This window comes from Taudactylus pleione, unplaced genomic scaffold (genome assembly GCF_031769625.1).
Source record: "Taudactylus pleione unplaced genomic scaffold, aTauple2 ptg000039l, whole genome shotgun sequence".
NCBI classification, from domain to species: domain Eukaryota; kingdom Metazoa; phylum Chordata; class Amphibia; order Anura; family Myobatrachidae; genus Taudactylus; species Taudactylus pleione.
Window position 1 is genome coordinate 7,441,771 of NW_028284441.1, and position 72,089 is coordinate 7,513,859.

Sequence of the window (72,089 nt, forward strand, 5' to 3'; positions counted from 1 at the left end):
TGGAGAGTCACAGGTTGACCAGGCCTATTCTAAAATCGTCATCTACCAACAGAGTATTAGTAATACTTCATTATTCATTGATTCATATGTAACAGTTACACTTTATCCATTAGCGCTGTTTCCCGTCTAATGTCATTGTAGTGTCTGCAGGACCAGTATTACTCGGGACGTCTCAATACGAGACTCTAGACATGAGACCTACGCCGCCTCCCATCTGGAGAGACAGTGGTGAGCGCCTCATTGGTTACTACTCCAGAATTGTCCTTTATGGGAATGTGAGAGCACCAGGACACTAGCGTCTTTCAACTCCTGCAATTGTTTTATCAAGATATTCTCTCAGAAATCAAATCGACCCCCTGGAATTCCCCATTTGGATTAATCTGCACTGGCAACAAAACTTTGGCGGTATCTATTCATAATAATAATTTGGTCCATTAAAGACACTATTAAGACTGTGCATTAGAGCGCCATCTACTGTATTTATATGATATACTCAGCAACCAGTGTTCGAGGTTAAGCCAGTTATTTTTATACAGGTGTATTGGGTTTATTTTCTGAGTTACTATATGTATTTTTTATATTATATATTTTCTATTTAACTTTAGTTATCTGACTCCAGTCAAAGATATATTTTTGTATTATATAGATTTGTTTATCTAGTGGTTAAGGCAGCGCGGTTTTGCTATTGTTGTGTTTTTGTGTCAGATATTAATGATGATTGTTGCCATGATCGGTGTGAAATCAATGATCGCCATGAGTTTCCACTTGCACAAACCCCCACATTAGCCCTACGGATACTCGCATGAGGTAATAAATCTGGCATGCGTGGCTGCCCACAACTAGACACTTTGGATCTCATTCAGAGATGGACGCAGTGTAAATTTTCAGTATGCCCATGTGTCCCAATGGTTACAGCTAAGAATTAATTTTGACGCAAAAGCTGGGGATATATGAGTGGGCATTCCCAGGCCCGCCAAGAGCTGCGCCGGACACTGATAAACGGGGACGTGGCCTAACCGAGGAAGGCATTACCATGCCCCCTTAGGTTAAAAAAAGAAAAGTATTGCAGCGATGTCGAGGGGGCACTGTGAGCCCCCTCAGCCCGGCGCATAACCAGTGGGGGGCGCAATCAGCTTGACTGCTCCACCCACAGGCATAGGAGACTGCTGTGGCTACTTCTTAGCAGTCTCCCAGTGCAGCCCGACACACAGCAGCGTGTGCTGGGCTGCTGTGATGTAGAAGGGGGGGGTGCGGTGCTGGGCCCCTCCAGCAAGCCCGAGTAACTAGTACCCGCCCCTCTCTGCGCCCATGGGCATTCCTGGAAGGTGACATGGGGGCGGCTAGCTAGATATGGGTGTGTCACAGGCAGCGACCGCCTCTAGAGATGAAGTTGCACTGACACAGGCAGCCATGCTCAGAGATTCTGTGCCGCCATAGGGCTGGTACGATCTTCAATGGTGCGTCTTAATAAACTCAGCAATACATTAGAGCCGCAGCTAGTGGGCGTCCCAGTAGGAAAACCATCGGTTGCGGCATAATCATAAGGATGCACATGCGCTGCAATCGCGTCCACCCCTGAATCAGGCCCCTACTTGCAACTTAAATCAGCTTCACATTTTAATATTTCAAGAGGATTCAAGTAACCATAGGATTGTGGACATGAGCTCGCAGGGAACGTGGGCGAGTTTACCCCCCAGCCCATTGACCGCGGGTATATAATCATAATCAACTAGTAGTGTCCTGGGACTTATCCAATAATTCATTTTGTAATATTGTGTATGGTATGGTTTCTCACAGCTTTGCATGCATACAGAACCGTCCTCATACACCTAGTGTCTACACGCCATACGGCACAAGACATCTGGCATGACTGAAACGATCCAAGAGGTGTAGCGTACTGTCAAGCAGCAAAACCCCAAAGTGTACTAGGGATGTTGGGCTGTGACTTTAACCGCCAAGCAATTAGTCTTAAACACGTATATAGTCGCAGATGAAGCACAAAGGAACTTGGCGTGAGAAAAAGCAGCAGCCGTGGCATTGTAGCACTTCGTGGACAGATTCAAACTCAGTCACATACAGATGTACAAATGTTGCACATCAAATTGATCAATGCAAGCTAGCAATGTAGTTTTCTCACTCCCAGTTTTTTATTTTTGTGAAGAAGACACCCATTTTGAGAGTCGCCCAGGACCTTGCACACTAAGATGGGCTACTTTGTGCGAATTGAGCCACAGTGTATGAGGAGACATCTGTAATATTGATTGTTCTGTCTGTTCCGCTTGTTAATGCTGTTTCCTGCCCCCTTTTGCCTCTTCCGTTTTTGCTCTTTGTAGCTCAGCCTCAGGAACATTCTCTAGTGGAATGTTACTGTCCTACAGTATAGTTGTCCCCATGCCAGCTACTATACTTCACATGTCACACTCTAAGCACTAAGGATGATAATCAGAACAATTATAACAAACTCTTCAATTTAACATGGAATGCAAATGAGGTTCTTAGCACGTTTGTCCAAAAATGCAAGCCCTCCTACCACGTTGCAGTGATCTCATCAGGTGAGTCCCTAACATTCCTAAGGATCAAGTCCAGAAATGAAAACCCCCAGGCCACTGCAACCAAACTGCCCCAGAACACCACCAGTGAGCGATACGTAGCAGTTTAAATGGTAAAAAGTGTCACATCAGTAAGACGTAGCAGCTTAGGTGTTAAAAAGTTACATCAGTAAAAAAGTAACAATTAAAGGGGTCTATTTACTAAGCTGTGTTAGGAGACAAAGTGAAATGAGATAAGGTACCAGCCAGTCAGCTCCTAACTGCCATGTCACAGGCTGTGCTTGAAAAATGACATTTGGGAGCTGATTGGCTGGTACCTTATCACCGTTCACTTTGTCTCCTAACACTGCTTAGTAAATAGACCTCAAAGTGTTTAAAAGTGTTGCATTAGTAAAAAAAAAAATAGTTGTTTAAGTGCTAAAAAATGTTAGATTGGTAAGAAGTGTGCTAGAATCACCAGAGCAGAGAGCAACACTCCAGGCAGAAAAGAACTGCATGGGTTTTAACAGGAGCAGGGTGCTAGAATGAAAACTACATCATGTTAACTACAAGTACATAGAGTGTCTGCTGAATTCCTTTTGGCGTTTCATCCATTGCTCCTTTGTGGAACCTGAAGGCCAACCTGTTATTATTATTAGTATCCAAATTTGTGAACATCACCTGATAATAATTTATCACAACTTTAGGGTTAAGTCCTGGGGCGGCCAAATACCAGCACATGCATAACACCTATAGGAAAGGGGGCTGATCTACAGTAGGTTAAATACTCTTCATGATATGTTCTGATAACTTAAGAACAGTTTTGTGACACTTGCATTACTTTGTGAAACATCTCTTATTTTTGCTCCCTTCTGTGAAAAATCAAACCAACCAAACCATTGTCCTCATCTCTGTCCCCAACATCTGTATCGTTACCCAAATACAGTATAAGTGAACTCTATTTGCTATTTATCATTCTCTTCAGGATGAAAACCTGGTGTTCGCTCTTAGAATTGGCTAGTTGTACATTTTCAGCTACCAGCGCTCTTAACTTTCTTACAATCACTGATAAATGTGGTCGGCCTGCCCTAATGATACTAGTTAATGTATTTCTTGTTTCTTGACCAAATGCTGCTGTTGTCGAAGATAATTGTGTGTCAGTTATATGATGGGATTAGAGTGCTCTGATCTCAGCTCTTAGTGCTGAGAAGAAGGAAGTGGCTCTTTAATCTTTTAATGCTACCAATGTGTAATTGGCTGATTTAAGCATCATTTACCTCATCATAGCTAACTGGATTTTCTCTAGGACTCCTGAAAGTACCAAAACAGAAGCTGCAGCCCTTTTGCGCTTGACTGCTTACATTCTAGTCAATGACCTGTCTTAACAGCCGTGTTGTAGATCTGTAGTTTTATCACACTCCTTTTCCATCTCAGAACGTTTAATGAATATAATTATAAGAGAAAATAGAAGCATACATAAGAAAAGGGTGCTGAAACTGTGAATAATGACTGTCATTATATTGCAGAATTAATTATGACAAAAGTGATTCCATATAGATCCAATCTGGAACAAATTTCTCAAATGTATAGTGTGGTACATGGAATAATCTGAATTTACAATTCACGGAACAGAATTAGCAGGATTCCTCCAACTGGAAATGTATGAGATATTACCATGGAGCAGTTTATGCTGGTGGCCACATTGAGACTGAACACTGATCTCAGCTGTTATGCAAAAGTGCCCAGTACAAGAATATAGGAATCAAACAAATCCAGGGACCGGCACACTGCAGCAGTACAAACATTTCCATTCTATCAATTGTTCCATGTACAAATCTGACTCCTGTACAGGGCCCCACGCATCAGATGGCTGTGTCACCGATCCCCTAATCGGACCAGATATGCCGACTGGCGGCCATCGATGATCACTGATAATTCAGGGAATCGATTAAATTCTTCATGTTAAAAATCCCCGATTTGCTGATAGTGATCATATTTTGATCGTGATCGCCATATCGGTTAAATCCAACATGCTAGATTTCACCGATGACCTGACCCCGGCATCTGGGGATCGGTGAATTGGCCCAATACATAGCAGATGTATGGAGGCCTGATGATTTGTCTCATTGTACATGCACACAATCTATACCTGTATTTGAATAAGCGTGTCTTATATTTGTGCCCATTTACGCTTGGAGTAAGGAATGGAGATTTACAGCTGGCATACATCTTTAAGATGCACCTTTTATTGCGCATTCCATAGGCCTAAGTTGATGACCTTGGACACGGTACCTTTGCACCAGATAAGCTAGGTCTAAAGTTGTGTGTATCTTTAGATACAGTATCCCACAATATAACCATAGAAAGATACATGTACATTTTTAAATGTAACTTTATAAGGCTCCTCACTAATAAAATAATAGTTTCAATTGACAAAAAAGTGCTGGGTTTGATGTGTGCTTGCTAATCGCAGTGAACAAGTGGATCAGATTTACCTGGAACATGAGTGAACCAGCTCTACATGGTCAACCCCCCTATTGGACTGTCTAGAACTTTGCAACATTTTTTAGGTTCCCCCTATTTTCCACTTACTGTACCTATCACAAAACTGAACCAGCCGGGGTGGTAATGCCACAGCAGGAGGATACACAGCATGGGGCTTCTGCCAAAGCATTAAACCAGCCCCAAAATGGTCAGGCCAGGGCTGGCAAATGCTCAGAAAGAGGAAACCCCCACCCCCCAAAAAATGGGGTTCCCCTTCTAAGCATTAACCAGCCTTGGCCCTGACCGGTGGATGCATGGGAAATGGGTTAATTGCAGTAATACTATTTTTCTTACAGTGGAACTTCAGGTAACAGCCAGACTGCCCTTTGGCACTTGTAGAAATACAAGTGCCAGCAGGCCGGTGGCACCTGTATCCCCACTGTAAATAAAATATTAAACAAAACTCAGTACTCACACACCAAATATTGTAAATCTTTATTACACATTCACTCACTCACCCGCACTTACACTACAAACAGTACTTACCTAGTCCCTGAAGGAGGCCGGTCCTTTTCTCCAGTAGAGGTCCTAACTCTTGGTAAAATAACAAACCGTTCATGACCCCATGGACAGGCAGCGGGCAGTGCCACCTGAAATGGCAAGGTCATTCCCAGTCAGCTCTATTGACTATAATGGAGCAGATGTTACCCTGGCAGCGGCCGCACTCAGACAATCTGCAGTTTCCATTGCCGCGGCCCTAAGAAGCATGCAAAGATCATAGTGATCTGTGCATGCGTCTCCCATGGTGCCCGGGAAGGGACTTAAATGCACTCCAAAACACGTAAATTTGTTATTTAATCTGAGTTCCGAAGTGACAGCAGACTTGCACCGGAACCCCAAAGTAATTCCGAACTGGGACTCGATTCTACTCGGAATCCCTAACTTCGGGTGTGTTGTGTTTCAAGAAAACCGAACTGCACATCTCTAGACAAAATAGACATAACTTTTATTTATCCTTTGTCTAATATTAACTTGTGTCAGTATATATATATATATATATATATATATATATATACACTAAACCTGCTTGCAAAGCGTGATATTCACTGAAGAGCCATTGTTTTTGTTTTACACAAATAAGTCCTTTATTTCCTCGTTTTAAAATCCATTATATTCATGTGTGATAATCCGCAGAATAGGACAGAGAGAAGGGCTAGTGCCAGGCTGTATCATTGGGATGTGTCATTTGGGATATAGCAGGTCTGTAAGTACAATGTGACAGGGCAGTATTAGGAGGTAGCGCCCGATACTCAATTGTGTTCATTGCCTATATGCAGAGAAGACAGGCACAGCTGCCACAAATAAGCTGAGGATAGCATGGCTCTAACTGTTGCAAGCTTAATTTCATTCCATATAATATTTAGCTTATAAGTGCGCTGTGAGTGATACAGGTTATAAAAGATAAATGCAACATACTGTACATAAAGTTGTTGAGCGCAGTTACAAAAACTCCAGTGGTGTTTTGTGTTTGCGTTATTATAAGCCCATTAACATCAGTTATAACAAATCAAAATCTGAATAAATTGATCCTATAATTATATCGGAGTATTAGCCCACAATGCATTGCATTGAAAAGTGACATATCTGTATCCAAAATCCAAAAGGTCCAGCTGCGGTTTGGCTGCATTCCTGTCTTCCTTGCAAATTAAGTTGACATTAAGATAGCATGACTGTCCGACCCCGTCCTCCTGTTGGTGCGTACTGTCCTTTAATCTTGAGGGAAGAAAACCTCTCATTCAATGTGACATTAGTCTGCAAAACACATCAGCAATTTGTTACTTCGGTTTGGGAGCAATGCAATGTGAAGGTCCACAGTAAAACAAACCAACAACTTGTCACATAATGTAAAGAATCTAAGTCATTGGTGCAGACAGTCTATCAAACATTATTACTGTATTTTTTCCAGTAACCATTTTCTAAACGGAGCATTAAAAAAATTCAGACAAAGTTTGAGTTTTAAAGCTTCAGACTGCTAAATAATAATAATACAAAACAAATGCTGTTGAAAACATATGGGCTAATTCTGTTACTAAACACTGGATGACAGGATCCATTTCCAATGTAACCACATGTGGTTGGCCAAAATGGACAAATATGGCATTCAAGCCTAGCCGATCACATGGGGGAGGGTTTGTGAAAATCATCTAAATAAAGATAAAAAAGGCTCTATTCATTATCACTTAATTTCTACAAAAGCAAGTGAAAAGTAACATTTTCACTTGCTTTTGTAGAATTTAAGTTTTCAGGCCATTCATCAAGAAGGTAAAGCAGGAGATATCACAGAGATCTCCTGCTTACCTGTCTCTCCAGATGTGGCCCGCTGTCCCCATACACTAGTATCACAGATATCTCCTGCTTACCTTTCTCTCCCGATGTGGCCCGCTGTCCCCCATAGGCAAATGCAGGGGGGGTTTCCATCTGCCTGGAATCCCCCCTCCCCAGCACACACCATGGTCACAGTAGAAATAGTAATATAATAGAATGTTACTAGTGCTGCATGTTCTTCTCATTATCACAAATTAAATGATTAGCATCATCTGTGGATATTTTAATATTTGTCAGCCAGTAATAAATATACATGTGCACCAACTAGGAGATGTGGAAAATATGTACTGTTAGGGATGCACTGCTATATAGCATCATTAGGGTTAATTATTAATACTATATAATAATACACTATCCAGTACATAAGAAGACCCGATATGTACATATATGTCCAGGGCAGTGCTAGGTTCTGCTGCTCCCTCAGAGTCCCGGACTTGCTCCAATGCTCTGGAATGGTGCCCACATCGGAAATAAACACATTCAGCTCAGGCAGGATGGCCCTACTGCCGCATCTAATGGCTTACTGTGATCACTGGTCCTGTATATGCTGGAATTATGCAACACGATATACTTTGTATGTAACATATTAAAGCTGGATAAGTGCTAATTATGCCCTCTTCATGGACTGGCCACACTCACTCTAAAATTAAGCATTTGGAAACCCCCCTCTAGAAATCCTGCGTTTGCCACTGTCCCCATACACTAGCTTGGGGACAAGAATTTATCAAGCTCTGAATATACAATATTTTCGGAGCTTGACTGCGGGAGCATTCGCCATCTTCAGATGGCCTTTGCTCCAGCTCCGGAGTCCCGGGTTGCAAAGTGTCTGGCTTCTTCCGCCGGACACTGGGGCTTTTGTACGCCTGCGTGAACTCTAGGTGCACTAGTTTCACTGCTCCGAAAAGAGCAGTGAAAAGATTCGGGGAGACAGCTAATTTTCGGATCAGCTGTCTCCGAGCTAGAGCAATGATTAATTATCAGGGTGTGCTCGATAATTAACAAAATGGATAAAAGGCACAACAAATGGATAAACACAGACCAGAATGTTATGCAGCATGCCATATTCTCACTTACAGTACATATGCAAGGTTTCATTTGCTTTTTAAATAATCTTCTAAAACTATGATTTCAGGTTGGTCCAAGTGGAACTAAACCTAAAGAGGAAATCTGTTCCATTTGCACATGTAATATAAGATGCATCTTCTGCTGACTGGGGGCTCTGTTTATGGTATTACAGTTATAGTGCAGCCCACCTCCCAATGTAGCACAATAGTGGGCGTTGGGACACTGCTCTCTGGCAGGTACTCATGCCTGGAGAAGGGTTAATAAGCTGGGTTAGGATCTAAACCTCAGACCCCAAGCATTGTACTAGTTGAGACGAGGAACTAGATTTGTTACTGTATCCCAAAAGCAAAATAATTTTATGAATGTGAAAAAGTTTAGCATCCCAACAGTTTTCTGGAAAGACTTCTCATCAACATAATCAACCATGTCCTACACACAACACAACTATAAGGTAACTGGATTGCAAAAAAAGATAAAAATTAGGGCAACAGTCCATTAACAAGGGAGAATTGAAGTGTACACGAATATTTAACTAATGGAAGATACAGGATTAGGAGCACCTTTAGTAAATGATTAACAACTCACATGATTGGCCATAGCTCGGAAGTTGAATCTCAGAGGTACGCCTTTAGGAGGAGGATCTGTAGGCTGCCCTGCTGGTTTCCTCGGTCTCCCTCTAGGTTGCTTTATTCTTGTTTTGGCGGGTCTGTCATATAGAAAGCAGGCAATGTTAAGTTAACCAACAAGAAGAGCTAGAGAACACATAACAATGAGCCTAAGCATCCATGCAGCAAGCAGCAGACATAAGAAGGATGGGCCAAGCGACAGGAGAACTTTAGTGTGAGCACCAAGCAAAAGTTATACGGTTATACTCACTGTGAAGCAGGACTTGCTTTAGGGTTAGGAACGGAAACAGTTAAAGTTGATCCGAAACCTTCATTGTTTTGCCACCTGTGAATAAAATATACAGAGTGAATACAAATTTCAAATTACTTAATTGAAGAAAAACACACAAAATACTGACCTTCTAGCATTTAGCTGTCTCTTCCCATGATCCAATGTAACCCGTGGTGTTAACTGCAAGTAGAAAAGAAAAAATGTCCAGGTTTATATATCAGGATGTTTGCTGCATCTCTGGCTGTCTCAAACACATCTGACTGGCTGTCTCATGCACATCTGACTGGCTGTCTCATACACATCAGACTGGCTGTCTCATAAACATCAGACTGGCTGTCTCATACACATCAGACTGGCTGTCTCATACACATCAGACGGGCTGTCTCATACACATCAGACTGGCCTGGGGTATTACCTGGTGGACTTAACTGACTAAGCTCCTCCCTCTGCTGTGGGAGGGTGGGGCCTACAATGCTGTTGCTGTCCGCAAGGGGAGCCTCTTAACATAACAAGGAAGTACGGTGGGGGGGGGGCGCCCACAGCGGGCAATTTATAAGCTTTCTTTTCTTCCTAACTCCTGGGAGTCTCAGTTAATCCGAGTCCCAACACTCGGAGGGAAGGTGGGGGGTTGGGAGTGGTGGGGAAGGGGGGGGATGAGTCTCAGGGAGGGGTGGTGTCTTCAGTCACAGGACCGGACAGGTGTGAACTGCCTGCCTCTGTGACGGTTCCGGTTGGCTGTCCATAGCCCCAGAAAGGATGTCATACGGAAGTCGGGCTCAGTGCGTGACATCAGCTCACCAGCCTCTGCTTGACTCACATCTAGGGTTGACACCCAGAGCTGCGCCCTTTCACAGTTGGGGTGAGCTCCATTGTTGATGTTATTGTGTACTAGTAGTTTGCCCTGGCGGCTGGTTTTGTTTTTTGGTTGTTTTTTTACACTCTCTCTCTCCCCCATCTCTCTCTTCCCCATCTCATTCGCTCTCCTCCATATACCGGTCAACACCCCCCCCCCCCCCCCCACACCATCTATCTCTCTTCTGCATCTCTTACCCATATATCTCTCTCCGGGCTGGATGTACTAAGCATCGCATCCGCAATGTGGTACATCCCGCCTCTCATCGGGTACATTGCCACGGTATGTACCTAGAATATCGCAAAGGACAGCTCTCTCGATAAGAAGTCTCTCTGGGACTTTTATTGGGTAATGCCACCCGAAGATGGCGTTACCCACCGGGATGCATTCCAGTGCTGTGTACATATGGGGTATGTGGTAAAACCCCCGAAAACTGCATTTTCCCATTTAGTACATCCTGCCCTTCACCATATCTATCTCTCCCCCATATAACTCTCTCTCTCCCTCTCTATCTTACTCTTCTCCATCTCTCTCAATCCCTTTCTCTCTCTCTCTCTCTCTCTCTCTCTCTCTCTCTCTCTCAACCATCTCTTTCCCTCACCCATATACCTCTCTCTCTTCTCATGTCTCTCTCCCTTTCCCTATTTCCTCATCTATCTCCTCCTCTCCATATACGTCTCTCTCTCTTCCCCATCTCTCTCTCGCCCCATACACCTCTTAAATCAGTTAGGTATGTGTGTTTCAGGTAACAGTGCACTCAAATAATGCGTTTGATGTTTTTGCCACGACTAAAGCTTATGTTAGTACTTAGAAATCTCCTATTGTGACTATGAACCATGGAGCCCGGCAGAAAATGATTATTTTTATGGGAGTATAAAATGACCTAAAATCATTTCTCTTCCAAATACATAACTAGGCTTTATATAGTAGGTATTCAGTTGTGTGATATCAGAGTGACTTGTGTGTTAATTGTGTATTGTGATCAGTGTATATCAGTTATGTGAAATCAGCATAAACTGTGTATAGTGCTTGGTGTATATTGGCGGTGTGTCATCAGTATTACATTGGTATAGTTAGTGATGGGTATAGTGTGCATGTACAGTATATATTAGAATTGATATGGTTGTCTCTTTAATAGCTATGCCCCCCCCCCCCTCCTCTCCCACCAGGACATAGACTACTCACTCGGGCGGCCAGGTGAGTAGTGTATGTCCAGGTGGGAGGGCGGAGGGGGTATGTCCATGACTCGGCAGAGAGGGAAGCGCCAAAGGGCACCCCCTATGTTGGTTTCTGCACACATATGGTCACACTGGTTAGAATTATACCCAGGCCATTTTTACTGCGCCAGAAGGAAAGAATGAGGTGACCGGGGCAGTTATTCTTCATTCTTTCTGCCCCCCCTGGTGGCTGGCCACACCTTTTGAGCTTTATTATATCTCACTTCAGGGGGCCCCTACCATTGCTTTCCCCCTGTGGGACTACATGCCCCAGTCTGACACTGTCTCATATCACTGTATTGCTGGCAGGCCCAACCGATTCCTCTATGTAACGATCATCCTTTGCTTTCCGCTTGCATTCCCCATTATGATATTGCTTCTGTGTGCCTATCTCAATCCAGCGAGTGCAAAGGTCACAATAGCAACAAACTTCGCTCCTTACATACTCTGTGCTGCTGTGAGCATGCTTATGATCTAATTGGATATTCATGCTCCCTTCAATAATGGGGACAAGCAAACTAGTGGAGATTTAGAATGGCAGCAAAAAGTACACTGACCCAATTCAAGCATGCACCATTATAAAGAGTATTCACTGATGCTGACAAAGGCCCTCATTCAGAGCCGGACGCTCTGAGCAGAGCGCTCGCTCTGAATGAGGGCCGTCCTCCATAAAAATGGAGCGTCCTGCTGGACGCTCGTATAGCTGTGGGTCACCACCCACAGCCTATACGAGCGTGCAGGTTGATGGTCGCGATGGTCTTGACCATCACGACCATCGCCACTGCGAGCCGGAGCCTGCGGTTGAGTTTCTCAACCGCAAGGCCCGGAGTGATTTTGGCTCTATCAGAGCCAAAATCACTCCCACTGACATCACTAGTGATGTCAGTGGGCCGGCTTCTGACGGTAGGTGTTCCCTTGGGAACGCCCCCATCTGGGAGGCACGCCCCCGGCACGCCCACCAAAGGGGGCGTGCTGTCAATCAACATCGACAGCACGCCCCCTTTGATCAGACACAACGAGCGAAGGAAAGTCCTTCGCTCGTCACGTCTCGCGCATGCGCACGACGGAGCTCCCTCCGTCGTGAGCATGCTCAGTGCACACCATCGACCCACTTGCGAGCGGACAGCCGCTCGCGAGTGGGTCTGAATCAGGCCCAATGTTCAAAATGAAGAAAAACACAATCTTTAACAATAAAAAGAAGACTTCTACCTAAGGAGTATTAAGCCACATTCTCAGCACAGTCATAAAGATTATTTATCTGTATAGTGAATCCGTCCTCCGTATACGCTGAAACAGCAAACATAATAAGAATAAAACGTGCTCCAGGTGTGTCCATTGCATCACTGTATATGGACCATGTGTTTCCCATGGAGCTCAATGATACAGTATATCATTACAGGGATAGGCTGCAATTAACAAAACTAACTGTACTGCATTTAAAACGCTGATTTTAGAGTGTGTTAGGTATTCTTACATGAGCAATCTCTAATTACGATGTGCTCTGAATACATTTTCAATGTGGGATGTTTGTGTGATTATTTCAAACCTTAGAAAGGTAACTTGAACACTTTTCTGTTACTGTGTTTGCTCTTTGGCGGATTCCTATACCTCCTAACAGAGTCGCTTTAAGAGAAAAGGGGGCCCTTGTGCAGGATCCAATAGGACCTCCTCCTCTCTGGTGGCGTACTAGACTCTGGCATTGTGCCAGATTCTACTGCACAAGCATGTCTCCGGGAACATGTAATATTGATATAACCTCAATTAATTTATTAATTTGCTTGATAAGTACGGACCTCTAATATTAAATGAACGATTATTGCGCCTGGCTTTTGTTTTTATTGCTCTGGGAACATGGAGCCTGCGCCGCGTTTCGGGACATCTCTACTGCGCATGCGCGAATCACCAGTGAAATGGCCGCGGTGGCCATTTTCCCAGTGATTTCTGCAGCGTTGCTGCCAGCACCGAGCCGACAGAGAGGGGAGTATATTTAATTGGGTGCAGAGTATGCGTTGTGGGGGCCTCCTGGACCCAGGGGCCTGTGGGCACTGCACACCTTGCACCTATTATAAATACACCCCTGCCTCCTAATAGTTCTGATTTGGGACAGTATTCTTGGACCAGGAAAGCGGAGATATACCATAAACTGGCTGCTGAAACAAATTCAAATAATGCAAACTTACTTTTCTGTTATTATTGACTGCATTTGATCGTCGCTGCCTCTGCCCAACATTTGACTGTTTTCTTCTATTCTGTACGTTAATCCTGCTGTAATAATTATCGTTAGTGATATTGGGCACAATGCATTGCACGCAGCAGGACGAAGTTGTTTAAAAAGGAAATCCAGCTTCAAATACCTCCACAGTCCCCCCAATGTAGTGTAACAGTGATGATCACTCACCTGAGACCCCCAAAATCATTAACCTATAGGTGCTAACGAAGAGTCAATAGCAAAATGGGATAAATTACACATGAAAAAAAAAATACACAAAAAAAAGCATATTTTCTCCCAATAGCAGAGTTCGGGCTGCAATCGAGATGCATTCAGCAGCTTTATGCTAGGTAGGTACATGCCTCAAATACTCACAACCCTCTTGTTGGAAACCATTTCCTTTATGTACAACAAACACATTTGTTATTACGTATCATTTAGACTGCAAATACCTCCCTAATACAGCAAAATCTAGATTATAAGCTTACAAGCAGGGCCTTCCTACCTACTGTATATATCTGTCTGTTATTACCCAGTTTTGTTCTATTTATGATTCCAATTGTAAAGCGCAACGAAATATGCTGCGCTATATAAGAAACTTAATAAATAAATAAATTTCCCGTCTTGTGTACGAAAAAAACAAAACAATGATTAAACACCCTTTCAAAAGCATAATCTATGCCAAAGAAGAAAGCACCAGTCAGTCAGTTGGTGTAATCCACTGTGCATCAACCCAATAGTGCTAAATACTGTCCAATACATAGAACTGACTCTTTGTTATATAAAATACATAATTGCCGTTTACCTCCTTGTTAATGCCTGTACCGGAATAGTTCTCGTTCTATAATTCTTTGTGTTCTGTTGGCCCCTCTGAGACTGTGGTCGTCCCCTATTCTCAGAATTCTGCAAAAAGAACAAATGTTCGGACAGCCAAGCAGTATTTAAACTGGGGAACACAGTCCTATACATAGCAAGGAGAGAACGATTCATGAAGACTGCCTTACTGTTGAAACATGCATTAGAGTGACATCACTATGCATTATATTTCATTGTAAATACAACAGAAAATGTCATATACATCATATGCTGTACCAGGGAACACTTAGGTTATTGGGTGGCACTGATAACATGTCCTACAATATGCTTGTATACAATAGTTAATGTACTCCTTTTTTTGAGAAGTACTGTAGTTCCTCCATAATTAATAGGTAGTGAGTTTAGTTGTAGTAAGTACACATGGTCAGATTCATCTACTTATCTGAAAAACTCATTGGTCTTTTTTTTCTGGCATGGGAAGTGTACTACACCTAGTTAATTGTAATCAAACAGAACTTTGTGCTAAAATTTGCTAATAAATAAAGTACTTTTAGCAAGATCTCATCCACAAAGAGCCACTGCAGTGGGGGTGCCTGTGATCAGCGGCTACAATGTAAGAATCCTATAAGCGCGCAAGCCAAGAAGTGTTCAGTAGTGGCTCACAGGGTGAGCGGGGAAGAGGGTGGTGCACAAGACCAAATGTATAAAGAGGTCTCCAGTCAGTCAGAAGTCTAAGGTCAGTCTCTCATAGGCAGACATGGTTGCTGGTTACCCTACGTGTCAGTCAGAGCAATAGATTAGTCACAGAGGGGAACCCAGGCCAGTGAAGCAAGTACTGTGATCCAATAAAAAAGGGACTGAGCTAACCAAATCGTAGTTTGCCCTATGGGGGAAAATTCTAAATAGCCGCGATTACCCATTTTCGCAATGAATTTTTTTGTCTTAGTCCTATTCAATTAGCTGCCCAGTTATCGTGCGCTAATTCTGCATAGTAGTTGGTGTGTCTTTTTTTATCGGGACCACCTGAGCAGGTGAAAAGTTGGGGAAAATCCTTTTTTTAAGATAAAAATGTCAGGACTTGGTACAAGACCACTGGGACACCCTCTCTAATAATTAGGCACTTAGAAGTTTTTAATTAGCTCAATGTGGGCAATAATTACATCATCTTGGGGTGAAATTCTGCAAAGTGCAGAATAATGTGTTACAAGATGTAGGACAGGTATATGGGGGTGCTGTATGGATGGGGCAGGTGTTTTAAACATTTCAGGTGGCAGTTAAAGGTGTTTAACACTTTTTTAAACACCTGCTTCTTGATAAAGTTGCCCGAGGGTAGGGAAACACGTGGAAGGTACAGGTAACCATGGATCATCATTATCAGCTGGCTTGCAGTTCCTTGTCCACTTATCCTATCTACCCCATAATCAGACACCAGGACTTCAGCGATTGCCCCAGGACTCTGACTGCCGGAATAACACACAGATCCCTCACCTACAGCATCAAGGCTTATATTGGGGTGAAGAGACTGTGTGCTGTGATTTGCCACTATTATCAGTTGCTGAATGTACACTGGATATATTCCTCCAGCGGAGCTACCGTAAGGGTTAGTGATACCCTGCAGAGCAAATGATCCATCTAGAGCAGGGGTTCCCAACCATGGTCCTCAAGGCACACTAACAGTCCAGGTTTTAAGGGTAGCCGTACTTGAGCACAGGTGACTTAATTAGTACCTCAGTTATTTTGATTTAAGCATCTGTGCTTAAGCATGGATATCACTAAAACCAGGACTGTTGGTGTGCCTTGAGGAGCGAGGTTGGGAATCACTGATCTAGAGACCCAAGCTAATCTGGTTTCTTTTCTGACGCTGATCTAAAACTACATTCAGGTGTCAATGGGACTGTGAGGAACTGAATTCCTTCAGGCTATAGGTATGAGCCAGCCCTGAGGCATTCCAAGTTATTATTATTGTGAATCATAACATCAAAGAGATGTTTGATACTAAAGAGACTGTGATTATAACAAGACTGCAGATTGCAATATTGCACAAAACAGAGAAAAGGAGATTTATGCAATTATGGGCCATATTCAATTAGGGAGCGAAAAGTCCGTGCTGGACTTTTCACTCCACATCGGAGCTTTTCTGGGTATAAAGTATCAGGCGCGTGCCCGCTTTATTCCTGTATTCAATTTGGAGCCGTTTTTTTTCCCAACTTTTTTTTGACAGTTTTTTTTTTTTAAATGATACTCCCAGGGGTGCAGGCTAATTTTGTTAAGCCTGCACCCCTAAACGCCAATTCTATACTTTTTTTCGCCATGTTAAACATGGTGAAAAGTTATCCCCGTTTTTTACAGTGATTCGCACAGGCGAAAAGTCTTTGAAATTGAATACAGGGATAATTCAAATAGGCGAAAATGACGTAATCGGCGATAAATTATCACCGATTCCGACATTTCACCTCAAATTTAATAAGAACCTATATCTCTAAAGGGAGTGAATTTGTATGTATTTATTAACTGTATTTTTTAGACTGTATCACACTCCCGGGAAGTTACTGTATATATGATTTGCTAATTAAATGGTTTGTTATATACTGTACTTACATGTATTGTGTGATTTGATGTGTCTAGCACTGCAACATATATTTACTTTTTTTTTAACAGTGGCTTAAAATGACCCAAAAATAAAATGACAGGCATTTTATGTACCCCTTACTCTACTACAGCATTAAAAAAAAAAGATTTTCTTTCTATGATTTTTTTCATTGTTAGCGAAAAATGCTTATAACAGACACTTCACATACTTTAAGAATTTACTTTTGGCCACTAACAGACTTCTATACTGTTATGCTATAATAGTTTGCATTTTTAGGGGGTACAGGCTGATTTCCCCATTTTCACCTATATTTAACAAGTGTAACACCTGCAAGAATTATCGTTCGAATGCCGGAAGATTACTTTTTGAATTGAATTGGGTGTTAAACGGGTGCTTTAAGTTAACACACGTTAACTTAACGTTTTATCGCTGCTAATTGAATTCCCCCTATGCGTGATAACTCCAGCTCCGGAACTACAAGGTCTCAGCCATTGAGACACTGAGAGCGCAGGTTAGTGGTGGTCTAAGTCACAGCGCACAGAGGAGTCGGTAAGGATCCGAAGTCTGAGCAAAGCAGTAGGTGCCAAGAAGGCTCCATTCTCAGGGGACCAGATTCGTCAGGCGTCTTCAACCCATGGACCGCAGAGCTGTGGAGCGGTTCCCCAAGGCCTGCCGACGGGCTCCATTTGCAGGACACCCGCTGAAATTTTGTTACCAGCGGGCGCCCGGCTGGCTCTCTCCCCGAGCCATCAGCAGCTGGAGGCTGGAGATAACTCCTGAGCTCCGGCTTCCGGCTCCCGCAGTGTGTACTGCACTATGGGAGAGATGTCATGACGTCTTTACCATAGTTCAGAGGAGGAGCAGCCAGGCGGACTGGATAGTAGCGGAAGCAGGAGCGGGGCTTAAAGTATTAGGTTTTTTGTGTGTGTAAGCGGCTTCACTACAGGGGGCATTACTACTGGGGACACTACTAATGGGGGCATTGCATAGGGGGCACCACTCCTGGGGGAACTGCATACAGAGTACCACTGCTGTGGGCTCTGCATAATGGGCACCACTACTGGAGGCACTGCATAAGGGGCACCACTACTGGAGGCACTGCATAAGGGGTATTACCACTGTGGGATCTGCATAAGGGCACTTAATAAGGGGCATTACCACTACTGGGGGCACTGCATAAGGGGCATTACCACTACTGGGGGCACAGCATAAGGGGCACTACCACTACTGGGGCACTGCATAAGGGGCATTACCACTACTGGGGGCACTGCATAAGGGGCACTACCACTACTGGGGGCACTGCATAAGGGGCATTACCACTACTGGGGGCACTGCATAAGGGGCACTACCACTACTGGGGGCACTGAATAAGGGGCATTACCACTACTGGGGGCACAGCATAAGGGGCACTACCACTACAAGGGGCACTGCATAAGGGGCACTACCACTACTGGGGCCACTGAATAAGGGGCATTATCACTACTGGGGGCACTGCATAAGGGGCACTACCACTACTAGGGGCACTGCATAAGGGGCACTACCACTACTGGGGGCACTGAATAAGGGGCATTACCACTACTGGGGGCACTGCATAAGGGGCACTACCACTACAAGGGGCACTACATAAGGGGCACTACCACTACTGGGGGCACTGCATCAGGGGCATTACCACTATTGGGGGCACTACATAAGGGGCACTACCACTACTGGGGGCATTGCATAAGGGGCACTATCACTACTGGGGGCATTGCGTAAGGGGCACTACTGCTGTGGGCATTAAGTGTAAGGGGCGCTACTGCTGTGAACATTGTGTATAAGGGGCACAAATGTGGGCATTGTGTAAAAGGGGCACTGCTGTGTGTCAAACATGTATCAGGGGTGAATCAAGATTGTGCTGCTGTGTGTCGTATAGCTTAGTGGCCCTCAGGATTCGTTGAATTTTTTAATGTGGCCCACACTGTCTTAAAGGTTGCTTACCACACCAGAGAGGAAAAGTGACAATTTGTAAAACACCGTAATGTAACGATTGAGGACAACAGCAACAGTTACTGCCTATTAGAGTTATCTAACTCCAATGATATCTACTTTGTAATAAACTTTGTCCCGGGTCCATCATTACTCTCTGGGCCTGATTCACTACCGTACGCAACTACGATTATGCACGCAATCGGGCGATTGTTTCACTCTGCGCATGTATCTCAGTGCACGTGCGCAAACCAGCCGCTGCGATCGGGACTGCGATCGCAGTGACCACGCACACCCATCACAGAGTGACTGACAGGAAGTACCGTTTGTGGGAGGTGATGGGGGGTGGTCGGGGAAAAGCAGGCGTGCCAGTGCATTTGAACGCCGTTGCAGGGACATGCATAAATTATCCACTGCGATGGCATTCGCAGTCTGAGGACTCATAGCGTGCGATGAAGTTAGCAACTCCTGAGTAAGGTCAGAGCTTGTGCAAGTGTGCGTGAGGCTGCGATGGTAGATAGTGATCGCAATGGATTAGCATACTATCGCAGATCAACTGCGTGTGTAATCGCAATTGCATACGGCGCAGGTGCGATCCGTAGTGAATCTTGCCCTTATGTGCACCAACAGACTTTTACAATTTCAATGCAAACAGTTTTTGATAATGCATTAACTATACTGTATACTGAAGTGTGAGTGTATGCAGTGAGTGATAGGGTGAATGCATATTATGCTTTAGTACTATGGTTACTTAATGGTCATTGGGGAAGGGATTGAGGGGGAGGAGCAGGTTTATTATATCACTGTATTGGAGCTGTGATTTCTTTGGAAGGGAAGAGTTACTGTATTACCACGTGGGGACATTTACACATAGAAGATATTTTTGGGGGTAAAACATTGTTTTCAGGAGCTATGAAGGGATTGGTGTACCAGGATATTACATTGTGAATTACAGAGGTATTTAGTAATAAACAAATACTTTGTGGTAAAATCTTTGTTTCTACATTTACCTATCTCAACTAATACAACTTTCCATCCACCCATTAAGGGTCATTCCTTTCTTTGTTGTGTATTGGTGTGTTATCTGATTGGGAAAGGGAGGGAACAAAGTTCAACAACTTCACCATGGGCCTCAGGGGTTTCCCAGAGCTGACCTCTGGGTGAAACAGTTTCTTGGAAGAGGACAAAACATGGATGGAGTCAACACTAATTTGTAAGACCTCCTACCAAGAGAGAACTGTATCAGTACTTTATGACCGTCATCCACCTCCATGTGATTACCTGGAAACAGGAGTTACACAGTCATCACGGTTTAACGAGTTTACTGGTGGCCCTGCAGCCTATGGGTGACATTTAGGTTCTTGTAATAGTTTCAGTCCAAACAGCCAGGTGGTTAATAAATGCAAAATATGTAATTTTTGATTGTCTCTGCAGAGAAATATATACCTGTAAATTTAGTATTCCATAGACAAACAAAACTTACACAGGTGGAACTAATTATTTCACTTGTGATTCTGTGAGGAGATCTTGAAAACATGCACTGTTTGGGGTCCTGAGGACCGCGTTTGAGAACCTGTGGGCTAGACCTAACCAGAGTACACACGCTGGTGCAAGTCACTAGGAATATATCACGAACAGGAAGGAAGATGGACCATGGAACGCTGCTACAGCAAGTAGTCACTGAAAGTAGCAAAGTTGAACAGCGGCTTCCTGTTCCTGGAGTCAGACTAAATACCCTTAGGTAGTTGGTCATTGGATCAGAAGATCAGCTGAGTGACCGCAGAACTACCATTGGGAGAGACTAGTCAGGTGATCCAGACCAGGACACACGCATGAAAGCCTTAGCAGACCCCGGGGAGAATACTCAGTCCACCACTCGCCTCCACACCCGGCGACTGAACACCTAAGCTCAAGGACGCCGGCGCAGCGGTGAGTAGCGGCCGATCCCAGGTCGCATCCCGACACATACACAATGTCGGGCGGTGAATGTGGGTAGGATGGGATTGCTAGGCATGCACATTAATGTCTCACAAAGACCGTAGGCCGTATATCAGCAACAACATCTACACACCAGCAATGTACAGCCACACAATACACACAGAGAATATATTATATACATGTGTTTCTCCGTCCTTCTCCTGTCACCGAGTGCCCGAGCACGACACCGACACAAATAAATAAAGCTGCACAAATTCAGGACAGTTGAGTGTGCTGCGCGCTATGTCCTCTGCGAGTTGTAGTTCCTTGCATGCCGCTTAGTAATGTCACACGTCCTTCGCGGAACTACAGCACCCGAGACACTGACAACCAGCCGTGCTGCTGGAGGAGGAAATCCCCGGACACCACCAACAACTATAGGTGGGTACCAATGACTGAGCCACCCCCGCCAGTAGTGCGGGTGACCTGCTGCTGCTTCTATTCACATCACCGTGTGTAAAATGAGGAGGACAGGGTTGCTCTGTAGTTACATTCACAGAGCTGGCACGGAGCAGGGGGGCAGCACACATGGCAGTGCCCAGTGCTCGTCTTTCCTATGTACCATATGAGGAGACAGGACATGTATAGGATATATTAGCAGGTGTATATGACATATATATATGAGGTGACAGGACATGTATTGGATATATTAGGATGTGTGGATGAGAGCACATGTATATATTAGTATATGTGAAGTGTTAGGACATTTACATGGTATATTATACATATATGACAGTGGAAAGTGAGGGGGATACATGAGCCTGTCGGACGCCGCCATCTTCCCAGACCCACCCTGACAGTAGTTTCGGTTTGCCTAACACCTGGAGATCAGTCTTTGCCTGAGCTTGGGTGGCGCCGCTGCTGCCGGGATATCCGGGCATTTCCCCCTGTCCTCTGCTACACTCCGCCTGGAGACATGATCCGGACCGGTCTCATCTTTCTGACACAGTGTGTTCCCGGACGCCGCCATCTTCCCAGACCTGCCCTGACCGTAGTTTACATTTACTTCCCACAGAGGGCTGTCAGTCACAGCTGGCACACAGCACACACAGCCACCCTGTGTTTCATACCTGAGGGCTTAGTCCTCAGGGGGCTTCATCACACGCCCCGTCTGAAACTATTATCTACATAGAACGCCATGTTTCCCCTCCCAGTTCCACAGGCTGCTCTGTACTGGGCAGCATGGTCTCCACGAAGTGCGGGAGGGTCCCCTGGCTGGTGTACTGGACGGCACACAAGGGGGTCCAGCTGTGTGGATTTATTGATCCGGAGGGCACTGAAGCTGCTGAAGCATAAGGGGTGAGTGCTGAGTCCCGGTCCGATTTGGACTTATATACTGTATATATATATATATCTTGTAGCCTGCACCGATACATACACTATATATTACACCATGTACATCTAATATATATTTATATATATATATATTTATAAATATATATATATATATATATATATACACACTGTACACCTAAAACAATACGGGATGCGGGCTAAAAGGCAGTCATGTTTGTTTACCCAAGTGAAGCCACTGTACACCCCCGGCTGGAGGCCATCTACTGAGCATGCGCAGCAAGTTGAACTTCCCTATCTTTAAAATGGGGCATATTTTGGGCAATTGTTGAAAAAAATTTTTACTTTCTCAATTATCTGAACCACAAAAGGCCCCACTCTGGAACAAGAGCTACCTAACAAAACTCAGTTCTACCAATCCATGCCAAATTTAATCTCAGTACATCCAATAGCTTTTGAAATGTAGCCCCTCAAGCACCATGCCCCATCTTAGGAATTCCCTATGGGAGAATTCAATTTATTCGATTCAGCCTTAATATAAGGGCACGACCATGCCCTTATAATAAGGCACTTGAATTTACTGCTGACTGTTCTCCTCTGAATAAATTAGTGACGTTATGATCTCTTGCTGTATCAGAATCACACCGCTCGAACCAGAGGATTAAACTGGTTAATGTGAGTGGTGCAAGGGTTTATTACTGTGAGAATGTGCCCAAACCAACCCCAACACACCTCCCTGACCCACTGTATCACAAAAATGAATGCAATTCCCCTCCAGTTTACCTAATAAAAACAGGATGTGGGCTAAAAAGGCAGCCATGTTTGTGCACCCAAGTGAAGCCACTATACACCCACTGTAGGAGGCCACCAGCTGACATTGCTCAGCAAGTTGACATTCCCTATCTCTATAATGGGGCATTTGTGGGCTAATAGTTTAAAAACAGTAACTTTCTCAATTACCCGAAGCCCAAAAGGTCCTACCCTGGAGCAAGAGCTACCTAATAAAACAAACCCCAAGTCTAAATTCGTCCCTTACCTTGACTTATGCCTTCCCAAAAATCCACCATAGACTACAGCAGAAAAGTGGTCCTAATTGAAAGTGGCTGAAAAAACTGACAGTTGAAACTGTATGGTGCATACACACGGTACAACTTGAACAACCATAGATATCGCTGATAGATTTCCCTCCAACTTTCGGTAGTGCAGGGCAAACTATTTTGGTTGTACACACTGATAGATATCTATGATAGATATTTCCGTTAAGCTATCTTTATACAGGCAAATCTTTACAAAATCGTCCAAGTTGGCCTGCATGTACGGTCAACCATAGACATCGTTATCGTGTATGCGGGAACGCGCATCGATGGTCGTTGTCAGGTTGTTGACTGCAAAAAAATGAATGATAACTAAATGAACTATATCGTTATCGTTCATATCGCTCAGGAAAGTCGATCCAAATCCTAATTTTTTTTTTTGCCCTGAAATTTGGCATGCAGGACTGAGCGATAGTTCTACCCATCCATGCCAAATTTCAGCAGGGTATGTCCAAAAGCTTTTGAGGAATAGCCCTTTAAACAGCATGACCCCCCCTCCCTCAGGAATTCTCTATGGGGGAATGCCATTTTTTTTCGATTCAGCCCTAATATAAGGGCACAACTGTGCCCTTAGAATTTTGGAAGCCTATTAGAACAAAATACCTGTTAAAAATAGTGCAATGTAATAAAAACTGAATGAATTAAAAATATTCATCATTCAGAAGTGAAGGAATGTTTCTTATTCAAGGTCTTTCTGCATGTGTCTAACTGCAAGTGGCTACCAGTCCCAATAGTTTCCATACTGCACAGTAACATGCATTGGGCGTACAGCTTTTCAGAGCACAGACTTAGGGCCTGATTCAGAGCCGTTCGCTATTTGCGGTCGTTCGTTCAAAAACAAGGGGTGGCTATTCAAATGATCCGTTCGCACATTGCAGTCTGTTCACACCTCTAAGTCTGAACGAGCGAGCAAAACATACGCTCGTTTATTTGATAAAAACGCCCCCTGGCCGCACGCACCATACGTCATGTCCGCTATTTATTAGATTAATCGAGTACATCGTACAGCGTATGAACTGCTCGCTATTCTTGTGGTTGGTGTTTTCAACCGCTATTTTGCGAGCAGTTCTGAGTTAAAAAAAAACAAGTGACGTGGTCAATGACGCTGCTGTATTAATTATGCACTCCCTTAAAACGCCCGTTTTGACCTTTAAGCACGCCTGCGTTCGGATCTCCACTCCCCGTTTTCAAGCACCTTCCCCTGTTACCACCCACATACGCCTCATTCTGTCACTCAAAATAGCAGGCCCTCGCTATATTGCGTACCAACGATTTTCGGCCGCACTGACTGGTTCGCGCATGCGTACTAAAAACCGTACGCATGCGCAGATGTGCGAACATCGCTCGGAACGAGCGTACTGCCGCTAGCGAGTGGCTCTGAATGAGGGCCTTAGTTTTCTATGTATAGCTTGGAAAATTTAAACCAGGTTCCTAATGCACAAAGACTATCAGTGGTTGTAACATTGATGCTGCCTTTGGAACCCACAACACAGCATTCGTAGATTAAAAGATGTTTGTTAAGATATTATTGTCCATTAATCATGCTGAGAAAAAAAAAAAAGAGTATATGCGTTGAAAACAAGTGTAAAATCTTACCGGTGTGCTTACCCTTAGCCGATTAAGGGGGTTTGCACCATCCAGCGATGCCGCAGCTCTTCGGCGGGTTACTGGTCCGATAGAATTGTTTCTGCTAGTGACCCCAGGAAACCTTTGTTGTTTAAAACCAGGTTTAGGCCTGCCAGGTCCTAGCAAATACAACACATTTTCAGTACTCATTTTTTTTTACTTAAACACACTATTATATTGTAATAAATATATCTAAGTATAACCAAACAACACATGGTAGCATGAAGGAACAAATCGTTACTTGGAGAGTCAATTCAATTAGCAGCGATGCACCATTGTGACAGTGTTTGAAAGCCGGAAACGCCATCCTGCATTGGCCCTACATCATGCATTGTAGTTTGTAGCTTCATAAGGGTGCATCATTCGCTCTGAATCAGGGTGGCGCTTTTTTTTATTTTTTTATTTAAAGCCGGTCTCCTGGCCACTCGCTAAGCTGTGGGTGACCACCCACAGCTTTTGCGAGCGGCCAGGTGATGGCTTGCGACGAGACCCTTGTGGTAGGGTCTCGTCTGCCGCAAGCCCCAGTGAGCTTCCGGCTCTAATAGAACAGGAAGCTCACTACTGACATCACTGGTGATGTCAGTAGGGCTACCCACAAATGGCAGGCATTCCTTCAGGAACGCCTCCGTTTGTCCAGCCACCCCCGGAGCGAGTGAATTTCTCACTCGCTACTGGGCATGCGCATGCGCATTGCACACGCAATGCACAACCATCGACCCGCTTGCGAGCGCATAGCGCTTGCGACCGGGTCTGAATGAGACCCATTGTTCTGTGTATGTAAGCATGGCATTTTATTCCAGGTGAAAATGGTAATGTTGGAGGGAAAATGCAGAAAAATTTAAGAAAAGACGAATTTCACAAAAAAGTTACACTGAAGTCATCAAGTTTGGGCATATGTTCCCCTACTATTCTACAAAGAATCCAATTCTGCCTAGTTCATGCAGCACACCCACAGCTGGGAGATCCAGCTAAACAAACAAAGTTTATAACTAGATTATAAATTATACGCATAATGAACACATTGGGCGATACATATATTTATTTTTGAACCCAGAGAACAGGCAAGTTAATCATTTACAGTCATTACATAGTTATAAATTAATATCATAGGAAATTCTCGTGGTAAGTAACATTGCTTGGAAGGTTCTTTCTTCCATAGTTATAAGCAGAAGAAGTTAGCTTGGTCTATTAGGGCACTCAGATATACTAAGTGGACTGCAGCCACCCCAGTGAAATCTGCCACCTGCAGGGACTGCCTAACAGTGGCAGTGACTTCCCATTGGAAGCGCTCCCTGCTAATCACAGCCAAACAGGCAGCCCTAGGGGGAGGTGTTTTCTCACCCTGGGGCTGCCAATCCAGTCTGCCATAGCAAAGAGCGGCTCCCATGGCAAGCCGCTCCCCTGCAATAACGGCAGCCCTATCTGGCTTCTGGGGCTGCAGCCAATGCTGTCCATAGAAGCCGGTCAGTTTGCTCATTTGTGCACATGCACAGGATTACAGACCCCCTAGCCAGACAGGTGAGGAGCCACCGCTGGGTATGCCCCAAACAAAAGAGAGCATGTACTGTGTATTCAGCACTGATCTACTACAGGGTGTGGTATATACAGAGCTGACATTCAGAATGTCAACACAAGAATTTCGACAGGGTCACAATGTCAACATTTACAATGTCGGCATGTATAACATGTCAATATTATGCATGTCGACAGTACAATGTTACCCCAACCCCCATATGTTCATGATAAAGATATGCAACTATGACTAATGTTGTCATTATGAACAGGTTGACATTCTGCCCATATAAAACAACATTCTCAACCATTCGACATTACAGTGATGATAATCTGAATGTCACCATAGTAACTACAAACCCTACTACATGCCGAGAGAAGAAATGTTCGGTACTAACCTTGTTGATTTCTTGGTGGACCTCTAAAAAATTTCTTATTTCGGAAATTGGCGCTTCTCGTTCTGCCAGTTTGGGTCAACGAGGATTGAAGATCTGTCTCTTCCTTTTGAAGCTTTATGATATCATCTGAATGAGAAAACACAATTGTAACTATATGAAAGAGAAACCATTAGCACGCCAGAAAAGGGAACTGATTTTTTGCACCAGCAGGGATCTGTTGGGGATCATATAGCACCATTCTAGCTGCACGTTAGTGAAGACATTTCCAGGCGCGATTTGCCCAATGTAAACCCAAGCTTTAAGCATGCAAAAGTACAAAATGCAATAAGGACACTGATTGATTTAAACCATTAAAGAGGCTAAACCAAGCAAGTGTAATGGTTTGATGTGGCATTTACACTTCTGTACAGTGTGTCTCTGCAGATTGTCACCACCTCTACACGCTTTGAAGACTCAGAGAAATCAATTCAGTGCAATGGCGACAAATTCGGGCAGAGGCGCTTCTCAGCCAGTAACATTGCTAATATTTCCTCACAGCCCTTAGAGGTGCACAGTAAAATTAGCAATGGTGGGCTATCATATTGTATCGTGATGTGTACAGTCGAACATCATGGCAACATAATGCGGAGTATTGAACCACTTCCAGTTTGCACAGGTACTTCTGAGAGTGAAATGCAGGCATACACCTCAATGTGTGCAGTGCCAATGGGCATGAATGCTAAATTATTTTTTGTTTCATAATTTAAGTCCAATATATTTAATAAAACATGTGCACGATTATAAACTGAAGTACAGTTGTGCCCTCATACACCTAGCCCCAATAACCCATACGGCACAAGACTTTTTGCATGAGCGAGTCACCAGGTTGTGCTTCATTTAGTCTATCTGGGTAAGTGGGTGCCTATCAGTTTTGCAAATCTAGACATAAGAGCCCATTTTTCTTGGTAAAATTGCTCATGCTCCATCAGGTTGGATAGTGATCGTTGGTGGGCAGCAATTTTAAAATATTGCCCAGATGCTTAATTCAAATGAGATCTGGGCTTTGACTAGGCCACTTCTCTGTACATTGTTCCATCCATTTTTCTATTTTTAATGAACCTTCCAGTCCCTGCCGCACAGAAGCACCTCCCACAACATGATGCGGCCACCACCATAGCTCACTGTAGGGATTGTGCTTTCACTGTGATGTGCAGTGTTAGGTTTGCGCCAAGCATAACTGTCAAATTCAAGTTTGGTTGTATCCATTCACAGGCTCTTCCTCCAAATGATCATGTCTCCCACTTCTTTGGACAAACTGTAATTGGGCTTTCATGTGAACTGGTTTCAGCAACAGCTTTTTCTGGTCACCCAGGGCCGGCCCTGGGCATAGGCGACTTAGGCACTTGCCTAGGTTGACAAAGCTCCAGAAGGAGCGCAGTGCACCCCCTGCTCCCCTCCTTACCATAGGCTCCTTGCCCCCAGCTGGGCCTGGGTATTAGGTCCAAGAAGAGAAGACACAAAAGCTCCATCCACCAGCCCAGATTATTCTGCAGTAGCAGAAGCCAGAGAGTTTTCCCTCCTCCAGAAACACAGCCAGCATCCTAGTCCTGCAAAAGCAAGCCACCACCAGCGTGGCACAGTTCTGTCGATTCCTGTGGTCCTCAATGCAAGTAGAGGAATCCCTGTGCCAAGCACACACAGATGGGCAGGGTCAGCGGATGAGTTCCCAATACCCAGGGCATTCACAGCGACTCCAGGAGATGGACAGATCACCCCTACCCAATGTGTCAGTAGCTCCCTGGGTCCAGTGGGGTCCACACAGCACACCCTGCACCCATACCTTTTATACCTACCTCTCCGAAGTCCCACGTCAGCTGTAGCAGCGCTACACAAAACCCCTGGAATATTTCTGTGCCATTTTCCCGGTGACCTACGCATGCGCAGTAGACTCTGGGGCACAGACTAGTGTTCAGAGTCTCCTGCTTCGTCAGTGTGCTGCAGACCACCGGGGAGAGAGGAGGGGACCTCGGACAGAAAATGAACACAGGACCCCTCCTCTATTAATGTGCCCCTGCTGCCAATCTACGCTGTACCACTGATTACTTCCACTAGCATACCTCTAGCCCCACAGTGAGTAGAGCCTGATGTTCATTCTGCACCAGGTGGCACCACAATGCCAGCAGCTCCTTGCTTGCTCTACGCTGACAATGCACCACTACTGTGTTACTAAAAGATACCACTGTATGTTAACCCCTGCGTATATCGCTATTATCCTGTACCTATTGTACCCTAACAAATCTGCAAGGATAAACAGTCTGGCCTAAACTACACTTCAAATTTCCCCTGGTGCCTATAGTTATCCTCCCGTGTTTCACACCAATAGGACATATATACAGGTTTTGCTCCTTATATAATCTTCTGGGATTGACCATTATTTATTTATTTATTTTTATTTATTTTTATTCAGAAAGGAGCAAATAAAAATAATACAGGGTTAAATAAATTATATCGAAATCAAAATCAACAGACGTGGTCGGCAACTCTCCCAGATTGGACCACGTAGGCGGACCTTGGCAATTTAATTGGGGAGTGAAAACATTTATGTAGTTGAGTCCTTATATCCTCTGACAAGGAATCAATGAACCCCTCCCAAATATGAAAAAATGTTTCAGTACGTTCCTCCTTATGTAATGAAGCCTCCAGCCAGTCCATTTGAAAGACATTAAATAATTTGGATTTAAATAAATGTATAGAGGGAGGTTCTTTATGAATCCACTGGTGTAGAATACATTTACGAGCAACAGCAGAAATGATGATAATCAATTTTTTACTTCCCTGCAACATTTGTTTTGTAGAAGGCACAAACCCCAAAACTGCCCATTCTGCCATCAAAAGGTAAATAGTTAAGAAGGCAAGTAAATGCGAACCTCCTAACCTGTCTCCAAATAAAGGTTATTAGGGGGCAGTCCCGCATGCAATGCATAAACGTAGCATTTGGACTATTACATTTAGGGCAGGCATCGGAGTCAGAAGTCCCTATCAGGAAACTGCGATGCAGAGAAAGATATCGCTTATGGAATATATTATAGAACATTTCCCTATACATGGACGCAGATAATGGGCCTGATTCAGAGCCGCTCGCAATTAGCGCTCGCTCGTTCAGAAAAAGGGGGTGGCTATTCAAATGAACCGTATGCTCCTTGCGGTCTGTTGACGCCTCCATGTCTGAACGAGCGAGCAAAACATACGCTCGTTTATTTGATAAAAACGCCCCCTGGCCGCTCGCATCATACGTCATGTCCGCTATTTATTAGATTAATCGAGTACATCGAACAGCGTATGAACTGCTCGCTAGTCTTGTGGTTGGTTTTTGCTACCACAATCTTGCGAGCAGTTCTGACTATAAAATAATCCAGTGACGTGGTCAATGACGCTGCCGTTTTAATTATGTACACGCCCGTTTTGACCTTTAAGCACGCCTGCGTTCGGATCTCCACTCCCCGTTTTCAAGCACCTTCCCCTGTTACCACCCACATACGCCTCATTCTGTCACTCAAAATAGCAGGCACTCGATATCTAGCGAACAAACAATTTTCCGTCGCACAGACTGGTTCGCGCATGCGTATTACAATCCGTACGCATGCGCAGTTGTGCAAACATCGCTCGGAGCGAACGAGCGGCTCTGAATCGGGCCCAATGTTCGCATGGAATATGTGAATGTCTTTAAGAGAAGGTCAATTGTTATATGTGGAAAAATTTGTGTCCAGGAAAATATACCAGTCTTTAATTTTGTCAAATCTAGGGGTCATGTATTATTGAGCTTTGATTTTTTTTTCCCCTGACCATTATTCCTTGGTGCCTGCCCTGACCTTAATAGCTATTTTGACATCAGTCAACCTGGGTAGCAACTACAGTTACTTGTACAAGACCTGGGGGGCAGTAAAGGATGAGAATTGGGGGGGAGGGTCAAAGAGTATCAGTAACAGACTTGGTTATGTGTGAAAAGTTGGTAATTAAGAAAAAGACCACAAGTAACTTAGCTATAGTGACTGACCTAGCAACCTTGATTGTTTGCTATTCCCTACTGCAGATAACTATACACCCATCAACCATAATATTCATCAAAACCACCTGCCTAATATTGTGTAGGTACCCCTAATACCGCCAAAACAGCTCTAGCCAGTCAAGGCATGGACTCCACAAGACCTCAGGTTGTGTGCTGTGGTACCTGGCACCAAAATGTTAGCAGTAGATCCTTTAAGTCCAGTAATTGGCAAGGTAAGGCCTCCATGGATCGGACCAGCACATCCCACATATGCTCTATCGCATTGAACTGTTGAACTCTTTGCCATGTTCCTCAAACCATTCTTACGTGTGAAGCTGCTCATCCATGTCAGTGGCAGCCTGCAACTGTTCCAGTCAGGGCCGTAACTAGGGTGGTGCGACCTGTGCCATGGCACAGGGCACCGCAGGGCAGGGGGCGCTGTTTGGACCGGTCAATTTTCTGGTTTATTATCATTCTCACTTGTAGCTTCCTCTTCTTTTATCCCCAGCATCTCCTGGCCTCCTCTGTCTCTTCCCTGGCCCTTCCCCATGAAGCTATGGCCCTTTTTCAGGTGCACTCTCTTACTTCCAAATTTAAAAAATGGGTGGGGGGCAACCAATGCTCTCTCTGGCACAGGGCACCAAAAAGTCTAGTTACCACTCTGGTTTCAGTACATCACCCCCATCTCCCCCCCGCTAAGTTAAGCAGGGGGGGGTAACAAGATGAGAGGAGGGCACTGCCTCTAACTGGATGGGGTCGCCACTTAAGGCACTGGGCACCCTTACTTCTTCTTAATGAAAAAAAATAATATTTTATTATCATTGACATCTGCCATAATATATTTGGTATGAAAGGGAAATTTATAATGAATAAAGCCAAGACCTGCCGGTACCAGAAAATTATAATACATATTTCATTTTCGATTTCAACATTTCTTCAGCAAAACGCCTATTCAATGCATGTTAAAGGGACAATCTTTCAATACACTCTGATTTACACGGTCACTCTTAATAATGCTGTGGGAGGGGTAGTACTGTGAAGGCAGCGAGGGCATAATGAATAGGTGTCCTTGTTATTTCCCCCATCATGATGACAGTAGTGCAATTACCTGCAAAAGCTGACAGGTCTCTTCTCAAAATGACCATCAGCCAGTTACAGCCAATGCAGATTTCCCTTCCAGCAACTGCTCCTGTCAGACAAGCCCTGCAACACCCCAGTGTGTGTGTGTGTGTGTGTGTGTGTGTGTGTGTGTGTGTGTAGGGACAGCTGATGCTGCAGAGTGTCATCTCCATGATCCAGCCTTGGATTAAAAGATTGAGGGGTCTATTCAGAATCAAATTTATACAAAAGCAGATGAAATCAACATATTTTACCTACGGTACTTTTGTATAAATTAAGTGTCAGGGCTATTCGTTTTAAGTTCCGATCTGGCCTGCTGTCCCCATACACTTGTGGGGGAACCTAAATTCATCAAGCTCCGAAAACAGAAAAATTTTGCAGGAAAATTCGCCATCTTCAGATGGTGTTTTTTAGCGCACCCCCGCAGCTTCCCTTCTGATCCCTCCGCCACTGCTCGGCTCCTTTTGCCAGAAGACGCGCATACGTGAACCCAAGTACACGCATGCGCAGCAGCACTGCCGAGTCAGACTAAAGTAGTGGTGAAAGGATTTGCGGGGACAGCCGATCTTTGGATCATTTATATATTGTAGTCTGCGTTAGTGTAGAAACCATTATGTTAAATTAGTAGATTAATTGTGTGTAACCGCCCATTGGTATAATAATAGGGTAGATGGCTTCTATGCTATACAATGGATTTATTTATCTAAAACACATATGCTGCAATTTCCCCAAATGTCCCAATAATGATTTACACAATAGGAATTGGGAGTTTCTCATCATATTTATTGTAACAATAATAATCATCGTCCCTTCAATGACAAATAGGCTGGAAATATGCCCCAAAGGATAAAAGCTTTAACAAAGCTCGGAAGAATGTTTCCAAGATTTCCTTTGTAAAATAATAATACACCCAGTCATATTATCTCTCTTCCAACTGGTAAGGACATGGAAGGCCGGACCCCTTACAATGAGCGCCTGAGTGCTTAGGCATGTGTGCTTCATTCTTCAACAACTGCTGTCCTGATTTTCTTTGTTAATGTTCGGTGCTTCCCCCCACACACTCCTCCGGCTACTCTCTCTTTCCTCTTCTAGTGCCTCAAGGGTGAATATAATCAGAGTCGCCTTATGAAGTACAAAGAAGAACTAGATGCTGTCTCTGTTTCTGGACAAGTGGTAATGCAAAGTGACACCAGAAACAATGCAGATCAACAATGCACCCGGTGCTGACCCAAGTCACTCTACTCTATATCTGGGCTTTATAGACCTAGCAGCGATATATAAAAGCATATCACAGCTTGGATTCGGGGTCCGGCACAGTGTGGATTTTCCATATCTAATTATATAATCTTTCCTGATGTCATTCCGTGAGATTCCTTTGAGTCTTTGACGGGTCTAGATGAAAGGAACACTCCGCCAAACAAACATTTCTTAGATCAGGTGAATGTGCCATGTACTGGAAGGAGCAGTTGTACTTGATTAGACGTTCGCATAAAGACATGTAACAGCTGTTACTGATTCCAGAGTTAGCAAATGTAGGATTGAACATTCCAGGCTATGAAATACAGACATTGCCATGAAATCAGTCTGAAACTGTAATAGTGATTACACACTATGCAATCTATTGCATGGTATATCGTTCTGATGCGGATCGGAATGATATACTGTGCGGATTGTGCAGTGTGTACCCCCATTCATTTATGCCAGTGGATCATTCATTGCATCAATCCATCTGCTGTGCCAGACAGCAGATGGGACGATGCAATGAATTACTGAACTTAAGGTTACTTTGCGGTTCTCACCTTTGACTTCAATAAAGGAAACCGCTCATTAGCTGAGAGGCAGAAGGCTTGCCTCTCACAGCCAATCAGCGATCAGTACCGGGATTCCTATAGTGAAATCCCATGGCGGAGCCGTCATTTGGGTAGTACTGTCCTTAGAGGACGGTACTAATGCCTGCTGGTCCGTGTATTTTTGGTTTGTTGTTTTGCCAAGCCCTATGAATGCCTACATTAGGAGGTGGTGAGTATGGATTTTTTTGTTACAGGTACCTATTAGAGATGTGCGCCGAACCATTTTTGACGGATTTAGATTTGGTTCTAATTCGTCATCTGAATTTGGATTTGCCAAACTGCGGTGACTGGCTTTGGATTTGGATTTTTTACAAAAAATTACAAAAATCACATAAGTTGGGCTTTTTTTCTTCCTAGAGTGTTATTAACCTCGATAACATTAATTCCAGTCATTTACAGTCAATTTAGACCACCTCACAGCTTATAGTATTGTTTTCACCATTATTGGCCAAAGTGGTGGTGGGGTGATGCGGAGGTCCGCGTGCTTGATCAATCCCACGGTCCCATGGGGTCAACGTGTGGGTCCCGGGTGGGACAGGTGGAAAATAGGTGGTATACTAACCAGTAGTGCGACACAGTATTCAATCCCACTGAAACACTCCCATCATGTGACCAACTAGGTAACACACCCTATGAGATCCTAACATACGCGTTACCATAGCAATGCGTTAGCACGTAGAAGCCCACACACGCCCCCGCTTCTATCCACACCAACCAGAAGTGACGGTTTGCATCACGCATCCACCCTGGCCTCACCCAATTCAATGCGTGATCCTATGGACACACAACAAACACCAGTTAGACGACGCACCAACTACAAACAATACCCGCCTAGCCCCATGTGACAAGATACATCACGGGACTCGACAGAGGCCACACCCACACCAACTACGTCAGGGTCCTATTACTACCCCCACACATGCACAGGATTGGCCAATCGATCACGTGATCGCACACACACCCGTAAGTCCCCTATAAGACACAACAAGCCCAACATTACAGTAACTCCTTGATAAAGGCACGCAAGCCGAAACGCGTTGGGGAGCACCACGATTAGCACCAAGTATTCCTACCATTTGAGCTATTGCAGTCTATTCTCCACCTATTTTCCACCTGTCCCACACGCTGACCCCATGGGACCGTGGGATTGACCAAGCACGCGGACCTCTGCATCACCCCATCACCATCCAGTGACTGTCACAGTTGGTCACCATGGGTGCCCGTCTGCCAGACACCCCGCATGACCGCGAAGGCAACTAACACCGCCTGGCCAGCCATTGGGATGCAACAACTACTGCTCCCCACCGTGGACCATTACCCACCTACCGGTAGGTAAGCGTGTCCCCAATATCTGTGCGGGATGCCGCCAACTGCAAGATATCCAGGCTACAACAACATTGCCACACCCCAGTTGCCACAAGTCTGTTCGACCATAGGTCGAGCAGGGGGACATGCAGGAGTGAGGACCGCACGCCAAAGGAGCCCCCTAAAAGGATCCACCCACCCCCCAACCGTGGGCTATACCGAGACTATCACCACCATCCAATATATTTGAACCCACCAACGGAACAACCTAGGGAAGCATTGTGTCTACCCAATAAATAGGTTTGGATCCCACACCATTTGTAAGTATTTCTTTCATTTTTTGCTAACACCCACATACACATCACCACATCTTCCTCCCGCACCCCTCCCCCCCTCCATCCACCACCCCCCACCCACGACTTTATCCCTTCCTACACAGGAGCGCAAGATGGAATTGTCCTTGGGCCCTCCCTCCCACCCACCCAATGGGCTACTGCCAGCAGAGTCACAGTACTTGTTTACACAGTGGGTTACAGCCCAAGGAGTCACAGTGCACAATCTTATTCACATTAAACCATAAAGTAGTGTCTCTTATTTATGTTACGACACACAGTAGTGCCCCTTTTACACAATGCCCACAGTAGTCCCACTTTTACACAATGTGACCCTTATACTCAAAGCCCACAGTAGTAGTGCCCCTTATACAATGCCCACACCAATAGTGTCCCTTACACAATTCCCCCAGCAGTGGTGTCCCTTACACAATGCCCCAGTAGTGGTGTCCCCTATGCAATGCCCGCAGTAGTAATGCCCCCTGTAGTAATGCCCACAGTGGTATGCCTCCATTAGTAGTGCCCCCAGTAGTAATGCCCCATTAATAGTGCCTCCATTAGTAGTCCCCCAGTGGTAATGCCCCCTATAGTAGTGCCCCCAGTAGTGTGTCCCTCGTAGTATGCCCCCAGTAGTTGTCCCCAAGTAGTTGTACCCCCATTAGAAGTACCCTGAGTAACTTTTGGCAATTAATATGGTTATGTCCTTTGGTACATTCCTTTTGGCAAGGGGTATTCAGCGTTATTGTTTCCACGGGTATACCTCAGGATATTGTTATCCCTACGGCATGCATTCTGGCTGTGATAGATGCAGACACAATCGACAAACATGCAATATGTTACACTACTAATCTCTGTACGCTTGCCAAAGTATGCATAGCTAGGGATTGGATGGCGACCACTGGGCCAAACCTGGAAACTTGATTATCTTTGGTTGGGGCGGTTGCCGCACATGAAAAGTATGTTTGTACCGCTAGACACAATGCAAGAGTATCATGATACTTGGGAAAGATGGCTTGATTCTCCACATAGTCGTTCAAGGATGGTAGTGCCCAGCCTGTTCACTGTTTAGTTCCAAGGAATTATGTTAAAACAATATATTAATATTGTTGTGCAAAATGTTATTACCATGTATATATGTGTCAAAATAACATATTTGATGTTTGACATTCATGCGGAGGAAGGAATATAGTGTACATGATATTCGGATGATGCGAAGAGAAACCACACACATATTTCTTGTTTTTTGTATTATTTTTTATTGGATTGTTAACAATGTTTATATAATGTCAATTTATTGTATATTCAAAAATGTAATAAAAAATTATTGGATTAAAAAAAAGAAGTACCCCGAGTAGTAGTGCCCCCCGAGGTATGCCCCCATTAGTAGTACCCCCAGTAGTATGCCCCAAGTAGTAGTGCCCCCAGTAGTATGCCCTGAGTAGTTGTGCACTGAGTAGTTGTGCCCCCATTAGAACTGCCCCATGTAGTTGTGCCCCAGTAGTATGACCTCAGTAGTGTGTCCCTAGTAGTATGTCCCCATTAGATGTGCCCCCAGTAGTGCCCCCTTACACACACGCGCAAAGAAAAAGAAAAAAAAAAAAACTTACCTGAATCCCCGCTCCGTCCACTCTTCTCTGCACTATGGGAGAGATGTCATGGACGTCTCTCCCATCACCCGCAGCGGCAGGAGCCGGAGCTCATGAGTGAGCTCCAGCCAGCTCCCTCAGTGCACGCAGCAGCCAATGAGAGTCTGTGTGACTCTCATTGGTTGCTATAACAAATACACAGCTGTCACTGGCGGTGGTTAGTTACTGTAGGGACTCTCGTGAGAGGATCCGACATCAGGAGGCTGCCGTTCAGCCTAGAAGTGGGATCGGAGCCAGGCGGGGAACACCCGAACAGCGTTTGGGTGGACTCGGATCCCTGATGTTCGGAAAGGTTCGGATTCCACAGAATCCGAACCGCTCATCCCTAATACCTATGGATTCCAACTGTAGAAGGGGACATGATGGGCTTCAGGGATACATAGGCGTGTATATGAGATAGTGAGTGTGAATGTGTGTGTGCGCATGTATGTTTTAATAAACTTGTACTGTCATGGTGTGTTTTCTGTGTTTATTTATATATTTCTTTTGCTGTGGAACTACAGGTACCAGCGGGCCCGTAATGTCCTGCATGTTGGTACTTGTGGCTCTCCAAGTACCAGCATGCGGGGGAGGCTTGTTGGGACCTGTAGTTCACTGCAAAAGATAATATTTTTAACTCTTTCAAACACACCACACTTTACATAATCAACCCAGCACCCACCGCTCCTAGGCCTGGGGTGTCCTGGAGAGAGGGATCCCTTTATTGGGGGGTCCCCTGCTCCCCAGGGATCCCCGGTCTGGGCTGACTAGCAGTCAGGGATAATGCTTTGTCTGGGGGACCCGGTGAAAGGGTTCCCCTGGCTGTGGCATTAGCCCCCCGCTACAAAAAGTTTGGTGCTGGTTATGGAAATTACATGGGACACCTACGCTTTTTGACCAGTGTATTTCCAGAATCAGGACAGGATCAGAGCCCAGTGCTGGTTGTGCTAAATACAGGGGACCCTCTACGTAGTTTGTCCCCTGTATTTTGGCAATCAGGGATGGTTCTGAATAGCCCGGTGCTGGTTGTGCTTAATACAGGGGGCCCCTATGTCATTTGTCCCCTGTATTTAGGACAACTAGTACTGGGTCTCCAAAGCCCGGTGCTGGTTGTTCTTTTGTGGAGGGGGTCGCACGTTTTTTTTTTTATTGTTACACAGGTTTTAATTTTTTCAAACACAGAAGCACAGATGGATCTCACTGATCCGTCCGTGCTTCTGTGTTTATTTTTTGACACACAGATACATGCATCACGGATCTCCCTGATCCATCCGTGCTTCTGTTTGTTCGATTTAGTCAAAATCAAACGCTAAATACAAATGAATTATACGAATGATATCGAATGAATACACCATTGAACAACATGAATGACAGCAACTGGGCAGCTTTGTAAATTCAGTAACCTGTTCGAAAAATGAAACAAATGAATACGGACGATGTCAATCTCGGATGACATCGAATAGAATTCGCCAGCTTAGTAAATTTACCCCAAAGTTCCTGCAGCAATATTCTACTGCAGACAAGTGCAGGGAGCCAGTTAGGGGTCCCCTCAGCAATTCTAAGTCACAGGCAGGTGCAACATGGTTCGGCTTGAAAAAGGCCAAAACATGTTGCTGCTTCCTGCTTTATGACCCACTGTATTCTGAATCCAGAGACCACAGGTCATTACAGGTTTTTGTACTGATAAGTTACTATTTTTATTGTTCATGTCTATATTATGTCTTTTATTGGTTATGAATAAATATTATTTTAAGGGCTGAAAAAAAAATAGATTTTGTTACCCCAATAGGACATGGCAGTGCAGTTTTTCTGTTTATTGTATGTATGGTGGGGCGGACAATGCTATATCAGATCTGGGTATAAACTGTTTAAGTGCTTTTATTTCAATATTGTAAAATTCACATGAAGCTCCAACTGTATTCTACTGTACTTCCCTTTTCATTCCAGCTTTTCTCCTAAAATACTGCCCTCTTGAAACTCATATATGACACATTTTTACAATACGTTTATAGGTGTGTACTGTATGCAAATCATTTTCATCTATTACTTGGAGTGTGGTTCGAAATTCTGTTCAGTCAAATTGCAACATGGAGGCACAAAACATGTCCTATAAAAAATATAGCACAAGATTTCATTTCCACCAGCTGTAACCCGATGAACAATGACATTTCCTTCTGCAGAAGGCTCTGCGTTCCTCTACAAGGCAAGGAAAGCCCATTAACATGCGCACTCTCCACCCATTTATTCAAATAATCTTGCTCCTTTGACAGTTGTTCTCTGCATAATGAAGCATACTACTTGTGCACCTATTCAATACTTCACTCCCCTAAAGGTGCCTACACAATTGGCGATGTGCTCACGATCCGACATTGTGTCCAATTTCCCCTTGAACTCTCACCGGCAGCTCCCCGGCAGTCATAGGCACGATTTGGTGTTAAAAACTGTCCAATGTGACAAACGATCTATCGTGCCTCCTAACTATTCCAGTGCATCGTGACTGAGATTGTCAGATCTGCCCCTACACCATGGCAGATCTGAAGATGCGATGTACAACCTGCGAGGACGTGCATTGGCATCGTGAATGGACACGACTTGGGCATATTTTACATGATTTGTCGTCACGATGCGTCGGAATCGGGCAAATCATGTAAAATATCGCCAAGTGTGTAGGCACCTTGCCTCCTTTCTGCCTAACTTACAGAAAGGAGGACATTCATATAATAAAGAGAGGTGTTTGTGGAAAACAATCCAAAAATGTATTTTCAAAGAGCAGCTATTTTCAAGGGTAACCAGATCTCCCAAAACAAACAACATATAAACTATATGACTAATAATAATAATAATAATAATAATAATATTAATATAACATCATGAAAAATGTGGCCACCTTGCTCCATAAGCTCATGTACTCTGGGGAAATCTAGGTACACCAATTGGTCTCCACTATAAACATTAGGGGTCTATTTACTAAGCCTTGGATGGAGATAAAGTGAACAAAGATAAAGTATCAGCCAATCAGCTCCTAAGCCTCTGTAAGAGGCTGTGTTTGCAAAATGACAGTTAGGAGCTGGTTGGTTGGTACTTTTTCTCCATCGACTATCTCCATCCAAGGCTTAGTAAATAGTCCCCTTAGTCTTAATCTATAATCACAATTCTATAAGGTCTGTCCAGTCTCCAACATACATGTACAGTGAGAGCCACTGTAAGTTTTGACTGCCCACCCAATTGCTCCCACTGTCACTGTAACAGGACAGACCTAGAATTGGAGGAGAACCCTCCGGGAACTGTATGGAGGGCAGGATGCAGTGGAGGGGGGTATAGGGGGCCATACAGAGCAGCAGAGTGGGGTGGAGCAGAACAGAGCAGTGGGGTGGGGCAGGGAGCTAACTGAGGTTGGCCAGTGTATGCCAGGTCCCTTCACTAGTATATAAAAGGGTGGTCATGTGTGTGATGTTCTATATTTCATTCTAATTCCCCACCAGGCCAGAGCAGGTAGACCACTGCTTCCCCTCAGGGGCATTAGACTGCGTCTCATATGAGTAATACTATCCCAACATCAGTTGTAAGATTGGGGGGCTGGCGAAAACATGGTCAAACATTGAGGTGCGTAGTGTGATCAGATTTCTGCGTGTACAGGGTACATCAGCAACTAAAATTAATCGCCAACTTGTTGAGGTGTACGGTGATAACATCATGTCACAGAATCAGGTTTGGGTTTGGTGCACTGTCTTTGATAACAGCAGGAGAGACGTTCAAGTCGGCCAAGCACGTCCATCGCAGATGACAATTTGTGCCGCATTGAAGATCTGATTCAGGAGGACAGATGTATTCGAGTTAGTGATATTACTGATGAACTGCACATCTCAGTGGGTACTGTGCACAACATCGTTCATGAGCAACTGGGGTACAGGAAAAAGTGTTCACGCTGGGTAACGAAGTAACTCACAAAAGCAATAGGAAGGGAATGTCTCTCATTCACATGATGCGGTACCATGAAGAGGGAGTGCAGTGAGGCGCGTATCTATAATGGGTGTAGGGTGTGCGCAGAAGAGCAGACCGGCCCGCACCGCACACCCAGCACTCATTATCTAAAACTTACGTCGCCGAGGTCCCATGTCGGGTGTCTCAGTGTTGCTGAAAACGCCGGAAATGGGCATCGCGGCCATTTTTCCAGCATTTTGCAAATGCGCAGTGAGGAAATCGCTGGGAAAATGGCAGCCACGCCATTTCACCAGCGATCTGCTCATGCACAGTAGGATCTCGGTACACTCTGATGCTGCGGTGGCCGGCCAGCCATGTTAGTCGGCTGCCGGACGCCGGGGATAGAAGAGGGGGCCCCGGACGGAAAATGCACACAGGCCCCCTCCTTTCTTAAGACGCCCGAGTGCAGTTCCTGCAGTGTATTGTTACAGGCAATGAAACGTGGGTGCATCATATAACACTGGAGATGAAGCAAGCATCCATTACATGAAAACACGCAACATCCCCACTTTCAAAGAAATTCAAACCAACTCCATCAGCAAAGAAGGTCACGGCGACCGTGTTTTGGGACCACAAAGGCATGCTTCATATTGATTTCCTCACTAAGGGAGATTCTGTGAATGCTGACCGCTTTTGTGACACATTGAGCAGGTTGCGGGGAGAAATTAATAAAAAAAGACCTACTGTAGGTGGCGTCATATTGCTGCACGATAACGCCAGGCCACACTCAGCCAACCACACACGTGAGTTGTTATGGATCTACCATTCGGAGGTACTAGACCATCCTTCCTACAGCCCTGACCTGGCACTGAGCGATTTCCCTCTCTTTGGACAATTGCAGAAGCACCCGGGTGGAAGGGGATTCGCAACCGATGGTGAAGTTCAGTAAGCCGTCATGTCCTGGCTTCAGGCACTTGACACTGATTCCTTCTATGCTGGGATAGATGCCTTGGCGTACCGCTGGAAAAAATGCTTAGACATATATGGGGACTATGTGGAAAAATAATCTGTACCAAAGCCATACTTTTAATGGTATATGTACGAGTGGAATAAAATTGGGAAAGCAGAAGGAACCTGACCCTCACACCGTGTCTAACCATTTATCTGTCCTTTTTGAACCTCTTTGGTTCTTGCTGCCAGCTCATTTATAGCAGTGTTTATGTATTTTCCCCCAATTGTTTTTCCATGAAGTATAAATAATAATCACAGGAGACAGGGGCTGCAATATTGCATACATGATTAGATGTGTCATTTATTTATTATTTATTGTCTATTATTTGTTTCTAATACATGATCCTGAATCGCTGACATTTATGGTTGAGAGAAAGACGCCCGCTCTGAATCTGGGCGTTTTTTTTTTTTTTTTGTGCAGCCTCTTGGACGCTCGCATAGCTGTGAGTTACCACCCACAGCTTATGCGATTGTCCATGATTATGGTTGCGATGGTCAAGACCATCGCGACCATCGGGCTTGCGACGAGACCCTTGCAGTAGGGTCTCGTTGCCGCAAGCCCTGGAGTCATTTTGGCTCTATCAGAGCCAAAATCACTCCCACTGACATCACTAGTGATGTCAGTGGGGCCGGCCCCAGACGGTAGGCGTTCCCATGGGAACGCCTCCGTCTGGGCAGCCACGCCCCAGCACACCCACCAAAGGGGGCGTGCTGTCAATCACCATCGACAGCATGCCCCCTTTGGTGCGAGACCCATAACGACGGCTTGGCCTTCGCTATGCGGGTCTCGCGCATGCGCACGATGGAGCTCCCTCCATCGTGCGCATGCGCACTAGGGCACCATCGACCCACTTGCGAGCGCTCAGCGCTCGCGAGCGGGTCTGAATCAGGCCCAGAGTTAAAACAAACTCCCTCTCATATAAGAAAAGTATATCGAGAATATATAATAATTCCCAATTTTTTTTAAAGAAGGATCGGATTAAAAGTTATGTCTTAATTATGTTCATTTTCTGATAACTATATGGTATTTATGGGTGTTTATTGATGGGTAACTCTGTCATATTTTCACACTCAGAGTCAAAATAATGCCCAATCTCTTTAAAGAGAGAACCGATTAAAAGTTATATCGTAATGATGTATATTTCCTGATATGAATTAAATCAATTAATTTATTATAAAATAGTGCGCCACAAAGGAATCACTTGCTGCACATTGGCCGAGGCCAATGTAAGGCTTTTTCTGAATAAAATTTACGCAATGAGAGGTCTTGTTACCTTATTTATTGAACCACCCTCGTAGATAAGAACGGATTAATTTTACTAAGGCACTCAATAGTTCAATATTTCAATTACTTTCATTCCAGTGGAATATTTGGACTGATGAAAGCTATAATTGTATGCACTTCATATACAAGCTACTGTAACAGGGCAAAGGACCAAGCAATAGTAATACTGGCCAGTCACCATGGTTGACCCTTTACTACATTTTGCACAAGTCATTTGTTTAGCATAAAAAACTTTAGATACTCCGGCAATGGACCTAAATGTTGCTAGGGATGACCTGCAATATAAACGCAATATAGCCTGAGAGCTCGAATCGTGTATGGGCTAAGCACCTTGGTTCTCACTTGTAAGTCCTTTGAAACATTACACTTCTCAACTAAGATGTTTCCCAGTACTGGTCCCAAAATAGCGGTAATGTTATATTTGATAGCATACTGCACTTTTACCGCTTTGTGTAAGGTGAATTTTTCTCAGTGTAATGTGAGTACAGCAAAATGACACTTAGGAGATGGTACTCAGATGACATACTGAGTACACACTGTGGTTCCAGACGCAGAACTGGCACAGGAGTATGACACTAGGATAATGTACTCGGATGACGTACTGAGTACACACACTGTGGTTCCAGACGCAGAACCGGCACAGGAGTATGACACTAGGATAATGTACTCGGATGACGTACTGAGTACACACACTGTGGTTCCAGACGCAGAACTGGCACAGGAGTATGACACTAGGAGAATGTACTCGGATGACGTACTGAGTACACACACTGTGGTTCCAGACGCAGAACTGGCACAGGAGTATGACACTAGGATAATGTACTCGGATGACGTACTGAGTACACACACTGTGGTTCCAGACGCAGAACTGGCACAGGAGTATGACACTAGGATAATGTACTCGGATGACGTACTGAGTACACACACTGTGGTTCCAGACGCAGAACTGGCACAGGAGTATGACACTAGGAGAATGTACTCGGATGACATACTGGAGTGCACAAACTGTGGTTCCAGACACAGAACTGGCACAGGAGTATGACACTAGGAGAATGTACTTGGATGATGTACGTAGTACACACACTGTGGTTCCAGACGCAGAACTGGAACAGGAGTTTGACACTTAGGAGATAGTACTCGAATGACGTACTGAGTGAGTACACACACTGTGGGTAAACACTAGAAATAGATCACTAGCAGAAAGGAGCTTGGAACCTGGAACGCTGCAACAGCAAGTATTTACTGGAAGTAACGATGTTGTACAGGCAACTTCCTGTTCTCCAGAGCCCTGACACTATCCTCCTGCTACCTGCTGACACTATCCTCCTACTATCCTCCTGCTACCTTAGGGTATTTAGCACTTCTTATACAGATTCAGACTCCGCTATACACAGATATACAAGTTTCACATATCAAATGAATCAGTGCAGCCTCCTGTACTAGTATGTCTCATTATGCAGAATGATGAGTTATCTGCAGTAACAACATACATTTTATGGCATGATCCAATATTCATCCTAACACACACAAAGTTACATTATGGATGTTTGACATATTGTGCCTCACACAGATTCCTAGTGACTGAAAGTGTGTTTAGGTGACAGCTATACTATACTTTAAACTCACAAAGCATTAAGGGCTCAGACAGTCCAGCACTATAACAAATCAGTGAGGTTCTCCTTAGCACTAGGACATTGCAGCATTGTGACATGTCAGTGAGGTTCTCCTTAGCCCTGGGACATTGCAGCACTATAACAAATCAGTGAGGTTCTCCTTAGCACTGGGACATTGCAGCATTGTGACATGTCAGTGTGGTTCTCCTTAGCCCTGGGACATTGCAGCATTGTGACATGTCAGTGAGGTTCTCCTTAGCCCTGGGACATTGCAGCATTGTGGCATGTCAGTAAGGTTCTCCTTAGCATTGGGACATTGCAGCATTGTGACATGTCAGTGTAGTTCTCCTTAGCCCTGGGACATTGCAGCATTGTGACATGTCAGTGAGGTTCTCGTTAGCCCTGGGACATTGCAGCATTGTGACATGTCAGTGAGGTTCTCCTTAGCCCTGGGACATTGCAGCATTGTGACATGTCAGTGAGGTTCTCCTTAGCCCTGGGACATTGCAGCATTGTGACATGTCAGTGAGGTTCTCCTTAGCCCTGGGACATTGCAGCACTATAACAAATCAGTGAGGTTCTCCTTAGCACTGGGACATTGCAGCATTGTGACATGTCAGTGAGGTTCTCCTTAGCCCTGGGACATTGCAGCATTGTGGCATGTCAGTGAGGTTCTCCTTAGCATTGGGACATTGCAGCATTGTGACATGTCAGTGTCGTTCTCCTTAGACCTGGGACATTGCAGCATTGTGACATGTCAGTGAGGTTCTCGTTAGCCCTGGGACATTGCAGCATTGTGACATGTCAGTGAGGTTCTCCTTAGCCCTGGGACATTGCAGCATTGTGACATGTCAGTGAGGTTCTCCTTAGCACTGGGACATTGCAGCATTGTGACATGTCAGTGAGGTTCTCCTTAGCCCTGGGACATTGCAGCATTGTGACATGTCAGTGAGGTTCTCCTTAGCCCTGGGACATTGCAGCACTATAACAAATCAGTGAGGTTCTCCTTAGCACTGGGACATTGCAGCATTGTGACATGTCAGTGTGGTTCTCCTTAGCCCTGGGACATTGCAGCATTGTGACATGTCAGTGAGGTTCTCCTTAGCCCTGGGACATTGCAGCATTGTGGCATGTCAGTAAGGTTCTCCTTAGCATTGGGACATTGCAGCATTGTGACATGTCAGTGAGGTTCTCCTTAGCACTGGGACATTGCAGCATTGTGACATGTCAGTGAGGTTCTCCTTAGCACTGGGACATTGCAGCCATAGGCGAAACTAGACATTTGGTAATGGATGGTCCCAGTTCCAACTCATTGTCAGAACATATGTCACCTTTGAAGTTTGCCACTGTAATTGTGATAATTATTTAGACAGCAAAAATATAACCTTATCCCTATTAGTGTTCACGCCACACCAGGGGTAGGGCAGGTCACGAGGTGCAGACAAGGCATTGCTCTTGAAAAAGGGGCATGGCCAACTGGGAGGGGCATGTCCTCGTGACACGTCCCCAATTTGTCACTTTTGAGGGTAGGGAAACTGAGGTAGAGTTACAGGAAGGGTGAAGGCAGAGACACTGAGGTGAAGTTACAGGGATGGTGAGAGCAGGAACACTGAGGGGGAGTTACAGGGTGGTTGAGGGCAGAGACACTATTGGAGGAGTTACAGAGACAGAGGGAAGGGACACTGAGGTGTACTTACAGGGAGGGTGAAGGTAGGGACAATGTGGGGGAGTTACAGGGAGGGTGAGGGAAGGGACACTGAGGCAGAGTTACAGGGAGGGTGAGGGAAAGGACACTGAGGGGTACTTACAGGGAGGTGTGGGAAGGTACACTGAGGGGTACTTACAGGGAGGGTGAAGGAAGGGACATTGTGGGGTAATTACAGGGAGGGTGACAACAGGGAGTTTGTGGGGTAGTTACAGGGTGGGTGAGGGAAGGAACACTGAAGTTACAGGGATGGTGAGAGCACTATCATTTCCCAGCCAAGGCAAAAAGTTAAGTGCAACATTTACACATACCTGCCCAAATGCAAGCTAATACTGGGTACGCACTGGCCAACATATGGGCCGTTCAATTGCACGGCTGATATATAGGGTGTGCATTGGCCAGTTTGTACCAACGATATGTCTGTGAAAGACATCAACCTGCAATAGACACTGAATCAGGCCCAACATGAGTAAAATAAATAACAAATTAATTAATACATAACTAATTGAAAACAGATACAGCACAAATATATATAAATCTAATTGCGGCGTGTATTCATAACCAGAAGTGCCAACGGGTTGGGTACGGAACGCCGGCGTTCAGGATCCTGACAGTCAGAATCCCGACGCTGGCATCCTGACTAGGTTACCATCCCGAAGGCTCGAGGAAAGTATACCTAACCTAGCCCCTTACCCAACCCCTAACCCTCCCTCCTCGGTGTCTAAACCTAACCTCCCCCCTAGTGCCTAAACCTAACCCTCCCTCCCTGGTGTCTAAACCTAACCCTCCCCCCTTCATGCCTAATTCTAACCCTCCCCCTAGTGCCTAACCCTAAACTCTAACCCTCCCTCCTCTGTGCTAACCCAAACCTAACTCCCAGTGCCTAAACCTACCTCCCTTCCCGGTGTCTAAACCTAACCCTCCCCCCTTCGTTCCTAACTGTAACACTCCCCCTAGTGCTTAAAACCTAAACCCTAACCCTCCCTCCTTTGTGCTAAACCAAACCTAACTCCCAGTGCCTAAACCTACCCCCCTCCCCGGTGTCTAAACCAGACCCTCCCCCCTTAGTGCCTAATTCTAAAGCTCCCCTAAGTGCCTAACTCTAATCCTAAAGCTGGGTACACACTACACAATATTTGAATGATTTGGCCGATTCCGACACATTGGAATGATATAAATCTTCAAAACGTATAGTGTGTACCCACTATCCCGATCCCGATGCGCGCTCCCACTGGTCGACCATTGCATCCTCAGATCTTTTGTACATGCAGAAAGATCTGAGGATGTTGCTAGCGATGCCATGTTGTCGAATGCAGCATGGCCCCCGCTACCCCCCCACCTCCTTGCCGTCGCTCTGAAGCTGCTGGCTTTGCAAGTGTGTATGCACTTGCCGATGCCGGCACCCCCGGCGGGTCCGTAGCTAACGAGGTCGGTGCACTCTAGACATTGTCTAGTGTGTACTGGCCTTAACCCTCCCCCCAACCCAGCTACTCACCTTCGGGATTCCGGCGGTTGGGATGCCTGCACTGGTATTCAGATAAATGTCGGGATTATAGCAACGGCATTCTGACCGCTGGAATCCCTGCTGTCGAGATATCGAACATAACACTATTAAACAATACCTGTATTCAACAATTAATGACACTGTGGCATCACATTATAGCAAATATCCAAACCCAAATGTACAAGCAATACAGTACATGTATACTGTATATTGAACAAAACAAACATAAAAATACTGTAAATTCTTAAACTATTAGGCTAAAAAATAATGTCTGAAGGAATTAGGCTAAAAAATACCATTTAAGTTTGAAATAACACTAATTGGACCAATAAGTAAATAAATAAATAATATATAATATATATTTATTGGTCCAATTGGTGTTATTTCAAACTGAATGGTATTTCTTCTTGAGGACCACCAAACATTAATATTTCAGACAATGTACATTTTTTAGATATATATTCTAAATAGCCTCCCCCACTCTCTCTCCTTTTCTTCAGGTACAAAAATGGACTCACATGTTAGCATGACTGGCCCTGAGCCCTCTCTCTCCGTCAGCTACAGGAAGCTTTAACATCAGCTCCACCCTCCTGCTCCTTGTGCCAGTGCACACAGCTCCTCACAGACACAACAGGACACGCGCGCAGCATGATGTCATCACGTCACGCTGAGCACATTACCAGTTACCATCATCTGAATGCTCATTGAAAGGGAAGGAACAGGACGGGAGACGGAGCTTGATACTGGGCAGCTGCAGGGTGGTCCTAGTCCTCTCGGTCCGGGGCGGGCATGTAAATCCGTTCCTGACCGGGTAGACAGTAATTAGAATTAATTAGTGGCGATCTCCCTAATGGGTGGTCCGGTGCATCCCCGGACCACCCCTTAGTTTCGCCTATGATTGCAGCATTGTGAGATGTCAGTGAGGTTCTCCTTAGCCCTGGGACATTGCAGCATTGTGACATGTCAGTGAGGTTCTCCTTAGCCCTGGGACATTGCAGCATTGTGACATGTCAGTGAGGTTCTCCTTAGCACTGGGATGGGTTGGGCACGGGATGCCGGTGCTCGGGATCCCATTGGTCAAAATCCTGATGCTGGCATCCTGACAGGGTTAGGCAGGACTGCCAAGATAAATACTGCCCCGGTACAGCCACTTCCCGGGGCCCCCCTGGAGCATGTTAGGGGCAGGGCTGCATCTCTTTGGGGGCGTGTCTATATCATCAGCATGAGGGCATGGTAGTGTCTACATACATCCCCTTCACTGAGAGGACCCTGATATCATCAGCCAGTGTCCAGCGTCATTCCCTACCATCCAAGTGGGCAGAGAGGGGGAATATAACCATGTGGCGAGCGCAGCGAGCCACCAAGCCCAAAAGCGGGTTTGGGTCCTGGGAGTTGTGGGTGAGAGGAAGGGCTCCACCCACGGCCACTACAGGTTTTGGGCCTTTCAGCTTGGTAACAGGCTCATTAGGGCTTCCAGCTGAAGATGGTCAACATATGCTTAGTTTGTTTAGGGCTGAGTGTCTCACCTGGGTGAGCAGACAGTGAGTCTGCTCAGAGACCCTGGGAAACCTAGCTGTGAGGACTGTGCTGTGCTTTTGTTGCTGGTGAGGGTGTTAGGCCCTGCCAGGTTCTTGTAGTGAGGGAAATCACTTGTGAAGTTAGAGCCCAGACAGAGCTAGGATTTATGTTTATGTTTTCTTTATGTAACTTCTGACATTGTACAATAAAGACTGGCACCGACCAGCTTGTACTCGCATCTAGACTGGTGTACTGATTCCCGGCTGCTGTGTGTGTAAGAAAGGAGTCCTTCTACCCCAGGAGAGGGACCCCTAACCCGACTGAAGATCACAATATATATATATATATATATATATTATATAAAAACAAATATACACTACTGGTGATGGATGCATTTTTATAAATTATATAGAATTTATAGATATTTTGGGACTTTCAGCAGCAAGTAGTTGCAGCACCATAGTATCATTATAGATTCATAGACATCCAACTCATAGACTTACTGCAGTCAGTGGTGCTCGGCTCTTCCCTTCCCTCTCAGACTTCTCACCCAGACACCCACTGTATCTGCTGCTCTCTGCTCAGTCAGTCTGCTGTGCCACACAAACAAGGCACCCAGACTGCCTTTCTGTAAACCCGGCCCCTCCCAATCTCCGCCCCTCTCTCCCAGTCCCTGCCCACCGCTCGCCACGGAGCCTGGAAGTGGTGCCTGGTGCCCGGCTGTGCCTGCTGTGAGACTGAGCCTCGCTAGATGATGATGTCATCATATCGAGAGACCATTAGCTCTGCAGCGGCGTGGCTGCAATGCAACAAGTGTCACCTTACCTGACACACAACCCTCCCCTCTTCCCCACATGAACTACTGTCCGCCGGGGAGTGCATAATAATAATAAAAGAGTAGGTTGGGAAAATAAGAAAAAACGCAAATCGGTGGTTTGCTGTGGGCGGCCCAGGCCCCCTGACATGTCCGGGCCCGGGTAATCTGTACCCGTCCCCCCCCCCCCTCTCGGCGCCCCTGGGGTTAGGATACAGACACCTGTCGGTGGTATCCTAACCCTTCTGCTACCCTAACTCTTCCTGGTGACTAAACCTAACCTCCCCCTCCTCGCACCCTAAACCTAACCTTCCTCTCCCCGTACCCTAAACCGAATCATACCCACTAGTCCCTAACCCTCCCTCTAGTGCCTAACCCTAACCTTCCCCCGAGACAGTCCAGCATTATAGCAGGTCAGTGAAGATTTCCTTAGCCCTGGGACAGTCCAGCATTGTAACATGTCGGTAATGGTTTCTTTAGCACTGACATAACCCGGCCTACACTGTATCGTGTTCATTCTAGCACCCTGCACCTGTCACAGCCCGTGCAGTTCCTCTTTTCTGCCTGTGGTGTCACTCTCTGCTCTTGTGCTTTTAGCTGATACAACAAACTGCTGAGATACAGACCAGAGAGTGTTAGAAGAACCAGAGAAGAGAGCGACACCCCAGGTCGGAAAGAGGAACTGCACGGGTAATGACAGTTGCAGGGTGCTAGAATGAACACCACTGTATATAAGAGCTGGACCCATTTGCAAAAAAAAGGATGGAAGATGCAGTTGCAGCAGGGGAATGGAAGGCATAGGTATGTTATTTTGACAAGTTCGTTTAAACAAAATGAAAAAAAAGAGTTTAGAGGTACCTTAATGTAGTTCCCAATTTTCACACTTACATCTTGTCTTTGAGGTCTTATTTTACCAGCCCGCTTAGCAGGGACATTTCTAGAGAGGAGGGGGCCCGTGTGCAGTCTCCGTCATGGGCCCCCTCCTCTCCATCCGGAGGCCGGCAGCGCGCTGAGCCCAGAGTCTATAGCGCATGCGCAGATCACCAGGAAAAAAGCCTGTGGTGGCCATTTTCCCTGTACTGCGCATGCGCAAACGATGGGAAAATGGTTGCGGCAGCCACTTTCCAGCCGTTTTTTACAGCGCAAACACCAGCGCTGATGTGGGACTCCAGAGAGGTAAGTATAATATGGATGCAGTGTGTGCGGTGCCCCTCACCCATTATAAATGCGCCTCTATCGCTTAGCTATGTTACAGGCTGCCTTTGATGCGATTTAATTTCTATACGCTTGTGTTTTTGCTCTCTTCTTCAATGTCATATTGTTTGTCTTTCTTTGTTTATACCCTGTTCAAAAATCAATAACCATTCTATTTTAGAAAAAAATAAAATAAAAACAGTAGCCTTAGCCTGATGTCATTTGTTTCTAGTGAATTGATAGGCTGCATTTTCAAGAATATTGGTCCAGCCCATAAAATGTCTGCCTCCATTGTGAGTCACAGATGGCTAGAATTTAAAATGCTTTTATTTAATATAAGTATCTAAGTAGGATGAGGATTGCTCTTGATCTTATTTTAACTCCCCCTCTCCCTTTTCTTCCTAATGCCAGTGGCACCCACATGCACATTAGATAAATTTGATATTACATATAAAGAAGGGCATGGTGCTATAGAGAATAGAAATGAAATAATAACAACTGTTTTGCTTCCTGTGAGATTAGGGGCAGGTTTAGAGGGCAGGGGGCTCCTGTGCAGTCTCTGACCGGTTCCCTTCTCGCTCAATTACAGTGTAGGCTGTCACTGTGCCAGAGTCTACTGTGCATGCACTGGTCTCCAGGAACATGGCGTCTACTACTCAAATCTTCGGGAAAATGGTAGCCACGCCATTTTGCAGGTGATTTCTGCAGCAGAAGTAAATACAATGTATGGGTGTAGGGTGTGCAGTATGGGCCCCCTGGACCCAGGGGCCCGTATGCACTGCCCTCCCTGCACCCATTATAGATACGCCCGTTTCACATTACAATTTTAGTTGCCACACAATATCAAAACATCTACTTGCCAATACAGATACCTGTAACCCATACAAATAATATCAAAGGATCCATAGTAAAACCAAACTGTCACTGTACATTCCCCTCTGGGCACGTTGTTCATCCTATCACACAATGGGATTGTACTGTGTTTGCATGTGACATTCAGGTCAGCTTTTATGCAGGTTATAGATACAGAATCCAGCATAAGGATCTGAATTGCAGATTTTCTCATTCTCATCTGAATGTGACACATTGTAGCAATGCCCATTATTTTGTAACTAAACACATGTATCTGTAAATAATATATCAGAGCTTTTCATCTCTCTAAAGATGACTTAATATATGCTCTAGTTACATGAAAACATCATTAAACAGTAACTCAATGAATACAAAATATCCCAGTGCAGACATGACATTTTCACAGGGTGTGCTTTGATCAAAAATGAAGGTAATTCAATACAAACGCTGCCTTCGATTGCGCATAATAAAGGAAAATAGTTTTGAATATTACTGATAACACAGACACAATCTGAATACTAACTAATAAGGGTCGCTAAATTACCTATTTGCTTATTTTATTTTACATATTTATATTCTACATGGCCAAAAGGAGGTGGACACCTGGACATAGGAACCATATGTGCTTGTTGAACATATCAATCCACGTCCAGGGGCAGTAATATGTAATTGGACCCCCCTTAGCTGCTATAACAGCCACCATGCTTCTGCTAATACTTTGGATTAGTTTTTGGCTCATGGCTGCAGGGATTCTCATACATTCAGCCACAGGAGCATTAGTGAGGCCCGGCACTAATGTTAGGTAATAAGGCCGTCGGAATAACAATTAATCTCAGTAGATGGAGTCAGGGCCTTCCCCAAACAGATTCCACAGTTGGAAGAACGCAGGGCCTGATTCAGCATGGATCGCAAGTCTGCAATCGCACGCACCCGCTCGCTGCAAAATTATGCAAATGAATGTGAACAAAGTACTATACCAAGCTGCCCACCACTGTATAAAGCTGCCCACTTCCCATTACATACATCCGCAAGTCAGCAAAAACATCGGTAACATCAGATCCATACGCACAGTGGTTGAGCTGATCCTGACTCACAACCTGCAAAACTTCCTGTAATGGCGTTCAAATGCCTAGGCGCGCCTGCTTGCCTTCGACCAACCCCAAACGGCACTTCGTGTCAATCATTTCTCAATGGCTCTGCGTATCCGCTGCATATGCTTTAGAGGTCGCAGCGGCTGGTTCGTGTATGCGCAGAACGCAAACATTGACCGGGTGCGTGCATCTGTAGACTTGCGATCCAAGCTGAGTCAGGCCCACGATTCACTAGAACAGTGGTTCTCAAATCCAGTCCTCAGGGCACACTAATGGTGCCCATACATGAACAATCACAAAAACTAAAACTATTCAATGATTCTGCGCTTTATTTTCCTGATTCACCAATACAGTAATAAGATAGTTTTCAGTTATTTACAGATCATATTCAGGAAATAGCAGATCTGACAATTGTAAAAGACTCATCATTTTACTAATCGGCTGATTGTTACCATACACTAGCAATCTTTAGTCCCGACAGGTCGATGAAATCCAACATATTGGACAACCTGATTTATCCATTCCAATCACTCTTTGGTCAGAATCGGTGATTGGAGTACCCCATACATTGTTGATTTTTTTTTTTTCCCCCAAATAATCTGCACAACGGGGAATTGGAGCTATTCATAGCAAATATATGGGCGCCATAGCAGTGCATGTTTTCGGGGTCTCCTCACACAATCACAAGTGAAATAATTAGACCCATCTGTGGATCTTTAATGTGTCAAGGCCCCCATACACCAGCAATCGATTGTGGCAATTCTGCAATTTACAATCAATTGTGTATAAAAATCTGCAATGTATGGGCTTCACAGATCACAGATTGCAACCAAAAAGTGATTGGAATTGTTATATCAGATTGTCCAACATGTTGGATGTCACAGGTGGATTGGGGCTGTAGATTGCTAGTGTATGGACATGATCAGCAGATTTGCACACCGTTACCAGTAAAATGATGGGCCTTTCAAGATTGGCAGATCTGTGTTTGCTGCAATCGATCTGCAAATCACTGAAAAAGATCTGTAGTGTATGGGCGCAGATTGCTAGATTGGGAATTCCTAACATCGGGCAATAAATCTTCAAATTGTTCAATTGTGCTTTTCAGATTGCTGATGTATGGGGGCCTTCAGTCAGTAATGAACCCACCTGTGCAAATTAAAATGTGAATTAGATAATGCATATAGACAGACGGTATAATGGTTGGCATTACTACATCACAGCACTGAGGTCGTGGGTTTGATTCCCACTACTGCCCTAACTGTGTGGAGTTTGTATATTCTCCCTGTGCTTGCGTGGGTTTCCTCTGGGTGCTCTAGTTTCCTCCCAAACTCCAAAAATATACTGGTAGGTTAACTGGCTCCCAACAAAAATTGTAAGCTCCATTGGGGCTTACAATTTGAATAATGTGAATTTGCCAAATATTCTCTGTAAAGCGCTGCGGAATGGATGCGTCCTTGTCTGATTGTGTCACAATGACATGACCATGCCCTTGCTATAGTCAGCCTATGTTTAGCCACTAGCTTCAGGCTTAAGGAGACACAAGATACGCAGTAATGTACATATGCATACGCATTTTTGGTGTACGTTCATGGTATGGAAATTAGTGTTGGGAAAAAAAACAGACAAGCAGTATATCCACACTACAGCATCCATGGTTATAGGCCTCTGAGGGTCTCATCATTGCAGTTACACAGAAGATGACATTTTAGGTCAGGGATAGTCATGAGTCCTGGATAGTCTGTGATGACTCATAACTTGCTTAAAATAACCTCCCTCATTGTGACTGGGCACTGCCAAGAAGAGAGCCTCACACTACACCCCTATTACTCATATAGTGACTGGCTGCACTAAATATAACCCCAGATATCAATACCACGGGACTAGGCAACTAGTTGTTGTCCAGGTGCTATGCTGCTACTATTTATTACTTAGCCTTTATTAATAGAACGCCTACATACAGTAGTACAGAGCATATTCAATCATCTGCATCAGTCCTTGTGCATTGGAGCTCACAGTCTAGGAGGTATATTTACTAAGCAATGGATTTTCAAAACCATCGACATTTGCAGATTTTACCTGCCAGATTTAAAGGGCAATTATATTTAATGTAAAACCCGCCTGATTTTGTATTTTCTATTACTTCGCTTTTGAATATAGCAGACACAATTTGCAAAAATCGTATGTTTTGAAAATCTACTGCTTAGTAAATATTAGGGATGGACATCATAAACTGATGGTCAGCAATCATCGATATTCCCGATTTGATGGAAGTACTTTTTGCTTCTGATGCCCACCTGATGGCTGGCTGGCTGAATTCAGCTGTTAATACCCAGAAATGGTGTCCGCAGAGCAGCTTCTGTGCGCATATGCAAAGCTCCAGCTGCTTCTGTGCACAATATAGCCATCAATGGTTATACTATCATATGGTTATGATGTGATGGCTGTCAGCCATTGCATTGCATATTTTGAGGTCGGAAGCCCGGTAACCATTCAATGCCAGACTTACGATGTCCATCACTTGTTCTCCATCTCATGAAGAAAAACACTGGGCGGGATGCAGCAACCTGAGAAATGCAGTCAAATCCCCAAAATGTGGGTCTGACCACATTTCTCATATGCACCAAGTCCCGAAGGCTTGGTTGCGGTGGGTAACGTCATCTTCCTGATGATGTTACCCATAGAAGACTATGGCCCTCATTCAGAGTCGATCGCTAGATACAAGCGGTCGCTCTGAATGAGGGCGGCCGCTTGTGGTGTGAAGTGCGGCCTCCTGGTCACTAGCTAAGCTGTGGGTTACCACCCACAGCTCTAGCAAGCGAACAGGTTGATGGTCGTGATGGTCAGGACCATCGCGACCATCAGCGCTTGCGACGAGACCCTAAGGTTGGGTCTCGGCAAGCGCAAGCCCCAGGGAGCTTCCTGCTCTGATCGAACAGGAAGCTCCCCACTGAAATCATTGCTGATGTCAGTGGGGCCGCCCCCAAACGGCAAGTGTCCGTCGGGAATGCCTCAGTTTGGCTGGCCACCCCCCCCCTGCCCGCCTCCCAAACAGGGCGAGCTGTCAATCACCATCGAAAGCTCGCCCCCTTTGTTGCGAGACCCGTAGCGATGGAACGCCCGTCGCTAGCAGGGTCTCGTGCATGCGCACGTCGGAGCCGGCTCCGATGTGCGCATGCCCAGTGGGCAAACATTGACCCGGTTGCGAGCGCTCAGCGCTTGCGACCGGGTCTGAATAAGGCCCAATGAGCTTCTTTCCGCCGAGTGCTGCAAGAGGGATCCAATCGAGGGGCGTATTTATAATGGGTGCACATAGGCCCCTGGGTCCAGGGGGGGCCCGCACCGCACACCCTGCACCTATATTATACTTACCTCTCCGAAGTCCCACGGCGGCTCCAGTGTCTGCGCCTGTAAAAAATGGCTGGAAAATGGCCACCACGGCAATTTTCCCGTTGTTTGCGCATGCGCAGTACAGGGAAAATGGCCGCCGCAGACTTTTTCCTGTTGACCTGCATTTGCGCTATAGACTGTGGGCACACTCTAGTGCCCAGAGTCTATAAGTGCGGCGCTGGCCGCGCACTGCTCAGTGTGCAGCTGGCCGCCGGACGGAGAGGAGGGGGTCCATGACGGAGACTGCACACAGCCCCCCTCCTCTCTAGAAATGCCCCTGATCCCATCGGATCCTTCCCAGCACCCCTGCGGCGAGCACGTCCATCTGCGTATGCGCAGAAGGGCTCTAGAGGTGCTTCTGGATCAAAGACCCTCCATTGCAAAGGGCTGCTCTTACCAAGAGTGCGGTCCTTTGTGGTGATCGTCATGCATACTGGCGTTACCAACACCGGCATGCATGCAAAGACCGGCGGGATGCATCACATCTCAAGTGCGATGCATCATTCATCCCACCCACTAAGTTTAACTTAGTCAGAAGCCAAATAACCAACCAGTATGTTAGGAACACCTGAAGAAAACCCTCATATACACAGGAGGAACATACAAACTCAACACAGAGTGCTATGGTCAAGAGTGTAACAAGTTTTTTCCATTAAAAAAGGTTTTGGTACTCACAAAAACTCACAGCTGGCGTGCAGAAGGACCTGTGGCCAGGTAAGTGTCTCCCCACGCTACAAAGTAGCTGGAAGGGAGGAGTCAGTTCCCTGGGAAAAGGAACAAACCCTGGGAACTTATATTAAACAGCTCAATGTGAACCGCAGTGTAGGGAACAAGGTGATAGAAGTCCCAGTTGGGTGTGTTAGTACATACCGGCGATGGCAGCGGAACAACATCCAAATCTAGCCTAGTTATAAAGGTGTGCACACACTAGACGATATTGTACATGACTCACCTGATTTCGAAGCATCGGAACGACAAATAGTGTAAAATATGTCCAAATCGTGAGGGTTCACTCACGATCACGATGAGCGTACCCGCTAGTCATACGTCGTATCTTCAGATCTTGCCTACAGCAGGCAAGATCTGCCAATCTCGTACACGATGCACTGGAAATAGATCGTTGGTCAGATTGGACACTTTTAAGCACCATATCGTGTCCTGTAGAGCCGGGAAGCTGCCGGGGAGAGTTTAAAGGAAATAGCTCACGACATCACATCGTGAGCACATCGTCTAGTGTGTAGGCACCTTAAGAATTAAAATTATACAAAACAATAAACAGCTGGCATTAGGTAAGATGGCGTTCCACTATACAATTTTCTGTCAGATATCTGGCTGGTTGGAATGAAAACCTGGTAATGGCAATCGTCCATTTGCTCACAAACACTGGAAAATAGCCAAAAATGGTCGTTCAGACAAATTGGTTAAAACACACAAATTTAACCAATTTTAACATTTTTTTTTCTCTTTTTTTCAGTGTTTAAAACCATATGATCGACTGTTATTTGCTCCCATACATTACCAGGTTTTCATTCCAACCAGCCAGATTGGACAGATATCTGACAGAAAATTGTATAGTGTATGCCCAGCTTTATGGAGAATATTGTTGGATATCGTTACAATAAAAAGCATAATAGGGTAGTTGCTATGGGGCCCAGAGCTGTGGGCCCCCTCCTTTCATGAAATAGCCCCATGTACTATGTGGGTTTTCACCATTATTGTACGTGGGATTTCATAAATGTCTAGTTATGCTCAAAGCACTGTGAGTCACTGACACTAACGACTGTGCCACCAAGTGCCAGCGTACCTGGTCAGTGCAGAAGGTGAAATGATATGCTGGGACTGGGACTTGCAGTTCAATAACAACTTTAGTAGGAGTGAGAGCCTTAGGTTGCCTAAATCAGAGATGCAACATTAAGCTAGTCCATTGGGTCACTGTAACCTCCCCAAAATTCCCCATCTCCAGTTTGGGATTACTGAACTACACAGATAGATAAATACATTGAGAACTTTCCTGCACAGCACGGAGTGTGTACGACGCTGACCTACCCAGGGACATGTCAATCTTCTTACTGCCCGGCTCCTGTAACTCTGTGTCCGCCTTTTCCTCATCCATGGCCTCTGTCACTAGTACTCCGGGGAAGCTCTGCGGCTGGAGACCGAGCACCATCCGCCCTCTCCTGGCTGGCGTGTCAGGCGCATGTCCCGGGTCACAGCCATCTATGGAGGCTTCCATATAGGGACATGGACCGGGGAGAGCACTGACAGATCACCGGCCTCTGAGCTTTTAGGAGACATAATGCACCGATCACTGATAACTACAGCTGAGAAAGTCAGATTTAACGTACACCTTACTGATGTAATTTATTTTTACACACTCTCAGTATACTATAAAATGCCCGCTAGATGGCGCAATAAAGATCTCAATCAGAAAACAAGCGTTTGTTTGGGGTCCGACAACTCTGGAACTCATGTAGTTGTCGAGGCGAACTACAAGAGTCAGGATGTATTGTCACACTCTGGAATCTGGATCTTGGATTCTTCTGTCATTCTGGAAAATCTCAAGCCAGTTTTGTAGGAAACAATGTCTTCAGAGTTCAGACAACATGGGATAATGAGAGTATAGTGTTCCCCTTTTCAGACAACTTACTTTAAATTACATCCATACTTACCTGCAAACTAGTGATAGACATCAAATCGTTCACCACTGATGGTCTCCATCGATGGCAAGAAACCATAGATGATTTGAATAGTTGGTTAGCAGCACATGATAAGTATAAAGAGGGCGTTGCTATGTGATGTGCGAGTGGAGGAGGAAGCCTGTTCCCCAAGTTACCATCAGAACTTAAACATCTATGGCAAAACATTGATTACTGGAACAAACCATCAATGGCCCTGATTCAGCTTGGATCGCAATGGGCGATCGGGTACATCATACACACGCAACGGGCCGATTGTTGCGTTCTGCGCATGCGTATGGATCGCAGTGCACGAGCCGGACACTGCGACTACATAGACCCATCGCAGACTGATTGACAGGAAGTGCCATTTGTGGGTGGTGACGGGGGTGGTCAGCGAAACACAGGCGTGCCAGTGTGTTTGAATGCCGTTGCATGGGCGTACATAAATTATCCACTGTGATGCCCTATGCAGACTGAGGACACATAGCGTGTCCAGAGATTGTGCAAGTGTGCGTGAGGCTTCTATGGTACTCGATTGTACCGATGTTTTCGCAGTCTTGCTAAATATTACGGATGTGTGTAAGGTAGTGCTTCGGCGACATAGAGATCGCAATGAATTAGCATACTATCGCAGTTGGACTGCATGAGTAATTGCTATTGCAATCGCAGTTGCGATCGGTAGTGAATCAGGTCCAATGTTTCATAAGCATCGTTGGTTGACGTCCATCCCTTCACCAAATATGTTGTCTACACAAAAGTACATTAAAACATAACTCCATCCATAGCTTGCCTTAGATAAGATAAAATATTTACCACCACGCACCAGCCCCACTGATATGCTATGTCACTCTATAGCATCGGTGGGCAATGCCTTAGGGCTGCATCCTCTAATGCTGGGCACACACTGACAGATGCATTGGCCGATCAATTCATCGGCCAATATATCTGCTGCCCGTCGGCCAGTGTGTACCTGCGATATGTTGGTGAACGTCGGCGTTCACTGACATATCGCATTGGTTGTGCTGCACAACCGAAGGACAGATATGTCTGCAGACTTATCTGTCCACCAGCAGGTGTGTACGGGTGGTCTGCAGACCTCCCGTATACACACAGCGGCAGCCGTGAGGAGGGGGGCGGGACACGCCCCCGACCCGGCCGCTGGGACCCGAGGGCACTAGCAGATGATGGCCATTCAGTGTGTATGAAGAACCATCATCTGCAGATATATCTGTCAGGTGTGTACCCACCTGAAGCCTAGCCTCCAGCTCCTTCTCGCTTTGGTACTTATTCAGATTAAGATATATACATAATTTGTCAAATTGCATTTTTTATTTTTAATGCAAAATCATTGCTTTTCGCAATGTGCATGTTTTTCAGTCATATGATTGCCGTGTGACTGTATACACCTAGGGGTAAATTTACTAAGATTCAAGATAGGTCGAGATGACCATCTCGGGTGATTTATTCATTTTTTTCCTCCTTGCTAAAGGCAAAATTCGGGTGAGTTAGAGAGAGATTTCTCTCATCAACACTCGTAAAACTCGGGTGAGATAGCAATCTCGAATCAAATCACCATCGGGCCAAATCGGAAGTACTTTTCACCTAAAATATGCATCTCTCAATTTACCCCGATTTAGAATCGGGGTGACAAGCTCGGGTGAGATAGGAGCAAACTCTCTGTCAAAATCACTTTTCAATCTCTAAACCCCCTGAGCTGCCAGATGGTCAGAAACATACAAAAAAAGGTGAGTATTGGTTCTTTTTTAACAGGTACATCCATAGGATACTTTACGTTGAGAAGGGGATGTGAACATCTGGCAGCAGGTGAGTATGTGTGAGTGTGTATTGTTGAATTCGTCAATAAACCTTTTAATATATTCCTTCCTATAAACCTCTAAGATTCACCTGCCTAGAACCTCTAAGACAAAACCCTGCCTAAAACCTCTAAACAGAACGCTAATTGCGTACGCAGTTTAACCGCAAATAAAGACAGGAGTGGAATCTGTGTTTCCAACGCACAAGTATTATTCAGGTAAAAGTACAGTCAGTTACACGCAATCTATACATACACAAGTTAGGCGTAAAAGGAAATGATACAGACCCAAGTACGGTTATACATATGCTGCGCCTCTGGACCCAGAGATAGACTTCTGACTAGATATCCTCAGTTCACCCAAAATTCAGCATGAACTGGCAAACCAGTGTTCGGACACATGTATTTATTCCCCCCCCCAGACTGAAACAGGACAAAGGGGGAACTTCCTGCTGATCTCATTGGTTCCCAGAGGAGAAGCATATGTAACGACACATTTAACAGGTTGTTTCAAATAGACTTTCCCTGCCTCTAACAGCCGGAGTCTTTCTGGTAATGCCTCCTGTAACATTCCATCAACTAAACATTTTGTTGCTTGTAAGTTCTGCGATCCGTAACTTGAGTTTGCATGATGCGATCTCTCCACCGATAACACCGGGATTCTGTAAAAAGCGTACGCATCAGAACGAAACCAAACACACCTTGCTTATCATGTATAATACCTTAGATATCAAAAACCACTATTTCTTAGCATTTAAACTAACTTAACCAACTTGAATCATACAATTTGATGCTATTGGAACCTTGTGTGCGAATATGTAGTGTGTGAGTATTCGGGGTTTAATATAAGGACGCTAGTTATTAATGGGTGAGATTTAAGTGCATAATTTCTCATACACGAAGTGAACATCCAGCAGTGTGGATGGCTGAGGGTTGTAGTTCTACATGCCCTCTGTCAGCAGGCCCCCACCTGTTGTGTGTTCAAAGGAAAACAAAACCTCTTTTGTTCTCACAGACTCTTGTGTGAAATGCAAATGTATTACCACCTTAAGCTGTGGAATTTTGGGGCCATCCTGTCTAGGATTCAGACAAATCCAATTGTGTAGATATTATATTACAATTGCCACAACTATACTTTATCTGCATCCAGGGATTCCCAATTTGTATGTAAAAATACCCATTGTCTCTTCTTATTTACTTTTACTCCGAAAGCTTGTTTTTCCAGTTGCCCTTGGTAGGTTAACAAAAACATTGCCATCTGTTCTTAGCTCCTGAGTTATAACTTGAATTGACGCTGACCACAAAAATGGTGTCTTGCGATCTCATTTCCAGAATGGAGTCTTGCGGCCATTCGCAAGATGACGTCGCCGCAATTAAATTTTAAACTGAACTTGTCTCAGCCAATTATTCAGCTTCGACAGTATGGATGTAATAAATCTTTATTTTCATGGTGTGTGTGTATCTTGTTTTTACACATTTCTTTACAGGTGAACTACACATACCAGCGGGCCCTTAATGCCCTGCATGCTGGTACTTGTGGTTCTCCAAGTACCAGCATGCTGGGGAGGCTTGCTAGGACCTGTAGTTCCACTGTAAAGACAATGTTGATAATTCTATTATTAACACTACATACACTATCAACCCGCCACGCACTGCCTAGGGGTGGAGGGGATAGCCTCTGGAGAGGGTAACCCCTTTATTGGAGGGGTCACCAATTCCCCAGGGATCCCTGGCCTGGGCTGACCAGCGGTCAGGACTGATGCTGCGACTGGGGGGCTCGGTGAAAGGGCTCCCCTGGCTGTGGCATCAGTACCCCACTAGAAAGGGTCCAGAGCTGGTTTTAAATATATGGGGAACCTCACACTAATTTTTTTCTCCATATATTTAAAACCAGGTCTGGCCCTGCTGCCTGGTGCTGGTTCTTAAATTACAGTGGAACCCTACATATTTTTTTCCCTGTCATTTTAAGAACCAGGACTGACTGGCAAGTCCAGGGCTGGTTAGTCTTTTGGGGGGGGACCTCACGTCATGTTTTTTTTAACATTAACACATTTTTTTACAGGTACAACACAAGCAGCTTACACATATCTCACTGATATGTGCAAGCTGCTTGCTAGGGAGAGTTGTGCAGAGAGAAATCATTGCAATCTCAGGTGAGATAACTCACTCAAGTTGCTTACAAATCACCCGAGAATCTCGACCTACATCACCATCGGCAAACTCGTTTAGCCTCAAATCGCCTGTTGGTAAATTTGAGAGCTAAAAAGAAATTAAATCACCCGAGTTCAGGCGCATGACACCAAGATGAATTACTTTGCAAATCGGGACAATCACGATTCTTAGTAAATTTACCACCTAGGGTTTAAAACCAGATTGGTATGGGCAGGCAAATGCGGACAGTGTGTGTGCGCGTCTATGAACATCGGGCATGCAGACGTGGCAAAAGTAGCGTGTTGCAGTGGTGTAGTCGTGAATCGCTACTACAATGAGCGGTGAATAGTTGTGAATGTCAATTACTGTAATGTGTTCCCTTTGCGTACTGCAATATTTAGCAATTTCAAAACTCACAGTGAAACCAAACCCGTAGTTGTACTCCAGCCACAGGCAAGGAGAGAAAGCTGCAATGCCAGATCTGTATTTACATCCGATTCTGATTACATTACAAAAATTCAATATTTTTCCAGATGCACGTGATTCTGTATACGCCTCACTCCGAATGTACTCTATATTGTCAGATGTGTTTGTTATAGCTTAAAACACATTTTTAAAGTGTCTGCTGAAATGTTACTACAAATAGGTGTATGGTGTATCTTCACTTGGTAATCATTTTGACTTATTAAGGGGGAGCATAGTAATTCCAAACATATGCAGATTCAGAGCAACCCTAAAACATAACCCAGATTAGAATGTTTTGCTTTTAAAACTTCTGAAAAGTTTATCACAGTAGAGCAGAGAGACTCAGACAACAGCAGTAATTGGTGTTATGTGTTATCTTCTGTCACAGCTGGGCTCCAGCTACAGTACTGTACATCTTATCAACAAGCTGTAGTTTGGACCTCTTTAGTTTTTTTTTTAAGACAAGCTCCGAGCCAATAAGGGCCCCAATGTTAAAGGTTTCTTTTATTTTTTTCTACTTGAAACTTATGGAAATTGTTTTTAATGGTCTCAACTTTGTTTTATAGTGAAGCTAAATATTAAAAAGAAAGGGGGGAAAGTAAATTACTATTAGGCAGGGCCTTATTTAGGGCTCTGGGGGGTGGCACTATTGCTTCCCCATCCTCAAGGCGTGATGTCATAACATGGTAAGTTTAAGGGCGGGTTCAGCACAGGGGCACTGCCACCCTGTTATGGTGCTGCTATCAACAGGGCCGGATTAAGGAGCTCATTCAGACCCGCTCACTAGCAAGTGGCCGCTCGTTGCAGACGATGTTCGCTAATGTGCGCATGCTTGTAGTTCGCAGTGCACGTGCGTAGTACAAGCGATCGGAATGTTCTCGCTCGCCCTGCAAAGACAGCCCAGTAGAATGAGTGACAGGAGAGGCCGTTTGTGGGTGGTAACAGGGGCAGGCCAGTAGTAACGGGGGAGTGGAGTTGCGGACGCAGGCGTGCCAGAGTGTTTTCACGCCATTTCAGAGGTGTGCATAATTAACAGACAGCGTCATAGTACACGTCACCTGGTTGATTTTTACACTGAAGTGCTCGCAGTGCTTGCGGTAGGGTATAGTCAACCGCAAGCGATGCGGTTAGATCCGATGGAACCCGATGTACCGATGGTTGTATATACTTCCTGGAGATGACGTACGCTAGTGGGCGGGTAAAGACAGGCTGGTGGTCGTCTATAAACACAAAGTGATTGCTCGCCCAGACATAGTGGGCATGATTATGCCTTGCTGTGCGAGCGGCTGCCTTGAACGTCACTTAGCTGAATTTCCATACGCTGGGAGCGAGCGGCCGCATCTTGCGAGTGGGTCTGAATGAGCTCCTAAGACCTTTAGAGGTCCTAAGCACTTAAATCCCCTTGGAAACCTACTTTGTAACCTGAATATGGCACCTGATTGGGAAGCAGCCGGCTAATTTGTACTACAAGTTGTCCAGAGCTCTTCAGTGGAGCTTTATGTAATCTATAGCTGCAGCTGTGTGGGCCAGGGCCAGATTAACAATAGGGCAAATGGGACAACAGCTCCAGACCTCCACTTAAAAATAGGGACATCATCATGACTGCATGATCATGACCAGCCACCCAGCTGACCGCACTATTGGCCATAAATTATAACAATTAAAATTGTATTGCTACTTTTCTCACAAAATTATGCAATTGTTCTACTTTTAAGTAGGGAGACACTGTAGCTGATAGTGTAGGGGTGTACATGCCCACATGGCACTGGTCACACCCACGCAGCACTGGTTACAGCTCCTGCCTTTCTCAGTATAAGCCCTTGATCATTTTCAGCCCCAGGCCCATGTGACTCTTCATCTGGTCCTGCTGTGGACGGATCAAGACTTCCAGCGCAATGATCAATTTATATAACCCCTCTACTAAATTCCTTCCAGCCCTTATAGTAGCGATTTGGTTGGCATAACCCCCTGTGACCTCACCAGTGGCACCTCCAGGTGTCAGTGGCAAACGCAGAATTTCTAGAGGGTGGTTTCCAAATGCTTGATTTTAGAGTGAGTGTGGCCAGTCCATGAAGAGGGCATAATTAGCACTTATCCAGCTTTAATATGTTACATACAAAGTATATTGTGTTGCATAATTCCAGCATATAGAGGACCAGCGATCACAGTAACCCATTAGATGCAGCAGTAGGTCCACCCTGTCTGAGCAGAATGTTTTTTTTTCAGATGTGGACACTATTCCTGAGCATTGGAGGAAATCCGGAAGGCTATGGGAGCAGCAGAAGAATTTAGCACTGCCCTTGACATATATGTACATATCGGTCTCCTTATATACTGGATAGTGTATTATTATACAATATTAATAATTAACCCTATTGATGGTCTATAGCAGTGCACCCCTAACAGTGCATGTTTTCCACATCTTCTAGTTGCTCCACAGGTGTATTTATTTATTTTAAAAGATCCATAGTTGGTGCTAATCATTTCATTTGTGATACTGAGAAGGATATGCAGCACTAGTAACATTCTGTTATATTACTATTTCTATTGTAGTCACGGTGTGTGCTGGGGAGGGGGGTTTCCAGGCAGACGGAAACCCCCCCCTGCATTTGCCTATGGGGACGGGGCTGCAGTACAGTCCAAAATTCAAATAGGTGAGCCACACCAACTGCCAGTAACTCCCGGCCAGCGATGTTTGGCTGCAGTTGGGGTGACAGTTGGTGTGGCTCCCCTATTTGAATTTTGAACTGTGCTGCAGCCCCACGTCAGAAAGCCGCCACTGGTTCTCACACTCAAATATAGCCAGGATGGCCCACACCGCACATCATACACCCATTCACAATACTTAACTCTCCATCAGCGACTCGGATATCAACGAAAAGTTGCTGCAAGTGCCTTGTGTTCAGTGATCTGTGCCACAGATATCACCGGGAACATGGTGTAGGCATGTGCACTACAGAAATCACCATATAAATGGTGCCCGTACCATCAAAGATCAGAGCTTGCGCAGTGGACTCTGGCACAATGCTTGAGTCTACTGAGGAAATCTGCAGGCAAGAGGGGGAGGGGGGCCGGAAGACGGTTGCCCACTGGCTCTCCCCTCTCTTGATCGGCCCCTTGCTAGCACTCTACTGATCACTTACGGCACTTACTAGCGAGAGCCCCAGACAGCAGCAAACGGTCAGCAGAGGCCCCAGCTACATGGGAGTTACAGGGCCTTGCTAAATAGAGAAAACATTGGTGGTCTCAGGGGAAGACACCCCTAACAATCTATTATTGAGAAAGCAGGGGATTTTGCATAGTGGCAATAATTTAATGCTATAAAGCCATATAAAGTACATATAAAGTACCAGTATCACTGATATTTTATTTTTTTTAAATTGTGTCATTAATATATTTTATTTATCATTGTGATCAGCCACAATAAAAAAAGTTATTTATCACCACAAAGGGCAAATAGATGCCTATAGCTTTTAACTGGATCTCTGCCTTTTAACAAAAATAACATTCTTCATGCTCCCACGATATCTTGTGAGATTACACAAGCGGTGTCAAGATTACGTTGCTATAATCACATGAATAATCAATACATATACAGAATATATTTTACTAGTAGTTATGGACCTGGCATCTGCCGCCCCTGTCTCATCTTCCCCTTCACAACCAGCTCTCCACCTCCTCCCTCCCAATCTCCGCCCTCTACCTTCTCCCATCTTGCTCCCCGCCCCTCCCTTTCCGTTACTGATACTTACCCTCCTCTGTTCCCGGTCCTCTTCTCTTCTGGCATGTGTGTATATCCAGTCATTAGGTCTACAGTGAAAGGTATACAATGTTTGGGTAGACAGTGGAAGTTAGACAGGCAATTGGTCAACAGGGTCAGAAGGACGACACACTAAAGGTCAACTAGTAAGAATGTCGACAGGGTCATTAGGTCGACACAAAAAAATGGTCGACGCACAAATAGTCAACACTTTTTTTATGTTGTTAGGGTTAGGCACATACAGAAGGGTTGAGGTTAGGCACTTACTCCGACGGTTAGGGTTAGGCTCCAAGAGGAGGGTTAGGATGAAGATTAGGGCTATAAATAAAAATGTGCGTCGACCATTTCTGTGTCGACCATTTCTGTGTAAACTTAATGACCCTTTCGACCTTCTTACTAGTCGACCTTTAGTGTGTCGAACTTCAGACCCTGTGGACCTTCAGATCCCTGTCGACCTATTTCCTGTCTAACTTCCATTGTCTACCAAACATTCTCTACCTTTTTACTGTAGACCTAATGATCACACCCATATTACGCTTAATGTGCACCCCAGCTGCCACTACAAGCGCCGGGCACGTTAGGTGTGATCATGCACAGCCGCGTTTAGGTCATCACGCAATCTAAGATAATCTAAATCAGGCTCAAATTTTATAATAGAAAGTGTGACCGGTTGTTTTTCTTTTTTAGTGTAGTAGGAGACCTTAAAATATCGTACTTGTGATTCTGACATATCTTCAGTACAGAAAAGATGGAGCGCCATCGCATGTACTAGTTACTGGCAACATGGCTTCACGCCCCCCTTACAATTTTGATTATTAGCGATGCCAGCGACGTAAACATCCTTGTAGTACAAAGATAAGATACAGTAGAAGAAACTGTGACTTCTGGTAATGCCCGTGGCAATACGAGGGTATGCAAAATTACTCTTTAGGTTGATTTACCACTTTGTGAGACTTAATGATCTGCTTAATGTTTAGGCAAACTGTGGTTCTAGAGTTGTGAACGAACTAAAATTCCCAGAATGCTCTCCCAGCAAGAGTTGAAGTTCATCAGCTTGTGGAGAGCTGCAGATTGCACTGGGGTTAGAGAGGTTGCTGAGAGTCGCAGGTCACCAGCAACAGCAAAATAAGTTGATCACTCAAGAACAGCAGTGGCTCCTACCCTCTTGTGTGAGGGGGGCTGCCGCTGCTGGTCCAGCCACCAGGTCCCTTTGCCCAAGCAATGGATCCGGCAGGCGCCAGGACCAGCGCATGCATACAAGCGGCGGTGGCACTGCGCATGCGCATAACACTGGCTTCTAGGGACTGCATCGGCTGCAGCCCCTAGAAACCGTGTAAAACTTCCCAAAAGGCAGAGATGCGGCTTCCACTGGAAACCGCTCTCTGCTAATCGTAGCCCGGACTGGCAGTCCCAGTGGGAGAAAACACCTTCCCCTGGGGCTGCCTGTCCTGTGCGTGCCTGGCATGTAGTGCTTCCAATGGGAAGTCACTGCCAGTCACAGTGTAGCCAGTCCAGTCATGGACTGCAACTGGCTCACTGAGGTGGCAGATATTACCCGCCATGCAGTCATTGCCAAGGAACAGTACATGAATAGATGTGGCAAAATGTGGGCTAGCTCATTTTCACACTAAGGGCTCTATTTACTACAATCCGCATATTGAATGCGAACTGTAGTGTGATATTACCGAGTGAATTCGCATTGCGAATTCAGGCAATATCACAGGGATTTACTATAAATCCCTTGCAGGGACAGAGCTTGCGATAAAGCTCTGTCCCTGCGGATCCCATCCGCACTCTATTCGCGGTATTTTTGGAAAAAATATCGCGACTAAGAGCCCGCGCATGCGCCGACCCACCGTCGCTGCTACCCCCCACCGACGCTAAGCCCCGCCCCCTGCGATCGCGGACCCCCACGACCCCCCCTCCCTTCATTACACTTACCTGCATCCTCCTGGCCTCCGGTGATCTTCTCCAGGCTTCCCGATCAGGTGATCTCCCATACTGCACTGGGGCCCGATCACCTGATGACCAGGCAGCAGTGCACTGTGGGAGACCAGCTGACCGGAGAGGAGCCATCACTGGAGGCCCGATCACCGGTCCCTGGATTCAGGTAAGTAAAAAAAATGTTTCATTTTTTTTATTTTTTTTTTTTACAGCAATCAGCTTGCGGTCTATTTAGACCACATAGCTGATTACTGGTACCGGCTCCCGCCTCTGCTCACCCCGTTAGAGCAGAGTGGGAGCATGGTAACCGGGGGAGACCATGGCTAACGCCACCTCAAGGTGGCGTTATTATCACAGGGCTTCCCCCGGTATTTTTTTACAATTTATTTTTAGTAACTGGTCGGATCACATTTCCCATTACAATTATGGGAAATGCGATCTGCTTTACTAAAAATAAGTGACACTTAGGGCTTTTTACTAATTCTACTCCAATTGCCCTATAGTAACTACAGGTGAAACTAAAATAATGTGAAAAGGGTTTGAAAACACCCTTTTTCACTTTATGTTAGTTAAAATAATGTTAATAAATAGAGCCCTGGGGGAGAGATGTACTAAGCTCTGGAAAGTGATAAATTGTAGAGTGGTAAACTACCAGCTCCTAACTCTCATGTTACAGGCTGTGTTTGAAAAATCACAGGAGCTGATTGGTTGGTCGTTTATCACTCTACAATTTATCACTTTCCAGAGCTTAGTACATCTGCCCCTGGGTGATATGTGGAGTTTGGCAGATCATGGGCATTCCAAACTGCTGCAGGTTTGGCATAATGATGCACCATACTATGCATAAAATATTAAAATCCAAAAGAACAAGAAATTGTTTTGTTTACATTCCCGGTGACTTTCTACTGTGCATGCACAAATCCACAGGAAAATGTCTGACCACTGGGCCATTTTTCTGGGGATTTGTGCAGCATTATGGGACCTCGAAGAGGCGAGTATTAAACATGGGTGCATGGTGTGCAGTTTGACCCCTCCTGATCCCAGGAGCCTGTGTGCACCGCGCACCCTGCACTAATTGTAGACACTACACTGTTTACAGGAATGTATGGTATAAGAATCAGAAGTACATTTCTGCATGTTAAACCAAGCCATTTTAGATTAATTAGCAGACTAGATTTAGCGACCAAATAGGATGGATTCAAAGCTGAGAGCTCCAAACACATGGGACCCAGTAAGTATGGTATGCACTAATTAAACATTGATCAGGGCTCTGATTGTTTGGCGTCCACAACAATGGTGGGATATTTGGTCTAAACATTCACACTGGTTCTGCATGTCTGGGCAGCTCAAGATAACTTGTAAAATAGGTATATATGTAATGAAGACGATTGCATATTGTGGCAATATCAAGCTAGGGAGTGATAGTGAGCCATGTATTCTTTGAGGGGCTGGAGGGATCCACCCACACAGAGAAGAAAAAGGAGGTGTGACCACACCTAATGGCTGCCCTGTGGAGTCAGTCCAAGGAGGACTGGACAGTCAATAGAAGTGCTGCCAAGTGTACAGAGTCCAGGTGGGACTATTGCAGTCAGGCGTCCAGTGTGTCTGAAGGCTAATGTGTCAATAAGACAGTGAGAGGGCAAGAGGTGGTGCCCAGACCAGAGGCGCTGAGAAGGGGCGGGTACTAATTACCCAGGCCCAGGCTTGCTGGAGGGACCCGGGGGGGCCAGGTCTGATGGCGCCACCCCTCCCCTTTACCTCACTGGCAGCCCAGTACACAGCTTTGTGGGAGACTGCTCACTGCAGCAGTCTCCTCTGCCTGTGGGGGGAGAGCGATCCTACTTATCGCACCCCACCCCTGGCATTGCGCCTGGCTGAGGGTCACACATCTCCCTTCCCAGCATGCAGCACTGCTTCCCGGAACTGCACAAAAGGTTTTTTTGGTCCCTAAGGGGCTCTCTATGCCCTTGGTCCAGACCTACAGGGAGGACCACACATCTCTCTCGCTGTGTTTTATAATGTGGTGGCAGCCAAGCCAGGCAGAGGCATATCTACTCATTGGCCAAGATGGCACTCGCCAGGGGTGCCAGCCAAGGGGTGGTGCCATCCAGCACTGCCACCCATGGCCAGGGGGTAGAATCAGGACAGGACTGCCAGGACTGGAGTCCTGGGTATGTGCCTGGCTCCTACCCGGGGAAGATGCCTGGCTCCTACCCGGG

General features: G+C 45.3%; 1 protein-coding gene across 3 annotated transcripts; it reads right to left on the minus strand.

Moving 5' to 3' along the window:
• Positions 1–6,082: 6,082 nt before the first annotated feature.
• On the minus strand, positions 6,083–59,280 carry LOC148538589 (UAP56-interacting factor-like). 3 transcript variants are annotated; one of them, XM_088453031.1, is made up of 9 exons: positions 59,106–59,280; positions 26,910–27,035; positions 24,982–25,118; positions 14,444–14,541; positions 13,610–13,694; positions 9,487–9,539; positions 9,339–9,413; positions 9,048–9,168; positions 6,083–6,824 (listed from the first exon to the last, which is right to left on the minus strand). In XM_088453031.1, the coding sequence occupies exons 1-9, from the start codon at positions 59,224–59,226 to the stop codon at positions 6,729–6,731; spliced, it is 912 nt and encodes a 303-aa protein (XP_088309157.1). In that variant the 5' UTR covers positions 59,227–59,280; the 3' UTR covers positions 6,083–6,728. The 3 variants fall into 3 exon arrangements, with proteins under 3 accessions (XP_088309157.1, XP_088309152.1, XP_088309144.1); XM_088453026.1 differs by having other exon boundaries at positions 6,084–6,824; positions 13,610–13,691; positions 24,970–25,118; positions 59,106–59,279; XM_088453018.1 differs by having other exon boundaries at positions 6,086–6,824; positions 24,970–25,118; positions 59,106–59,276.
• Between the last annotated feature and the right edge of the window lie 12,809 nt (positions 59,281–72,089).

Bases quoted from the DNA above. Each gene is read 5' to 3' on its own strand.
- LOC148538589 (XM_088453018.1), bottom strand. From the start codon at position 59,226: ATGGTGCTCGGTCTCCAGCCGCAGAGCTTCCCCGGAGTACTAGTGACA. The intron at 9,540-13,609 runs GTAAGTTTGCAT...TTCTACTTGCAG, and splicing joins CAGTCAATAATAACAGAAAA to TTAACACCACGGGTTACATT. The intron at 9,169-9,338 runs GTGAGTATAACC...TCTATATGACAG, and splicing joins AAAGCAAGTCCTGCTTCACA to ACCCGCCAAAACAAGAATAA.